Source organism: Homalodisca vitripennis, chromosome 4 (genome assembly GCF_021130785.1).
Source record: "Homalodisca vitripennis isolate AUS2020 chromosome 4, UT_GWSS_2.1, whole genome shotgun sequence".
NCBI classification, from domain to species: domain Eukaryota; kingdom Metazoa; phylum Arthropoda; class Insecta; order Hemiptera; family Cicadellidae; genus Homalodisca; species Homalodisca vitripennis.
Window position 1 is genome coordinate 150,772,308 of NC_060210.1, and position 71,689 is coordinate 150,843,996.

A 71,689-nucleotide genomic window follows, 5' to 3' on the forward strand; every position below is an offset into this window, starting at 1 on the left:
GATTAAATCATGTATAATTGTCATCAATTTACGCTGAAAACTGCAAAAAATTTAATAGTAACTATGTATGGTTCTGAACCGGTTCTTCTCGGTGTATGACAATCATGACTGAAATTTTAAAGTTGAGCTTACGAATCTGTGCAAACCATGGCTACAAATCAAATCAAATCAAATAAGTTTTTTATTGCCGGAACATTATACAACGCATGGCAAATGTCATATTTTTACTTTTTACTGGCTAAAATTTTTGTCAAACACACCACAAGAAATCTCATTCAAACATACAATTTTGCAAACGTACCTACATCCATTCATTCACCAATTATTCCCACTTCCAGCGACGAATTTTGTCAGTCTTTTTAATTGGTGGTCTCCCAATCATAAGCAAAAAACTTGTCAACATTATAAAATGTTTTTGACACTAAAAAGCGTTTTCAAACGAGTTTTTAACACTTTGAGTGTTGAAGTGTTTTTAATTGAATCTGGTAACTTATTGACGAATTGAACACCTGCCTGTGAATGCAAGCGTTCATAAACCACCGTTCTGTGTCTACCAGTTCGGTAGTTATCTCTGCCTCTAGTCTCATACATATGTATGTCTCGGCCATTCGTCATGGCACATTTAGACATACAAAACAGAGTTGTTTCCAAGATGTAGAGACTGGGCAGCGTCAACAGTTGCAAATTTTTGAAGGCTTCCTTGCACGTCTCTCTAAATTTCAACTTAGCGATAATGCGGATCGCTTGTTTTTGCAGCTTGAACACTCTCCGGAATTGATTGTTTGCACAAGCTCCCCACAACACACCAGCCCGTAAGTGAGGTGGGGGTAAATCAAGCCATAATACGCCATCATCAGAACTTGAGTCGGGCAGTATTTTGCTAGAGACCTCAAAACATAAATGCCTGAGGCCAATTTGGAGCAAACGTGGTCGATGTGATCGTTCCAAGTCAACCCTCGATCTAGGTATATTCCCAGGAATTTCGAACAATATACTTCTTCCAGCATAGTGTCAGCCAACATAACAGCTGGCTCATCATGACTATCTACTGGTCGTAAAGTAAAATTTATAAAATTGGATTTTGCAGAATTTGTTTTAAGATTGAGGCTGTTAAAATTTTGGACACAGTTGTTAATTTCAACAAAACTATGCTGTTCCAAAGTCAATTTTGATTTGCTAGTGAAACTCAAATTGTTTGTAGCTACAAGATAATGGCTACAAACGATTCAATAATATGACCTCAGAATCCCCACGGCTAATGAAAGAACGTTACAACAATACCAACAAGAGAAATAATAAGCTAACGGTGATGCTATGACTTCATCAGTTTGTTACTGGAAAATAACAACACATCATCAAGGCCTAAACATTAGCATCGTCATGTTATGGTAATAAATGTAGATACAGGTTAGATATATATTATTTATTTTTACAATTTGGGGAAATAGCAGTCAATTCCCAACCTCTTCTACCAACCGGTCATGTAAATTCACTTACGATGCCGCAGCTCAGTTCACCTTATAGCCTCGATCCAAAAAAATATACGTATGTAGCTTTCGGTATTCTATCGTCTTCTTTTGGTAAAAATATTTTTATTACCAGATTTGAGTATCCCTTGTCCCGATGACGAAAAAATGTGCATACATATGTAGAGTTGAAAAGCTAAATGTGGTCCAAGAGAAAATGCTTTCTACTTCCGGTATAAGAGATAAATCTTTTTCAATTTCATACAAGATTTCAGAATAAATGTGTATAAGGTTTTTTGGACTGTATTTTGGAAATAATGGATCTTTGAGGCATGATACCGCTAATTTATCTGATGTTTTGAAGATAGAGTAAAGATTCTGTATCAAAGAGTTAAGTAAGACCACCAGTCAGTACTGTACGATTAAATTCATTTCCAAAAACATTAACAAAATGTAATCTACCTTACGTCTAACGCATTTAAAGTGCCAAAATTAGATTTTTCCTTTTTTGTTACGGTAAAGAAAATATAAACTGGTACTTTTATACGACTCTCGGTTACTCTATTTACGATTTCACATTTGACCAAACACACCAAGAAATTAATGATATGTTTTATGTTGTTCCACTGACTAAGAAAATAAACACATATGTGGGTTCTGGAATCCAAATTAGATCTAAAGGATCTATTTACGGTCCATGATGTTTCTAGTGATATAAGTGATTTTAATTTTTTATCCCAATTAAGAAAATATGTGCTTACGTAAGCTTATAAAGACTACTTTGGCCAAAAACATCTACTTCCATCGTTTGTGTTTTGCCGCTTGTATAAGGAGTAGTGGATGCTATATCTTCCCTTTTTCCCTTAATTACAGAAAAATTGCCATACACATTGTCAATGGAGCTAACCGGTTTCGATTACCTTAATATAATTTTTGACTGGACCAGTCAAATGCGACCATTTTTGGCTACAAGCGATTGAGGAGTGGTAAATTTATGAGTCGTCAGTAACATTAACTAGTTTGCATTAAACAGCTTACTAGCATATTTACGTATAATAAAGCTGCGTATATGCCTGGCCTGCTGATTTAGTCGTATCAATTGAAGTATACAAGATGCACAGGGTATTCATCAGAAGCATTAAAATACAAAAATGTACCTTGTAAATTATACTTCTGTGAGAAATTATTTGTATCATATGATCAGGAATGCTTAAAATACTGATTAAAATAAAAGTTTTTTTTAAATTTACAGTATTGTATTCAAATGAATTTAAAGTATCAAAAGAATATTTATAAAAATGAAATTGGGAGTGCCGATTGGTCGAGCGGTCTAAGACGTCGAAATTTGTAATCTGAGTTAAAGATAGCGCAGGTTCAAATTCTGTCTGAGACCGTTGCACTTTTTATCAATACTGTAGACTTTGTACTGTATCGACTTACACTGCTTGATAAGACCCTCTTACATGTCAGTGGTACATGGGGAAAGGGCAGAATGAATATAAAAGTGTAAAGAAAGGGGATGAGACGTGATAATAAATTAAAGTTATATTTTATATAAAAAAAACTTAGCAGCAGTCATTAAGACGGATAATCAATTATTAATACCTGTGTGTGAATTATCATGCATCCAAAGTAAAAAAATGTTTCTTCGAAACGATATTACACATGAAAATTAATCTAATCCATTTTATTCTATAAAATGTCGTGTTTCAGGTTTACATTAAAAATTGTGGTATTAAATTTCGTTACTTTCGTTTCAAGATAAAGGCAAAAACAGTGAAATTTAAACGCAATTTAATTTTAAGATTCTCTTTTAGATTAAAAAACCACTAATCAAAATAGGAATAACCATATTGCTATTGAATTCCACAAAACTATACGAGTTTACATTGTATGTGGGAGGAGAGGAACCAAAATTCAAAATAATATTATATATGCCGTTCGCTTAAATCTCTAACAGCAAAAGCAATTATAAACCGTCTGATTTACATAAATTTTAGCATTTATAGGTACAGTATATATATATTATAGGCTAAGATAATTGTACTATTATTGCTTACGTAATCAACACTATAAATTAACTGTATGGTTCTAACTCATATCAGAGTGACAATGTCTATTTCCCAAGTAGTCACCACACACTATGTGTCACTTAGGTTAGTTATATGACCATATGACAGTTACTGTAAGCCGCAAACCAATTACTAATCAAATCAAACAGATAGCCTATTACTCCATGGCAATACGTTTAATCATTGGATCAAAATTCAAAATGAATATTTTTGATTATTGAATATTTATGAATATATATATATATATTGATTAGAACTCAGGGAAGATGAAAAATGTACCGCCACAGTAGTTTTTAATTGGATTTCCCTAAAACAACATAAAGGTATTTGTATCGTGGTTAGGATTTATTTGTGTTCCACATTATGTCATAATTGAGATTGTACTCGTAATCGATTATTTATAAAATAAACTTCGTTGTACTTTAAATCCCTTATTGTAATCAGTCTGTATTGACTGTGCTTTGATATTTTGGGATTACACTGCTGCTATTTTGGTCATATCATGTTAGTCTCTCAGAGAACTTAGCCCGTGATCTTTCATTTAGTGTATATTGACTATATTCATTGTAGGAAGTCTAATAAACTTTGGATTGAAGGTACCAAAATAGCACAGAGCAATTATAATCATCAAGAAATCCGATTGAGTAATTTTTTTAGCAGAGTACCAGATCTAGTTAAAATCTATTGAGTATATTCCTAGAATAGAACTCTATAGAAAATACTGACAAAAATGTTTTGTATTACTTTTACTGTAATACGTATTACACTCCTTTAGAAGATTCGCAATTATTGTAGCGTAAACGATGTTATGAAAAAAAGACGAGTACCAAAATGCATTTTTTTCTCAACTTACGCAATATTATGGTATATTTCTGGTATACCATTTAAGATCTAGTGTTTATCCCCGATGTATTGAACCATTTTGTCCCTGAAGCCCGTGTACTCGTATCTCTCTGACTTTACAGTGGGATCATCCTACCCTATTATAGTCGTTGTTTCTAAGGTCGATTCGCTATTAGAATCAACTAGACATTGCGCGACTTAACCTCTTAGAGACTCTTGTATCCTAGAATCATCTGGCCTCTAGAACCACTTTACGTCTAGAAATCGACTACTTGTGGCTAGATTTACCAATTTATTTTACTTAGATTTAACCAATACTTTATCTCTGAATTCTCTACCTATGGTAAAATTAGTATCCAGAAAGTGACTCTATATTATAAGAAGCGTATACCCTTAGTCCCTTCTTCACTTACCTTCTTTAGCACTTTATCAAATTTAATAAGAGGTTTCGGAAATTCTCGGACTCTATGGGATACCTTTGTTATGGCGTTCACTTGCCTCACTAGAAAGTCTTCACTTTACTTTTCTAAATATTTAAAATATCTATAAATACTTAAGGAGAAAAATTTTAAATAAATTATTTAATATTTAAAAAATATATAAATAGTAAAAGGAACACATAGAATATAACAGAGGATACGAGGACGAACTTCTTTTTGATGTTTGAATTCCAAACTTAATATATTTATTCCGGGACAAAGATACATATATTCTATTTATAATTAATTTATAACAAAACAGTTTCGTAAAATAGTAGTGTATAACGGATTTAAATAATTTATGGGAGATGGGAGAGAATACAGCCGGCATGTCAGCGGCAGAAGCGATGGCAGTACATCAAGCCGATCCAGACTAACAGCGGCCATTGAAAGCATTACGTGCGGTATCGCGGCATTACCGAGGCTTTGGTCAGTTTATTGCGGCGGTACCGTTACAAGTTGGACCCTCGATATTGGTCAATTATTGGACCAACATTCCATTGTATTGGTACAGTAGTGTGTTTATTATATTTGGCAAATCACACAGTTTGTTTCAACTGTTCCAGTATATAAGTGAGTTTACAATATTCAAAAGAGTTTAACCATTTCAACCAATAAATCAATAAACTTTAAAATTTTAATATCTTTAAAAATATACAAAAACGTCATTGGTCAATCATAAGTCCAATCAAAACAAAATTGTAAAATCATGGACTATTTACCAATTCCTCTTCTTATTTATAATTTTTTATAGTCGACAATGACCGTAAGTATGGATGGAAGGGTGGACCCATAGTTCTAGTCTCCTACGGAAGATGATTGGTGGAGTGTGTGGAGCCCTCTTCGTGTTAAAGGCTGTTGCTAGTTACGCCATGGGGGAGTTCTGTCCTATGCCCGTTTTGACTAGAGAGTTGGAACAGGGTTGACCTTCCGTGGTTCTTCCAAGGTGACAGATATAGTCCTCTCTCGATAGGAGGCGGCCTTGCCCCCACCATGCCTTACCATGCAGAATATACTGTCACTACGAATACAGGCGCAAAACTATATGACTACATTAAGTGGGTGGTTTGTCAGCTTCTTGTATAAGGTAAACAAACAAAGGCTGTAGTTGAGTTTAGTATATGATTTACAAAGCTGCCTAATACTCGTTAACATACACATTTATTGAACAAAAATTATCTTTCAGTATTCAAATCTATTACTTTGGTACCTTTACATTCATAATTATTTAAAATAAACCATCTCTTACGCATACTTATACACATAATATAGCTACACGAAACGCAATTATTTTAATGCACCGTGATGGATAAACATGATACCAATACATACTACTGATAGTGCATTAGGTATTAGATTTCATTAAATGGTTAATGGCATGTGAAACGCGTTTACGTTTCAGTAATGATTCATTTTATAATTTTAATGTCAGTTTTGTTGACGTCAAGACTCCATGAAGCGTCACAGTGACTGCCTCATTATCCACGCTGCGCTGGTTGTACACAGGCGTAAAGAACGTTAATCAGTTCGCTACTGTTGGAAAAAGCCTCAATCAGGATATACTCTATGTAGGATGTGAAAGATAAGGTATGCTTGGTCACTAACACACTGAATTTATAATGGTAGATGGTAGAGTGATTGTTCCTGAGGTGTAAAGATATTTTTTGGTATAAACGAGTTAAGTAAGTGCCCAAGTTTCAAATAGAATATGAAGTAAGTCCGAGTTACTTAAATAACCTAGAACATCTTATGATTTAGGAGTATTAGAAGAATTAAAGTACGATTATTAACGTACAAGATGCGTTATGGTTACGCCATATTGCATGTCGCATAGTAGTCTTCGATATAGATAATATTAGTGACACCGCATGCACCTTTCAATCATTAATATGTTTCTTATATACGTACCATATGTATCTATGGTCATAGTTGCATTATTACAATACAAAAGTATAACAATGAAAGCACACAGTAAAATCAACTTTTAATAAATACCATTCATGGAGAGATGATTACAAAATAGTGATCTCCCTTTGACCAGTACCCAGATACCACCAATCAAGGGAGACCCTAAGGTCAGATATCAGCGTTTATAATAACTGCAAATTAGGTGACCATTTCACTGATAAACGAACCGCGCTGTAGACACTAACTCATAAACATGACTAATCACTTATCAAGATTTGCTTTGTTACACTGGCTTTAAAAGGTTCAATTAATCAAGAGTTGTTTCTGTAGTGTCATGCAGATTATTATGGGTATAAATTGTTTGAAGAGCGTATTGTATTGCTTATCGTCGGTATACGTTTAGTATTATCTTATTTTTCCAGTTATGTTGAACTTTAGTAGTTTTTAGTTTTAATGATAGTGTGCATTTATGAATGTTTGGAAATTTAACTTCCTGGAAACAATTCTAACTCATTATGTTACCTACTGTTATAATATACACGTATTAGTTTACTCTCAATAATATGATTTTACTTACATTTGCCCCAGAAGGGTTCACTTTTGGTTACTTCAAGATTACCTGCACTGGGTACAGAAACATCGAAGAGTTCCTTACATCTCAAACATCGCTATGGTTATCAAATAGCGGCACATTAATAACCGTAAATGTTGAGATATTGGGATGAAAGGGTAGATTGATAGGGCTGAAAAAGAAAGATGACTGATGGTGGATTTATTTAGTACAAGACGTTAGGCAGTTGCTAGTCTAGACATAAGAGTTGCTACTCTTGGCTGAAGTGACTGGAGACGATGAAACATTGCTTGCCCCCCATTCTTCTAAGTTGACATGATTGAGATATAATGCCCGCAAGCTTTCCTCATGGAACTTAGCGAAGGCAACCCTATCCCCAACCTCAACCATCCTGAATATTCTGTCACTCCGGAAGCAAGCACAAAGTCCTTTGTGCAATGAGGGAGACAAAGACGCAAATTATAAATTGTGAAATCACAGAAAATATTAACACTCTCAGCCCCATGTGAAGATTCACAGTAAAGATATCTAGTTTGTTTTTATAAAATAGACGTCCGGGGCTGAAAAGTAAATAAATACGCATAAAGTTCAAAATCCACTGGAACAAATTTAATCATTACTGTAAAGGTGCGCACTACAGAATGGATAAAGATTCAATATTACGAACCCTCCTGAATGCAGTCCCGTATTTTAAACTTAAAACTTCACCTCATCCTGAGCACGAACATTTCAATATTGGTACTAAAATGTCTATGCTTGGCAACATAATGATTTAATTAGGGTTTTTTACCTTGAGACAACTGTATATATTTGAGATTACTACTGCAATAAATATAAAGTTAAAACCTTATAAATAGTAAAGTGATGATGAACCTTAAGGTAATATTATAAAACACTATTTTTCCCGGTTTCATTTCATGTTATTGGACCGTGGTTGATAGAATTATATTGCTTCATTACTTAACATTAAATATTCAAATACGAATCGTTAAGAGGATTACAAATTTTGTATTTAATGTCATTAACGTAACGAAATAACTGCATTAGAGGATCTACAAACATTTTGCTGTCGTCAATACCGTAGTAATAATCAGGATAGAGGAGATCAGTAATAGAAGCTAAATAATTGACGACATCAGATTTACTGTAAGTTTAATCTATACAATCAACAGTTTAATTGGCAAATATTAAATTACATTAGCATAATGAATCAATCATCCTATGTGATTTACCATTATGACACTTTCAATTTAAGCCGTAATATTATTAATTCATATTGCTTGGTCAAAGTATATAATCGGATTGCAATACTTTCACTTTTAACATTTGAATGACCGTCAACCATGGTATAAGGTAGTGTGCAAATTAATACAGATTTAAGAGGCAGGCATAACGCTTATTTGCACAAAAATTAAAATAGTAATATCGGTGAGTGACATATAGAAGGTAGAATTACGCCACACAAGGTGTAACAGATTTTGCTAAGGTTGCATGCAAAAAGACAACCATACAAGCAAGTAGATTAAAAAATGACACATTAAGGAACTCATCCTTGTAGATATAAAGGTTTATAGCAAAAGTTAAAGCATAAATGAAATATTTCTCGGCATATCCTGTCACATGATGCATTCAGTTTTTTTTCAATTAACTGGGTTTCATATTAGTGTTTAAATAATGAAAGTCATCACAACATGTCACTATGAAATAATGCTATATGCGGTAGGAGAGTTAAGCTGCATGTGTAAATATGTCATCTACATGTTTGAATCTCATACGGGTGTATTGAGATTGTTTACACATTTATTTACTGTGCTATTTCCTCGTTGTCATTATGGTTACCCATAAGAATAATGCAAACATATTCACTAACGCTCAGCCAAATTCCATTGAGTGACGTGCACCATAACTCAACTCAGTATTCCTCATATAGAAGTGAAGTTTCATGCACAATCAAAAGTTTCCGGGTCAGTTCGCCTTTGAGATAGCGTGCGGACAGACATACAGAAATGAAATGTTTCCAGCCCCGTGATATGAATGAAATGTTTCCACTGATAGGCTTTGCTTAACCTTCTCCAATTACGTTTATGGAAGAAGTTTGACCCCTGTCCCAATACAGAGACTGTATGAAGAAAGGCAGAATTCGTACAAGGCATTATCAAGACATTGGTACATTAACTATCGCACATAGGCAAGGACTTCATATATTTGCACATAAAATTCGTAATTGCATTATCATCTGTAAAAGAACATTAACATTTTCAGATACAGTTTCACAGCAATAAAATATATCAGAAATCTATCATAGCGTTAAAATAACATATGTTGACAACTTAAAACTATACTAAAACATTAGATGTTGAAACAATTCTTCCCGTGAATCCTGTCATGCTAAGAAATAATTATTTAGGACAATATATTATCCCCTCCCGACTAGTTCATCTGATACCTGTTATTAACAACAGAGTACACGGGTGTCAACAAGTTCCTTAACCGAACAGTAAGCCTTTTTAGTTAGGTTTTTTTGAAATTTAATTTTAAATGCATATACTGTTAACTATTTATAATAAATATGTAATTTATAATTTTATACTCGCATACCCGAGGATTATTTTAAATAATTTTAAGCAATTTTGGTCCAGGACGGAAAATCTTCTGGAGCCGTTTTTTTTTAATTGTGTTTGTTTACTATTTTGAAAAAAGTAGAAACTCCACCATATTACAAACTCAGAATATGCCAACAAGAAAATGTGACAAAGAATCAAACTGTTCAAGCATTCGCATTCTAATGCCTTTAGATCTCGGACTCTACGAGCTTCGGTCGTTATTGCGGCGATGAAATTTATGAAGTCCTTTACATAATTATATTTTTGTTTTTTAAATCCAAGTTTTCAATGATGACTGTTCGTTAACATATACTGAAGCAATGCAAATGGTTTTTGCGTTAAAACTAAGCTCCTTGATGTGTCCTAGCGTATATGTAAGCTGCTTAGATTAAGCTAGCGAAACAGTAAGAGAGTGCCAGAAGCTGTCATCGTTAACGTGAGATTGTTGTGTATAATTTGATGTGTATAACAATCAAACGTAATAGCTGGACCATCCGTAGAGGAGTAATGCAATTAGGGGAGGTGTAACGGACCAGAATTAATGCCCCAGACCGGCGCTACGCTGCGCTCACAAGCGTGCTCAGCCCTAGTCAGACAAACTGTGCGGTTTACTGATTTAATACCCCTTGATGTGGTAAAGAATTTAAAGCGTTCATCCTATATACACATCCAAGTGTGAATAAAGTAACGTAAATTCTCATAATGTTTCAACCATTGAAATAAATTAATAAATCACGCTCAATTGGTTGCTTATAGCTTGTTTTCAAGCAATTTGGATTTATTATTTTCTCAAAATTATAGAACGTAGACCTCTTAATTGTGTATTTTAATGTGAAAACACCGCATTATACAACACATAATAAATTATAAAATATAGTGCCGTTGTGGTTAGTACGTTTTGTACTTAAAGTTTAGAAATTTTTTTATTTATATTCTTCAGCAAATATAAAGTTCAGATAAAGAGTAAAGTTAGTTTTGAAATCATTATCATTTCTGAAAATCAGAGTGCGTAAAAAGTTATAATTTGGAACATTAGCACCCATTTTGTGACCCATTTACAGTCATATAATTAAACACTGAACCAGAAGGAACTTACAAAAGGATTGGCCGGGTTTAGTGAAACTGTGATGGATTACTCAAACTATTTTTCGAATTTCAAGAATTAGCATAGCCCTTTTAGGAAAAATATAAACTTACGGATATTTTTATCTTAAATTTATTAGTATATGTAGACACTTTAACCTAATATATATGCAGTTTTTAGACAAAATTAATTAAAATATATAAAACTAAACATGTATTCATGTTTAAGACTAACTTACAAAAAACTGCTGTTATGATGATAATTTAAAACCTAGTATGTTAGTACGAGACGGCCTGCCATCTGGAAGACTTACAAAATTACTAAAGTGATACAGCTGCTGTTGCAGCTGTGCAAAGGTGTGATTTTAAAACCACTTGTGTGCTTACATACAAATGGTTTTAAAATTGGTTGGAACTTATGGTACTCGTAGTTATTGTATTCACCATTATTGCTCTCATGCGTGTTGTTCCATCACGTAGCTCTTATTATGTAGTGCCAAAACGTTTTCAACCAATCTTCAAAACATTATACATACTACCAAAAAACACATACCGAACATATTTGGTACGTTTTTGGTTGTTTGAAATTTTGGTTGTGTTGATTGTTAGTGTGTTAATTTTATGTCACATACAAAAACATATGTAAGAATATATCTGTAAGATGTTTTCAAGTTAGCACAATAACTAATATCTTTTTTCAATTTTTTCTATCTTCTACTACGATGCATTACAACAAAAGTTTTACTTTCGAACATTGCAGAACCACCAAATTTAAACGTTAAGGACTATAAAAGTGTAGGGGTAAAAAGTATTTAGATATTCATGAGACTAAACAAACACTACTAAATGTTGGTCCCTGTTTAATGCGGAGATAAAAATATGCTACAAATGCACTTCTCACACATTTAACTGAATTAAGATAGCTAAAGAAGTGCATATGGTTTCGACCACATTGTTATCTGATGCCTACATACCTGTTCAAACAGTTATTTTAAACTCCTAATATATGTATGTTTGCAATAATTGATACGTAACCACGTAACATTGTTGTGATAATGAAGCACACTCCGCGTGAGTACGTTGTAAGTACAAGCGACAGGATGGCGAGAGGTACGGCTACATGTAGCTATGACCAGTCCGCACGTGTGTCGATACTGACCTACCGCACTTGACCGACAACCTGGCCGCTGTTCCCGGTTATTTCGATCTCGCCTGGCCGAGGACGGGTGAAAGCACACGTGGTCACGGCGGAAGCCGCGAGTCCCTGACTGGGTGCACGTGCGCTCGCATACAGGTTCTGAGTCATTCATGTCATTTTTAAAATGTAATTAAAACTTACAGACTAAACTTAAATTAATGGTTTAATCGTCTGAAAAGTAATCAGAATTGGGCCGTTTGAACTTAAAAAATGAAGTGTTTAAACAACTTTGAATTATGTCTTTTGGGTGCGGTAATAATAATACATAATTAAAGTATAAAGTTCTCGTCTGTCATTTGAATTCGTGATATAAACTTAAATTATACAATCGACTAAAATGTTATAAGAATTAGGATGTTTGAACTTAACACTTATTTCACTTACACTTAATCACACATATTATTCCCTTAAATTATTTTATTTAGTGCAAAATTTTGGGTCCCATGAGCTCAAATAACCCTGTGAATATTTCTGGATAAAATATTTACTATTAAACCTTACAGTTCATTTTCAATGTGAAAAGATTTATATTTATTTTGTTTAGTTTATTATTGATGATGAATCATATGAAGGAATGACAGGTGATCGGACATTTACCGTAGCCAATGTTTCAATAAACAGAACACTATGTTTCGAGAACTGGAATTTATCATCTTCTTCAAGTACCACAAAACCTTAAGGTTTTAGGTCAATACTGAAAAATAAATAGATGAATCAATGTATTGCAAGTGGTACGTCAATGTTTGGCAAGAGAACAAGTTGTAAGTCAAGAAGCTTAATTGTTTCCAATCCTCTAAACGTAATGTTATATTTTTTGAGATGTAACGAAGGCAAATATACGAGGACCTATTATACTTTCCAAATAAAGAGATTACAAAAATGTAAAATGCATTTTGTAAAAGACACCTTTTGTATAAAGGTGTCCTGTCAGTTTTATGTAGCTACCATTGATTTATGCAACAATATTCTCTCTACGTAATTAATTTATTGTATTTAATTTTGTTATTTAACCTCATGCTTTAAGGGTATTTACGCCTGAAGATGGACACAGATGCTAATTCTCGATACGTAAGGGTTATCTTACGGGCAAAAACGTTATGCGTTTTTTACTTTCAGTAAAGTTTTGCTCAACATAATCTACTGTTATACATTATTACAATTCATAAAATGCTCCTAAAATTAGAGAACCACACACTACGTGTGAATCTCCACGCGGTTGGTGTATCGTAAGAGTCGGCTACCTGGTGCAATCGTGACAGTCTGTTGCAATTCTGCCTGGAACACTCATCACTCCAGTGATCAAAACTGGTGTTATTATTTCGTCACTATTATTAGCTATATAAAAGGGATTGGATTCACATTTTTTACTATCACGTTTACATTCTTTCATATGTATACTCACTTACGCCAAAGGGCTTGTTTAGTGAAAGCGGTAGTGACAACTGACTTCAGACAACATCTAAAAGGAGCTGTTACTGTGTAGACTGAGTGGCCTGGAACTATATCTCACCCGTTGGTAGTATCGAATCGTTTTCATAGGGCACGTCTGAAGTTACTTTTTATTTACGTGTCTCACCCTAGTCCTTCCTATTAATAAGACCTTCAATAAGACTTTTACATTATGTACAAACATGCACCTCAATCAGTTACAAAAATATAAATTAATGTATCACAATGATCACAAATCCAAATATTAGGCAAGTGCATTAAAGTTAGTCACTGATTAATTGTCAATTGTCATCAGAGTGTCAATCATTCAGCAATCTTACAAGTGCATGATAACCAATTAGCTGATATTAAGTTGGTTAATGATCTGAAAGTAATTGGCCGATAGCAAAAATAATCTGATTTTGAAAGTTTGGAAACCCGAAGGGCAGCGATAAAGAGTACCACCAGAGTGTAAGATTTCGGTTGATATCCTGTCTGTATATAAAATAATAAGTACTGTATATACAAATAACAAGTGTCGTACAAAAGCAAGAATTTCTTTAATAATACAGATTTGCCGCAAAGAACAGTGCACTATCACTGAGATCTATATGACAGTATGCTGACATAATGTCTGGTTCTACTAATGTTTTGGTCTGATATAGAATATGTGGTTTGAAATGGTTAGTAGGCATACCATTTGGCTGTAATTCATACGATGGAAAATTACCAAGCATCGTCACATTGGAGCATTAATATTTTTTCTTGTCATATCTTCATCTGATAAACGTCATACATGTAACAGTAACATTTGCGAATTATAGATCCTGACCTCTTGTTAACACCGACGTTATTGTCGACCATGTACCACATTCAGATTTGAACTCAGATTAGATATGCGACTGTATTAAAATAGCTAGCTAAAAATAGAGAGATTATAGAGTAACGCGGTGCGACGCGACGGCAATAAGAATGCCGCTGGAGATACGCGCGCCTGGGACAGATAGTCTGGAGATTGCATCAGCGTAGTGTGTAGCGAGCGCGGGAGAGGTGCGAGGCAGTGTGCGACGGTCACTGCTGGAACGAGGATGGCGGATAGGAAGATACAGGTGGTCTCTTCTAATGGACACACAGTGAGGTCTAACCGGCGGCAGGAGCCAGGTACACAATATACGTCCACACTGTTTACACTAACTACTGCAGAAATATTTATGTTAGTACTAGTGTTTGTTCATTTCTGTTCAAGTGAAGTAGAAACAAGCTTTTGTGTTGTCCAAAATAACAATGTACAATTTCAGTAAACACTGTCTTCCTTAACAATCTCTTTTTGTGAGAATTAATAAAAAAATTGATATTAACCGTATTAATTAATTGCAATACTTAAATTAATTTAAGTATAGTAATTATTGAAAAAAATTAATCATGAGAAAATATTTAGTAAAATTTTAGGTTTTTTTTTCTTATAATATTTATACTTATGACTTAAAAACATTATTTAATGCTTTGAAATTAATTAAATATGAACTTACTGTTTATACTAAGAGTTACTTTGAAAACAAAACCAAAATATTGTAGGGTTATACATTCTATTATATTTAATGATAATGAAATGGTATAGCGTCGTGTTAATGTGTAAAATATAAAAAGATATAGTAACTTCCTCTGCTGTAACCGGGTGACCTACTCCACCTACTCCGTGGTTTATCTTGGTTAAATAGTTGTTATCTCAAAATTTATGAACATTCATATCTTGTAATGTTATAAGAAGACATTTGTTTTCTTTATTTCATCATACCTTAGTCCAATGTCAAGGTATGATACATAATTATCTGTCAGTTGTTTTAACGAAAAGTTATTTTTTTATTTATGGCAAATCTCTTTATTTTCAAATTAAGGCATGATGTCGGGTATTTCCTATCGTTATATGTAAAAAATAGAACTCAATATTTCAAGGACTGGAATAAAATTAATTCTTTATGTAAAATTTGTTGAGTTGTGAAGTATGACTTTAGCGAGTTCATTACCACATATATAAAAGTGTTTTTTATATATTTTTATGTAATCCCGATCTTATGCTTTCTACTTGCCTTACCCTTACGTGAACTTATATCATAATTTTGTGATAGCTGAATAAGAGGGTAGATTCCACCAAATTCTGGATAACTGCAGTTGCGGTTGATATATATATATATATATATATATATATATATATATATATAAATTATTAATAATTACTGTCAGTCACAGTAGATTTCAGCTGTGTGTGTGTGTAAAAGTGCGGTTTGAAATTGATTTAAAATTCCCAGCTGAGCTATACAAGTAATTGCTCAGCTATTCAAGAAGATTGTATTTCGTTCAGGCCAATCAAATTGAGTAGAGAATTTGCTTTTAATTACGTTGATATAACTGTTAAGTTTTCTGTATTAAGTCGAAATTTCCTGGTTATAGGGTATAATTAATTACTAAGCATAAAATATAACTCTGCTCTGTGCGTACGGAAACACTGCTTGAAATCATCAGTAATATAAATAGAAACTGGCATTAAACCAAATCATACAAAAAGTTAACGCTTGTAGAGTTTTCAGAATTTTTATGTCCATATTTAGTATTAAAAAAGACGTAATTGTTACAACACCCATGAATTACAGGTTTGGATCTTTAGTTCACCATAATTAAAGAGTGAAGAGTGAAAAGTTATTCAAGTGGTCCTTACGGCGGGCGAGCAGGAATAGTCTGACTATATACCGTAAAGACTGTTAGACTTCCTTAATGAAGTTTCGAGTTATTTCCACAAATTCATAAAGGGCAAAAGTACCAGATGAACCAAACTTCCCAATCTACCTCAACCCCTTTTAATTTTTGAACAGAAATATATTAACCAATATCCATTAGGGGGTCGTTATTATACGAAAATGATAGGTTTTTTGGATATGTAAGAACTTTAATCCTTAACTCTAAATAAGTATAAAGCCTTATTTAATGTATTAATTGTCATTATGTTATTTAATTATATCCACAGATAGTTTGTTAACAAATGTATTAATTTTTAACATATTTTTAAACTGAAATTTTGACAGCACTTTTTTGAGGCTGTGTTCTTCTTTTACACCAGCATTTAAAATAAGTTGGGGGTCTTTCTTAAACCTATGAACTACCATTTAGGGTTGAGATTGAAGTTTTTATGTCTTATGTATAAATATTGGTAGGTACATTTATGTTAAACAGTTATTATGAGGAAGTAAACTTATATGATACCTGATATAATTCTAGTCATGATATTTGTAAGCACACATACTATCAATAAGTTGATTAATATGCAAACCTGGCCAATATGTGAGCATAGAATAACATTTGAGAAATATACTGTTTACCTCTAATGTAAATTATCTTTTCTGAGTACGTTTAAAAAAGTAAGCGCTTATTACATTTTTTTAAATTTAGTATAGCTGCACTATATCTTCTGCTCGGAAATTGGAACAATTTATCGTATGTTTATCTTTTGTTTGTTATTGCTCAACGACTATCAAGTGATAACAAATCCGCCATGTGAGTCGTAAGACACTTTGACCTTGTTGTCTCACAGACCCGAGACTATTATGTATGTCAAACAACAATCACTGTTTCCTCGGAGCAATCACTTAATAAATAATCACTTTCATTAGTCCACTTGAACCTCTACAAGCACGTCACTCGACAGTAGTTCAGTCACTTCAGAAGGCTTACTGAATAGATGATAAGGTGGGAAAATCGTCAAGAACAGGGATTACTCGAGTTTAATAAGACAGCCGGTAGAGGTCAGGAGTGTCACAGCCCAGTTGGCCGCCGTCCCAGTCTAAATCCTACCTTGGTATATTTGGAAAGAGATATCAACAGCCTATGACAACAAAACAATGTCTATCGTTTAGCAACAGTTAAATACTATATTAACCTAATAATGTATACCCACAAGATATACAGATATAATATTTCCACAAGAATTTCAACCTGAACACAGATCTTATATCGTCATAAAAATATTACCTCATAAAATACTTTTATAACTCAGGAAACTATACTTTTACAGTGGATAGCTTAGAATAACAAAAGGTTCTTTGTAATTCTAAAATAAGAAGAAATTTAAAATACCGATTGAGTACAGTTTTTCCTCAACAATTCTGCCTATAAAATGGGCATAAATGTTACTCATATTATATATCTAAAATAACTGGTGATTTAATAGACATAAAATTAATTTAATCTCTTAGTAAAAATATTACGAAAGTGTTTTAAAGTATCGCGATTTCCGTGGAAACCTTCAAACCACTGACTTGTAGGAACCTTTTGCCTCGGACTTCAATAAATAACAGTTTTTATTTCATGTCACCAAAAACATACCAGATTCGTGAGAGAATGGTATACTACATCAATTGAGACTTAAGACTTAAAAAATGAAATTTACTAGTATTCGGTTTAAAAGTACTTCCATAGAAACGATTATAAAAAAATGATTTAAGCTATACAAACCCATATGGCTTATGTTAAGCATAAAATTTTTTGTAACTAATATAACATGTAACAATGTACAGAAAGTAAAGTCCATTTAATTATTGTTGCAAATCCATTTATATTCTCAATAAGATCTAGGAGATACTAATCTGAATGGGTTTTTGTCTCCACTTGCAGGATTCCAACTTGAATTTCATCATTTGGTCACCGTTATCTTATATAAACCATCACGTTCAAATCATTATTAATTTTGTCTATTTAAGGTCTTGTTATTCTTTGAGACACCTCTCCATAGTAGAATGTCTGATGGATGACACCTACGATGAAGACACGGTAAACACTGCAAGCAATATTTCTGAGCCAGTGTAGAATTTAATATACTTAGAGGTCCTTGACTTGGAAAATATTCAATTAATGAATGCTTGAAAGAGCTTTAACAGTGGTAAATATTCATTGAAAACATAACATTTTTCGTAATAACATTTTAGTAAATATGTATTTATTAAAGTAAATTCTTAGTTTTATATCAAATACATTTAGGATGATCCTCAGTTTCCATATATGATAACTCTGTTTGTTATTATTTAAAAATAACAAATAGATTACCATGTACATGTTGATACTGATTGGGGTTATGGAGTGCGATCGCCCTCTCACGGGACCATGTCTGAAAATGGAGGCGTAATGATGAAATGTAAAATTTTAATATATAGAGGATTATACCAAAAAAAGCATTTTCGGGCCGAAGTTGTATGGGTCAATGAACCCAGAGTTTGCAGCAAGTAGATATTTGGTCCATGGATCAAAACTAGTCATTAATAAATACTGTTTCTGTCAACGTTCGGTCTTTATCTTCAGACCATGGATGGTCTTTAAGACAAATTTCATATTCCAAATACTACTATTTTGGTGCAACATACAAATATAATATTCCAATAAGGAATACATTATTAATGGAATTCCTGTGGTGACGTTGTAGAATAGGATTTGCTCTCGTATCCTGTTTTACTGTTAGGAAATGTTGAGGAAATCCGTGGATTAACACTAGTCTGTATGCAATTTTTTGAAATCGTATAAATTGTTAATATTTAAATAAGTGTTTAAGTTATTAACTATCGTGCAGTAGTTTATTAATTAAATATTTCTCTTTCCTTCCTCGTGACCAAAATCATATATAACAGCTCCGTGAGAGGCGGTAAATCCACTGTCAGCAATATTTTGTCTTATATCCTCAGGCCGGCCTTTGTGATTGTTCTGCCCTCTAATGGATGATGAACGAGCTTATTACTGCCTCTTGACTACCTCCATCGATTGTAACAGGCCCTTCTGTTCCGGTAATGGCGCATTTGTCATTGTTCCTGCCCGTCGTAGATTGGTACTTGAAATATATAGATTTTTCATGCCTTGTCCGACAAATTCACGTGTTACCGAGACTTATCTAAGGCAAGTCAATAATAAAAGTAAAGAGCTTACACGTAGACGTATTTTATATGAGAAAAGAAAAAATAAAGAGGAAAGGCGGGTGATATCAATCAGAGTGAAGAGGCAATGTGCAGTAACAAGGCCTTAGTACACACGGTACTCGTGGCTCTGAGAGCTCTTGTGTTCAGGGCTTGAGTGTTCATATTCGCGTCACTCGTCTCTCAGCTTTGTGTAACAAGCTCAATATCAGTGTCGTACATATAATTAAGATCTTTGAAAACACTAATATACGCAATTTTGTGGGATTTATCTCAAGTAAAAGCGAAAAACCGTAATATGTCCGTACACTAATAAAGCTGATAATGTGATAAAACGATTCGGAAGAATCTGTATATAACCATATAACATGGCTTCATTTTTGTTATACGAGTAACTGTAATAATTAGCTAATCTTTAGCAAAACCTATCACTAGAGGATCTGTAAAAAGGTATTTACTTCTGTATTAATCTGCTCCCACGATCTCGAATTGACTCGGATTCATGTCTATATAGGCAACATTGGATTCATGTCTATATAGGCAACATTGGATTCATGTCTATATAGGCAACATTGGATTCATGTCAATCAATCAATCAATCAATCAATCATTTTTTATTGCAATAGACATGTATAACATGTATAGCAAACGTCACTATAATAACTAAAATTTTGTCCACTCTCCCCACATCAAGATCACACTCATACATACAAATCCGCATTCACTCATCGCACTTCCATTCGCCAATTTCCCCACCTCCTCAGCCAAAGTCAATCTCCCTGTTGGGTGGTCTCCCAGTTAAATGCCAAAAACTCGGCCACATTGTAAAATGCTTGTGACACTAAAAAGCTTTTCAACCGAGTTTTGACCGCCTGGGGCGATGGTGCATTTTTGATCACATTGGGCAGCTTGTTGATGAAATGCACACCTGCTTGTGAGGGCAGGTGTTCATAAACCCCCGTTCTGTGTTGTCCAGTTCGGTAGTTTTCCCTGCCTCTAGTCTCATACGAATGAATGTCTCGGCCAGTTGTTAAGGCACACTTAGACATACAAAACAGCGTCGTTTCGCAAATGTAGAGACTAGGCAGAGTCAATAGCTGCAAATTTTTGAAGGTTTCTCGGCAGGACTCTCGAAAATTCAAATGAGCGATTATCCGAACCGCTTGTTTTTGCAGTTTGAACACTCTCATCAACTGGTTGTTTGCACTGGCCCCCCACAATACTACTCCGTAGGTAAGGTGGGGGTATATCAAACCATAATATGCCGTCATCAAGACCTGAGTAGGGCAATATTTGGCTAAAGACCTCAAGACATAAATGCCTGAGGACAATTTTTTGCAAATATGGTCGATATGAACATTCCATGTCAACCCCCGATCGAGGTGTATTCCAAGGAATTTGATACTGTAAACTTCTTCCAGAATGGAATCTGCCAACATGATGGCAGGGTCACACTCTGAGTCTACAGATCGAAGAGAAAAGTTCATGGCGTTGGATTTTTGTGTGTTTGTTATGAGATTGAGGCTGTTGAAGTACTGAACACAGTTGTTGATATCAACAAAAGATCGTTCTTCCAACAAAGATTTTGTCTTTTCACTGAAACAGAGAGTCGTGTCATCAGCATACTGCACAATTTTTCCATGTAGTAGTGATGACCCAATGTCATTGACATAAATGAGAAACAAGATTGGGCTGATGTCTATATAGGCAACATTGGATTCATGTCTATATAGGCAACATTGGATTCATGTCTATATAGGCAACATTGGATTCGATGATGGTGTATGTCAGTTAATGGGAGTTAACCGAGCGTTATGTTTTGCTAATTATTTACATTGGTCTTAAGGGTAAACATAATGGCTACGAGTAAATCGCTGAACCATTTAATTGCTAACCAAGTACAATCATATGCCATTTTGAAATTTCATAGTAACACATGTGGCCTCATGAGATTAGCTATAAAATTGTCATTTAGTATGCAACCTCAGTGAAGCCTGTTACGCATAGAGGGGTGTGGAATATTCTTACATAATTCTTACATTGTACTTAGAAAGATCATAATTTAGCCAAACTTAGCACTCATAGTTTGTATTAGACGTAGGCTTAGGGAGACAGTCAGAATCACACACCAGGGTTAAAAATTTGAAACTTTTGTTACTGCTCTGCTTTGTATATTAGAGATATGTCTCTTTTTCAAGTCGAAATGCGACAAAATAAGAGTTAGTGACATACGCTCTTATGCAACATGGAGCAGGGAGATTTACCGAACTGTGATACACAGAACGGTAGCTCATGAACACTGACGAGAGTTCAATTCGTCAACAATTTGGCAAATTCAATAAAAAATTCTCCAATGCTCAAAACAATCAAAACTCGTTTAAAAAGAATTCGAAAGCACAGACGAGTTCTTGGAATATCTTGGAGTCCACAGAATTGGCAAACCGTCCAGGTGCTGAAGTTGGACAATTTGAATGAATGAGATTATCAAATAATGAGTGAATGTACATTTAAAAGGGAGCTAGATGGAAGAATGTATGAAAATTATATATACCACTACCATAAAACGTTTTTAATGGTTTTCGGCAATAAAACATTATTATTACTAATAATATTATTTCAGTATCGTCATAAGTACTAGTTTAATAATTCTTAACCGAAGATGGCTTTCCACAGCGGTAAGGATATATTGCACGATTTTAATTATTACCAGTTTATCTTTTTTAGAGAAAAAAATCATATACTAAAAAATAAAATAATATGTAAATAATGTACAGTAATGTACAGAATAGATGTTAGTAGACCGATATTTGTGTCGATGTTGATCGCACATACGCTTGGCATATAACTGAAACAAGTTAAATTTAATCATTATAGAATCTACAGTGCTTGATGAAACCAGCTTGATGTCATTTGTACAGGGGAGGAGCATGCTTTTGGAAATTTAGCTGATATTAAGCACATGATTCATTTGCCATTTGGATGCTACATTTTAATTTCTTGATCAAATTAAAAGTCTAACTGCATGTAAAACTTCAAAAGAGGGATTTTGAAGAAACCATTTCATAATACAAATTAGTACTAGAGTGATATTTGAATATGCTATACCTTTTTAATTTATATTAAAATAACTTATATTATAATAGTGTATTAAGACTTTAAAAAGCCTTTTAATTAAAATAATGTTAAATTATTTTTAATTTATGTTAATACATTGTATTACAGTACGTTCACGTAGAAACTAACACAGACTGGAATAGTGAATGTGCACAACTCTATTTGAGTGTTTTAACTGCCTCTAAAGAATTATTTTATTAATTAAAGTTTTTATTTTAAGCAATGTTATGAAACACTCTGTTGAATAACATGTACATCCTATTCACAGCCTTTTGAAGTGGCATAATAAACACTCTTGAACATAAGTGAAGGTCACCGGAGTATGGAGTATCCAATATCCATTTCACATACCTTGGAATTTAAGTTTAAAGATAAAGTTTTTGGGACTTGAAGTCATTGAGTAGAACAGTTTTCAAGAATACTTATGGATACTGCTATTTTATGCAAAAATAATTACTATCGGCCGCTGTAATATCCATCAGGTCTAAGTTATACCCGGTACCATCGTAGTGTTTACCTTGATGCTATGATCAAGAAAATATATTCATACACAGGTCTAAAAAGACTTCTTTGGTCAAGTGTCTCTTTCCCACCATTCCGTGCCAAAGAAGCATTTGCATTAATGCCCTTATAAAGAAAATGTATACATATACTCAGGGCCGTATTCAGCTTTGGCCCCCTGGAAAAGGTTTTATGCCCGACCCTGTCATATCCAGCCACCCGCCTCTTTAGTAGCGTCCGTTGCTGTGTTCTAGAGTACCTAATTTAAAAATATAAATGTTTAAAATATTTAATTAATAGCAATAACTGATTAACATAACATAAAGTTTTTTATAACTAAGTGACAAAGTGTTGTGGGGTGGCATGTGTTCATTAGCTTGGCATTAACTCATGAACATAAAACCCTATGGACATTTTTAACTATGTACACTTTGTGTTTACGTAGACTGGCAATAGTTTCATTAGAAAATCTTTAAAAAGACGTTTTAATACAGTAATATGTATTTTATTTATAACTAATTCCTTCTTAAATTTGAATTTCCATTCACTTTCAAAAAATACATTTGCGACTAAGAAATTACACATATTTCAAACCATTTGAAACCGACTGGATTCTGTACGTTTGACTTCTTAGAAAAATTCAACTCAGACAAACTAATTATCTCATGTGTAAGATAAGATATACAGTGTAAGTAAGAGATATTAATAACACTTTTAGTTCTCAATGCAACTTAATGACCATTTAGTCATAACATATATTACATTCTGTTCTAATAAGTTACTTTGAAAATAAGAGCATGTGCCAGAAGAATATACCATATCGAATTAGTTTTATCATTTGATAATTGACAGTTTTCTAAGAATACATAACATATTAAAACAGGAATATAGATTGAAAAAACCTTAATAAATACAAAAATGTAACTATCTTTTAAAGAATGTTACGGTACATCAATACTCGTATGTGTGCACAAATAAAACGCTGAAAGGTTACTGTTTACAACTTTATCGTTTTTTGTTGACGCTATCTGTTAAAACTATATAATATTTACAATACTTTGTTGAAATAAAACTGATAAAACTTCAGCGTTTGTTAGTCCATTAGGGGAAAGTTTTGAAAGTGAACATTGTTAAACAAGAGTCACAAACATTTAAGTTGAAATAAAGCTCGGCAAGCAAAGTCTAACTTTTAACAAATGCTTGTTTGTCAAGTGAGTATTGGCGGTGATATTCGCGTTTGGTCTTGTTCCAACTTGTCGACATCTCCCATTATATGCTCTCCGCTTGTTGAACTTGTACGGCTGTGGTTGGCTTCGTCTACTTCTCAACCTTATCCTTGGAGTGGATTACGTCACTCACACGCGCTTAATACATCACTGTACGCTAGTGCTCTTCATCCTTCCATGCACCTCACAGTCAAGTTGTGTACTATAAGTTGGATTAAAAATCTTGGTTATGGAGTGAAATATCTTTCCCACATCGGCCAAAGTTTGGCAATGAGGTATACGATATAAATTAGACATTGCGCCCTAAAACTTTTCACGAAAACCAACGAGATTTCAATAATATCGCATTAACTAACGTGATTTTGTGTATTTTGCAAAAGAAGTATCAAAAATTCGTCTAATGTTTTCCCTAGCCACACTTTAAGAGCATTATCAGTACATATCTTCAATTATAAAATTAGTAGGACGATTCTAGGATGCAATTTCAAATTAGTTCTAATATGAACGTCAAATAACTTATAAATTCTATAATTTTTATAACCTATAATTTATAAATTCTGTATTGTTAATTTATAAAGTCGAGATCAATATTTGGCTTAGGGCCGAGGACAAGTAGGTGTGCCTAAATTAAGTACTCAAAAATGTTTATGAATTATGAAATATATTCATTTCCTGAGATAACATTAACATTACAATGAAGAAAATTATAATACATTTTAAAACACTTAAGAACTACGGTTTGAGGATTTGATAGGTAAAACTGTTTTTTTTGTTATATTTTTTATAATTTGTAGTTTTCATCTCAAATCGATTTGTGCTAGCGTGAATTGAAAGGGTAGAATTCAATTCTAGAGTTCTATTCATTTAGCACATCCTTTAATAATTATTTAATAATCATCGTCAATAAACTTATTGAACTTGACAATATAGGAAACACCAGTCAGCTAATCGCTGATTTGAATCATACAATAAGAAGCAAGACAACACGTCATATAATCAACCATTTCGTCTAAAGTACATCGCACAAAGTTTCGCCCGAATGAGAATCATTGTGAAGTAAGATATGGTGGCAACTCGTAATGTCTTAAGGGTGCTAAATGACCCTTCATCAGCACAATAGCTCCCCACATTTACGCGGAGAGGGGTGTGAGTTGGTGTGGGAGGGGGGGGAGAGGTATGATAGCATCTGTAACATTAGGGCGCACATACCGGGGCGGGGAACACTTGTAATATAAGATGACTAATGACTACAGCTCACCTGTTACTGTAACTGTAGCTGGGCCCAGCTGTCGCTATTAATCAGATCGCGATCAATTTTCTGGTGATTAAACTGGCGTAGTTTGAGTAGACGAAATTCAGTAATTCTAATCACTTGTTCGTCTATTGCCTTTTACAAGAAACGATTAAAGTCTGCAACATCTCAGTTAGAGGTGGTGCCATTGTGTAAAATCCTATGATATAATTTCATATTTCATAAATAAGGTACGGAATATCAACCTGAAATACCGATGCATATATGAGCAAAATTATTTTAGATAAAAAATATCAGTTTTGAACGCTAATAAAATTGTAATAGTTTATAAACAGTTCTTTAACTCCCGGCAAGAATGAAACATAAGTGATGTTCATACGAGCATGTTAAAGCAAACTTTTAATTGAAAAAACTTCAATTACAACTAAACTAAAAACCCCTTATTTCTAATTATTATGCTACATTAAACTTAGATGTATTAAGTATAATAAAAAATAAGTTTCTAATAATAACAATACAAGTTGTATAAGTCGTTTCCAGCTGAATAAACCAACAAAATTTCAAACCAAAACTCTTCTTTTGTTACTTTATAATTACTGGATCTATGACTTGTAGCTTGTATGCACGTTTGCTAATACATGATACAATAGTTATTTCCTACTTGTTTGAAATTATAACCATAACTCTGGAGACCGCACGTATTTATTTCAAGAATGTTTTCCCATTTAGGGTTGCCTTGGAGGTTTCCTTTTCAAGAAAAAAATTGTAAGTGTTCCTCATACAGATTAATTTAACTCCCTTATTTTCCTTAATTCAAAGTCAGACTGGAATCAGACTTCTTGTGTGTAAAATAATGTGTTCTGATCAATGTATAAAGTAGGTGACAATAGCAAAATGAAGATCATTATTATGGAGATAATAAATCTCACAATTACAAGAAATATTGCACACCGAAACTAAACGGAAATTCTTATTGAGTATGCTAGGCAAACAGTATAATACATATTATTATATATGTATGATTACCCATGTTTAGATATAAAATTATGATTTTATATAGTAATAATAATATATTTGGATTACAAATACAAGACTTTACTAAAATACAAGTATAAATTCTGCACGAAGTGATCATGTGAAATTTTGTAGATTAGTCGAAAGTGCCAACGATTACACAATTACCCGTAACACCTATTTGGAAAATACTATTTGCAAGCTGATAAAGGCAGTAGAAATTAATTAGTTCACAAAACACAATTTACGTGCTTGGACAAATTAACAGACATATACTAGTAGTTTTATAAGGCATTCTTACGTTAGACATTGACGGCAACTCGTTTAGATTTGTCTTTGAGACAGTTTTTACCTAAACCAATGCAAAAAGGCTGATGAAAATCAATTATAAGGGAAAAGACCATAATGACTATATAAATCATTTAAATGTTATAAAAACCCATTTCCATCCTCATTTTCAACTATGAACAAACTCCATTAACGCCATTCAGAATGAAAGGTCTATTGACAAGGCCTTGAACCTTGAATTAAATGAATTGGTCTAATACCGATTTAATATATTATAGTAGTTATTATGGTTCTAGTTCAAACCTTAAGATGTACATTTAAGAGTAACTGATAAACTGTCTTATCATCACTTTATTTTCCAAGTCCATATTTAATTCAGTATTTAATTAAAATAATGCCTTTTCAAATTTTTAAATGTATTTATCTCTATGTATTTGTTTTTACATATTTATTCATAATCAGTTAATTCCGGGTTTTTGTTTGTATCCTAATAAAGGGTGAACTATTTATGAACTCTGTGAAAACTAACACATTCACTTTCTATGATCACTCTTTCTACTTATTTATATCGTTTTTATTATTGTCAACAACCGGTTTGAAAATGAAGGAACTTTTTTAACCCTTCCTGTCACAGCGTATATCTATACTTATTTACCGATTATATATGAATGCAATTCAGTTTCATTGTGGTTTATAACCAGAGGGGTTGCATTATTTATGAACTATTTGAAAACCAGCACATGCCTCTCCTTTGTTTACTCATGCTCTCTATGTTAAATATATATATATATATATATATATATATATGTTGGTATATAATTTTACAATGTGTTGATTTTCAATTAGTTCATAAATAATGCAATTTAATTCATATCCTGAAAATGTAAAAAAGAAATTCTGTCAAAAATATTATACTATATTAATTGATAAAACAAAACAATATCCTAAAGTTTGAGTAGAAGGTTTTGTTATATCTTGTGTATGTAAATCCATATTGATTGTAAAATTACTTTTTAACTTGTGTAGGATAGGAATTAAGTTCATAGACCACGTAAGATTATTTTTATGCTTACCGTCACCAATAAAATGATCGTTTGCAGATGTCTGGTCTAAGTTGAGGGGAGATGAAGACTTCAAGAACATGAACTCCCAGAAGATGTGGGAGTTAGTGAGTATTGCCGTAGCCGAACTGCTGGGCACGGCTATCCTCGTCGGGCTGGGCTGCAGTGGCCTGATGACGGGAATCCCGGGCACAGAATCTTCCATAAATCATCTCAACATCGTCCTCACCTTCGCTTGTGCGGTGTCTCTGTGCGTCACGGTATGTTAATACACCAGGTCATCTTTTTGTTCTGACATACAGCATAACCATACGACCAATATCTCTGTATCAACAATATGGGGTATTGTTACGTAATATATCTATTTGTATTTACCATGCAATGTAGCAAAAATTGTATTGGATGATTTTCATATTATATCTACGTGTAGTAATTCGTAGACAATCATTGCTAGTTAACAGATTGAGTGCCTATGTAGGGGTTGATTGGCACTAGTTACATGTTTCTAATCGTCTGTCTGATTGAGACTATACTATAGAGCTGACAAAAGGAGTTCTCTTTGTTTTAACCAAAGAGATAAAAATGACCTGGGTTGCTGCAGAAGTTAACATTTTTGAAATACTGAAGGAGACTTACAGTTGAATGCGATAAAATTTTGCAATAGTGTTAAAGAGATTTTTGGAGTATCTTCCATATGCCCAGTGTTGATGGCAGGTTTGTACGTGAAACCACTGTGATGTGTTTAGGAATTTGGAGAGTAGCTGGTTCCCAATTCAATTTCGATCAATTACGTGATGAATCTGAAATGGAGTACATATCTGAGGATAGACGTATGACAAATGTACATACGAGTACTCCCATATTGTTGGTGCTGTCTTGACTACAATGAAGTACGTATTGTGTGGTATTGTTACTCCTGTATTCACGTTGGGTTTATTGATAAAGCAGTGTTTCACTCAGGAAACATTCTGTTAGGAAACCGGTTCCAAACTAGGCACCTGAATCACAACAATTTTGTATTAATATATATGTTATAAAACTCATATTAATGTTATTGAAACGTGTTATATGCAATGTTTGTACACTCATGAGAGTATGAAACCTTGTCTGTTTATACTAGCACGGGTTCATACAAAGTTATTGTTGCGCAAATAAATAGATATAGACTACAATTATTGCTGGTCCTGTGATTCTGCAACATGGTATTGTTTATTTTTATATGTACTTTGGTTTAAAAAATAAGATTATTGATGGATCTTTCACCTCTTTTTGGGGAAGGTTCTAATCTATTTATATTCTACTCCTTTTATCCCATGAAATCCTAACGTTGGGGCTCGTAGTGTTTAGTGAGTTTCTTTGGTGATTACGAAGTTCCTGAAGGTTTTAATTTGAGCATTTGATGTGTTCTTCAGAGTTTCGTTTAGAGAAGTGCTTGAGTTACTTCGTTCTGTACTAACTATTTGTGATTAGTTACAATATTGTTAGGCATAATTTTTCTTGGGCACTATATAGCAGGAAAAATTCTTTGAATAAGATAAGTACGAAGACAAACTACGCGGCAATAAAATTACAAAAAATTTAATTATTCTGCATGAAAACAATATTTATTTTACTTGAACTGGGGCGAAAGAACGGACCAAGATCAAGCAGCCGTATTCTGATAGGATTAAGAGTGGCTTTGGTTCCTTCATGGCCTGTTTGTAGAAGAAATAAATTAACGTTTCTTAAAAAATTAAATTGAAGTTTATTAAAATTATTTGAAGTAATTGAAATGTTTGGAAATATTTCTGACTAATATATGGGAAATATGAAAGGAATTTGTTATTGAAAATGATTTACTTAATCTTGTAACAGGTATTCCGACATTACTTGCGTCCCTGGTATTATAAGAATGTGGTATCTCCGGGAATATTAAGTTGTAGTTTTCGTAAATATGAACATAACATAAACATCATCTGTATAGGTAATGTTTATGTTTATATATGATTTATGTACAGCTATCGCAAGGAAAGAAGTAAAGCTGCATGATTTTTTTTCGATCTAAATAGAGGTAAAATCTTGTTTTGCTTCATAATAATATTCTCTAACACACCACCAGTATAGGGATAAGGGTGCCACCTTAATACAGAAAGATAACTTAATCGGAATCAATATGGTATTTCCTTTCCACACCGGGAAGATATTCTTGGGCGGTAGATTCCATTTACTTTTATACGGTTTAATCTATCGGTCATAAAACCTCAAGTTTCATAAAATACTAGGTCACTGGTAGTTTTTATTTTACAATTGTTCTAATAAAACATAAACTCACCAAATGCTAAATTACTATAAATCTAATTTAGCAGTATCAGGGCATACAGACGTGTGTCATTCTTGGTTTGAAAACATACAATACGGGCATGATCACATATAAACCCGTTGTTATAATTTTTAATTAAATGTTTTAAATAACTTTCAACATGTTAAACATTGAGTCTATAAATTGAGTCCATATCTTGATTTTCCTTAGCCAAAAGTATAACAAATGTAACATCTATATTCAAGGCATAAGTATGTCAGACCATATGTTGCGCTGATTGTATTCAAAGTAATTATAGCTCATTTCAATCTCGAGATGTCCTGTGGCTAAACAGAGGGGCAATCAGACAATAAAGAAACTTTTACTGCTCCCAGGCATACAGAAGGGAATTTTATAATCCTATACTCAGTCAAATCCTTATATTACTTTCTGTGTAGATCTAGAAATGTATTTTCATGCAAAATTTATAAAAATTCTATAGGTCAGATTGTTCTGGTTGTATCGTGTACAAAGAAGAGAAATGTTGCTAGCTACACTCCCTCCCCCGCCCCCCACGTAATGGGCTTTGCTAACGCGCCTAATCATGTATTATAGCAGAAAATTATTATTAAGTAACTTAAAGCAAGTCACATCAACCACTCAATAGTAGAACATCGGTAAGATTATTACAATTGGATGAGTTTAAGATAAATTCCCTACTCCCAAAAGTCCAGATTGTTTGTTTGTGATTAATTTACCATGTTAATTAACCCAAATGATGGTGGCAGAGAATAGTACAAAAATGTTGTTTTCAGTTAGACAGACAAACGGCCCATTTCTTAGGCTGAATCACTGCTACACAGTTAGCACGGGGCAGAAGTGAAATTTATTACGATATTTTTAAGAAAGTATAATTCAACCTATAAGTCCAAAAATGGGCTAAGCATTATAGAACAAAGACCAACGACCGCTGTTGCAGAAAGGTAACATGTACACAGTTAAGTTACGGATTTTTGATGAAAGTTGATCGAGCTAGTAATTTTTATAGGACAATAATTAAACATATCTGACTGATTATTAGCTCTAAGGGCAATATGAAGGCGTTACATTCTGACCATTCATCCTAATAGCCCTTTATTTACGAAGCTTGGAGGAAGTATATTTGGATTACAGCATATAACACCTATTTGCTATTACCAAGAATAAGCATATTTTGTTAATTTTTTTCGGATTTTATCCTAAAATAAACTGTGTTTACGTAACAAAACCCAGTTAAACTCTAGTACATTAATTAGTTCAGGAATTTGTCCCCACTAGAGAGATATAACTCAGCAAATAATGTAACAACCCTTCACTGTTACATACTTTTGGTTCCAAAGTGCTTATCTTTGTTTGGAAATACGTAAGTAATAAAATACAGTTGTTTGTAATTAAGTGCTATAACACTTTTATTATTCACAGCAAAATAAATTTGTAATGAAATTCATACTACTACAACTATTTCAATGCTTAACTTCATATTAAATTTTAGACAAATGTAAATTACTACCAAATGTATTGTATGACAATATTATTTTAGAGTATTATTCAGCATATCACTAAATTTCAGTAAGTGATTTTTTAAATCATTTTTGACCTTTCTCTCACATTATCCATGGTGCTTCTCTGTGACACAAAGTCAAAGCGTAATGAATTCGTAATTGCTCTCTAAGTTACATACAAATTAAGAGTACGGTACACAACGTGTCGCTTAATAGGCTGAGGTTGTATGCAAAATTTGAATACCTATGTAAGTATAAGATTGTACTCATTTTAGTTATTCATTTCTTAAATTCATTTCTTCTGCGATTACCGCGTTATTGTCGTGGTCACCTATAAGACCATGCATAGATATTCAGCAACGTTCAATCAAATGTCATGGAGTAATATGCACCTTCACCAAATTTGATGGTGTCTTTACAGATTAAGGTTTCATACAAAATTTCAAATCTAAATGTTAGTTTGTTCTCGGGATATCATGCAGACAGACTGAAATGACATTCTTCCAGCCCCTCGAGTGGCCTGCTTCGCTAGGGTTGAGGCTAGAACGACTCATATATCACGAATAACTGTGATTGTCTCAAAAGTGACATGTGAAAAATGTAGTTGAACTGCAAGTTTCAACGGGCTCTGACGTAATAAATGGTAAGAAAATTGGCAGGAATTAAGTCTATTATATTTCCTTGAGTTCTGAATCCTTTGCAAATTTTTTGGCAGTGTCAATTAATGAAGGAAATACGAGACTTCAGTATAAATGTGTTAACATATGAAAATAGGATGGATCACTTGATAGTGTTTTAACAATATAATCATGAACAATCCAAGTAGAAAAATTCCAATGATGTAGTGATATTGACTTAAGAACATCACTATCACTTACAACACATTATAAAAAATGGGATCTATGTTAACTTAAATCTCCGTGGTTAGGCAAATTGAAAGTAAAAGTATATTTATGTGGTACAAAAATATCATAATCACTGTGACTCTTTGGAAAAAAGGTGATGGAAGAGACCCATATATTTCCACCCACCCATATATTTCCATCACTGGAAACTGTTTAAACTGAGCTGTACTTTTTTCTCAAATTCTTCAATGAAGATATTTCATAAAATGGAAAAGAGGAAACCCCACTTTCATACCACTATCTAAACACTAGGCCAATATTCCCGGGACAATTATACACCTGCCGTTCGTACCAAGTCTGCTACTAATTTTACTGCACACCTAAAAAGAAATTGAATTTACATGAACTTTGATTTTAATTTGTTTATGTCAACACTTCTATTTTCAATCAAAGTAATTAAGAAAGATTAACCACAAAGAGTTTATAATAGTACTGAGGTAAAGAATACACCTTTTTCGCTAGGTGACTTTAAAGTCTTAAATTTAGAATGTAATATAATCTAGCAAGCAATTAGTAAACATTGCTATCAGTCTGAGAATTTGTATCCAAGGCCGTGATGTCACATTGATGCTATCATGATGCTTCTTATCACTTTACTCACAAGAGGTAATACCTAGGCTATACTTTTATCTTAAGTACTTAGATAACATTTATTGTAATAAATATCTCCAACGCAGATTATCAGACCCGCTCTAATTAGTTTTTAAAATCATCGGTTCTTTTTATATTACCCTTTGTTTATATAATAAAAAAAGAAAAGAATATTGTCCCATATCTGCTAATTATTATTTTTTAAATATGTACTAATTATTTTTATATACGTAAAGGCAACAGTGATGCAACATTTTCATCTTGTAATTTTAAACAGTGCCAGACTACAAGAATTTACTTAGAGGGAACAAAGTACCGGTTATTTATAAAGTTCAAGTTATAAGATGTTATAAAATAATGAGCAGAGTTCAACTTCTTTGATTCTGTAGTAAAGCAAAGCCAAAGAGCTCTGTTATTTTGTACGTTAACAAGCATTATTTTACAATATATTAAAAATACAAAATACTTGCTTTGGGTATTTTATATGTCCAATAAACTTAGATGCGGTCATTTTATGATTACACATCCGTTGTATAAAACAATCATTTGCGTTTTGTATTAATTCAATAACAAGACTTTATAATATTTATGTTTTTTTAAATAAAAAAATCTGTCAAAAGTTATTGATAGTTTTCCTCTTCAGTTCGATTAAAAAAATAACACTTTAAACGGAATATCTTGGAACATTTTTAACCTTTTACTATAATAAACAATATGGAAAACCGGAGATATATTCAGTTATCACGATTTCAGCATTAACTGAACATTAATTTTACAAGTATAGTAGTGGATTTTTTTAATGTATGACATTTCACTTACTTCCTTGTATTAATACTTATAATAATAATAATTAATAAGTTATTGATGCAATCCAAAGACTTACTTTTATTTAGCAAATAAGAAATCATATCGAATTACTTTTTTATGCCAAATAATACTATGGAAAACAACGTGAATATGGAAAAAATTATGCTACGCAGGGTTACAACCTTTAAAACCCTTTATATGACAATCTGGATTATCAGGATATATTAAAGAATGAGATAGTATTGTATTGCAATAGATTTAGAGAAGGTAATTATAAAATGTATTAAAAGAGATAATTAAAAACCGTTAAAATTTAAATAATATTATATTTTTTCAAATCAAAAAAGTATACCTTCAAATACAAAAAAATAACCCTTTGCCTCACGGTTTTTTTATATGAAGACTATTCAATCATGCGAGCTGATATTTTGAATCTGTTTTCTCTTTGAAAATGTCACTGAATTTACAAAGCACTACTTATTTGGCAACCTTGGGTTTTTTAGAAGGCATAACTACTTACTATGGTGGTCACTTATCAGAATAATAGTGCCTTTCACTTATTGCATATCCAAGGATATAAAAATATCAGCTTCTATAATCTCTTGTATCTAGATTTATCCGATCTACGGCAGGTTCTGATCTATACATTAAGGAACTAGCCACATATATTTACGTCCGATTTTACCAAAACTACGGAGTCTTGAAATTTTTAATTCTGATATATAGCAATTTCTGCCCACTATAATCCCTTATCTTCTGGGAGCACCCAGCCTCTGGATTAGTCCAGGAACCTCGAACAATTTGCAAAAGGTTTAAGCAAACAACCTGGATTTTCATGAAATTGATCAATTGGAGAAATGTCAACTAAGAAAGAAATGGGCTATCAGATTCACTAATCTCGGTAGAGGTCAAATTGGGAATAATATTTTTCATAGCTTGAACTATTAAAACTAACTAACAAACAGGCAAACTAATTTTGAATCATCATCAAATAATCATCTACATATCTATTAAAAGGCCACTTATCTAACTAGATCAACGTCAGAAAAGTGTCTAACGTCGGATTTAAATGTATCAAACTTAACATAACTATCTCATATGGAAGGAAATTAACATACTTATAGAATTTTTACGTTAATAAAGTTAGGAAAAGTGGCAATTACGTCATCAAGTACTGTATATTTATTCCGTCTCCAAAGTACATTGATTTAATTAATAGACTTGTGATTTTCAAAATCCACACAGGCCTCATGTAAGAACCGAAACCTGACAATGTTCCCTACGTATTTTTGAGATAGCAATGGTTATTAAAAATGTTCTATTATTATAGAACATTTCACAGAACATTATAGAACATTCACTCACATTTAAACATTCAAAATTTCAGAAGTATTACGAGTATTATCAAACAATTTATCCTAGATAGGGGCTATCATTATACGAAAATTATAGTTACTGAAATAAAAACACTCATTTCTGTCCCACAAACCATCTACATTAGATAGTTTTCACACAAATTTGAGCAATCCCATCAAACATACTCGTAACTAAATATTTCTCGGTATTTTAAGTCCAAATACATGAAATTTTTATTGTCGATATTAAAATATGGGAGTCATAGCAACCTTTGTCTAAAAACATTTCAGCGCTAGTTTGAAGGTCGACACTTGATGAGCATCCAAGTTCTTTCATGGATAAATTGTTGTAATTTTTGTAGTTCCACATCAAGATTCACGTATATGTGGACAATTAGTTAGATATAGTATGAATAGAAGCCTTGTCAGTTTTATGTAACAAATTAATTTGTTTATTTTACTGGCCTTGATACTAGTTTTTATGGTGGTTATTACACTGCATGGCAAAAAGCCAGAGTGATTCACTCTACTGGGTTTTTTATAGAGTATAACCTGAACTTGATGGATGTATAAACTGTTCACTTTGAAAATGTTCTTAATACTGATACATTAATATTAAACTGTTTTATTGGAGGGCTGTAGATGGTATAACTGACCATATTTAAATTTGTAAACCCATTAAAACCTGTTTATTTTGAAATCACCTCAGTAATTATATAACAGGGAAGTCTGTCGAATGGAAATTGCCTGAAACTTCTAAGGCGTAAACAGTCTAACATAATAGGCTAACTCAAACAAACAAATATGTGACAAACAGATTTCATAATTATATCTACTCTAGTCGCACTTCTTAAATATTTAACACTTAGTTTAATTTAGATTTTTCATTTAACGCAACAAAAACTTTAAAGCAGTATAATTCAATAATTTGTAAAAAGTATCATTTCACCTAGTAAAAGAGTAAAGAAGGCCGAGTGTTTTAGTGAGACAGTCCTGTTATAACCATAGTTGGTTGTATCTTAGTGGCACTAGTCCTAAGTGACGTAGGTAAGTAACATGATATCCAAGATAGCCTTTAATGATTTAAGAATTACCTGGAGCCCGAGCCACTACAATTCGAAATTGGAGTTATAGTGATAAACAATCTCTTCCAAACTTTTTCCTTTCATCATCCGAAGGCTAAATATGGCTTAGAGAATTTGCAATACGGAATGTGAACTATTCATGTCGTCCAGAACACTAAAGTTGCCTTTAGAACCTAGTCAAATAAAGGAGGTTGAAATACGTCTTAACTTAAATCATCTTTTAAATTTGGTCTGCAAGTATGATTCTCATTCAATATCAATCAAACATGATTTAAAAATTAAATCAACAAATAAACAATACAGAGTGAGTGCACTGCCTGTGGCCATTCTGTGTGTATCACTATTCAATCAATTTTTTGCGATAAAACTGTTTTTTAAAACATACTAATTCATTTTTAAATGTGATATTTTGTTTCAGGTTTTTGGACATATCTCCGGATGTCATATCAACCCCGCGGTATCTCTGTCTGCGGTCATATTTGGCCATATTTCATTACCAAAGTTTTTCCTGTACGTGGTATCACAGTGTGTGGGAGCTTGTTTTGGCATCTTCGCTGTTAAGGTATGGTTTTGTAGTCTGAAGTTAGTGCAGTGATTGGCTGTTAAGGATGTGAACTATATAAATCGATATTTGTTGCTTAAAATGTTCAAAAGCTGTATTTTGTGTTGCTATAAAAATAAGCTCTTTCATATGTAACATTTTCATACTTACAATTCATTAGAATTCATTACCTATTAATATTTTTATGGGAGATATTAGGAATTTCCACAATTTTTCTAACTATTGCCAAGTCTTATAGATATTATTCAGAAAGTGCAAGTTATTTAGTAAGACTATTAATATAGCATAAATATTCATGATACAAAGAGAATGTAGTAGCAAGTTCCATTGAAAGAGGCGAAGAAAAGTAAAGGAATAGAAGAGTATTACGAAATGATAGAAAGTAATATGACTCGCAAAATAGAATTCAAAATTCAGTTTTATAAAGATAAATACCATGCGTTTGTAGAACTAATTATAGTGTGCAATTTATCGTATGACATTATTAAATCGAAGACTCACACACTAATATTGTTTAAGGAATAATATCAGATGAATAGACATACTACAAATTTAGAAAACGAACATTATGGCAATATAGCAATACTTAAAATTAATGGGTACTTTGTACAAATTACAAATTATCGTAATGACTTTGAAATACGACAGGTAGGAAATATTTTTTTTAATTAGTTTTACGAACGGTAATTCTTTTAATTAATGTTATTTACAACTCAACTAGCAATTATAAATAACCGCGGTTACGGAAGCAATTTCGTAGTTTTTACACGTGTATAAGCATTTCTGGTTCGAGTGAATTATATTTCCGACACCAATGTTGAGAGTGCCTTTTGCCACCATGATAAAGAAAATAGGCCAAACAGTGTATTTATGTAGTTACATTTGTCTTGTTACCCGATCAAGGAAATATAAACATACACAGGTCTGAGAAGCCTACTTCTGTCAAAGGACAACTAAGACGGGTTTTTAACTTTGCCTTTTATATCTAATACTCAATATTTGCTGAAAATGTACAGTAAAAATATGTTTTTTCTAAAACTTTAAATTTTTTCTAGACTCCATTTGTGCTCTATTTCTGAACGGTTGCAGAAAAGGTTGAAATAAGAATATGAAGCTTTGAAGACTATAAATGTAATCAAATAAACATTTTGGTTAAATTCATTAAACATGCGGTTGTGCTGTCATAAAACAGTGTTTATACAAACTAGTTGATCTAATATGCTCTTTAAATAACAATTTGTTTACTTCAATGAAAACTTTACAGATTAAGATGGTAGTTTTTGCAACTTTATAGACCAGTGGGGTGTAGCCCTGTGGGATTTTAGATGTTCGAAATGAGAATATTGCTATATCTATACCAGGGACTCTATGAATGACCATGTAAAATTTCAGTACAATCTGTTGAATAGTTTACGCCTGAAAGAAAACAACAATTGCATTTATAACATAATTATACGTCATTATTTATAATGAGTATACTTTGTGATAAAAAAAATACATGAAGTCAGAACAGTTCGATGAGGGCCATTGTTATACAAGAACCATTTATCCTAGCAATTTTATAGAGTTTACATTTGAAGGACATATTTGAAACTGCATGAGAACTTAACACAGAATGACGATATTTTCTGGAAGTTTTGTCTTCAACTACCGTATTTTTTTTTGGACACGATAAAGTAAAAATTGATCTATTGAACAAGCCAAAATATTTTATTTGCAGTAGTTTGTTTGTATATAGTAGCATTGAAATAAATGAAATTATATATTGTGTATGTTGATGACCTAAATAATAAACACGTCCCAAATGAAATACAGAGAATGAAATTGACACGAATAGCTTCATCTGTTATTTATGGTGTTGTAGTTGATTTCCCCTGACTACTGCACGGCAGACAACTTCTGCGTGACGCTTCCCAATCCCCACGTTGGTCCCGGAAAGGCCATGTTGACTGAAGCCTTCATCACCGGTATCCTGGTGTGGGTGGTAGATGCTATCTGGGACCGTCGCTGCCAGGACAAGCACGACTCTCTTCCCGTCAAGTTCGGGTTTCGCCGTCATCGCTCTCGCACTTCCCGGGGTACGCAGTCTAGGACATAAGGAGATTATATGCATTTATTGCTTCTCATTTTACTGCACATTTGGTATATTCATTAGCCCAGCAGAATATGTCATAAGAAATTATAGTTACATAGGTTTTTAACTGCATGCTTTTTTCAAGATGCATTAAATACAGTACACATTTTTATTGAAAACATATTTTCCTAGGGAAAGTACTCAGGAGCAAGCTTGAACCCTGCGAGGAGTTTTGGCCCCGCCTTGCTTGCAGGGAACTTCACGGACCATTGGGTAAGTGATTTCCGAAATTCTAAAATTCCTAATTTTGATAATTTTGGAATTAATATTAATATATTCAACGTTTTAGAACTTACTGTAAGAAAATTACTTCCGGCCAGGCTGTGGGATACATTAAATTACATTCCTATCAATAAAAATGTTATGTATTATTTTTACATGTAAGGAAAATCAATAGGATACTATTGATGATACTTGGACTTACTGAGAAGTATTCAACTATCTCAGTCTGTTTGCACTAAATAAAAGAATCGTGTAATTCATCCATTGTTAGTGTAGCTACAATGATGATTTAATCTCTGACTTTAAGAAAGAATCTTATATAATGAAAGGAAATATACGAATCAACTGTGGTTCATTGAATTATCGTAAGAACACCGTATATTACCTTATAACTTTACAGCTTTATTTATTTAATACAAATTTTGTTTGGATAAAAAGCTCACTTAAGTTCTGTTTCGTTATGAATCGCGTATTTAAAGAAATCATTAAACTAAAATAAAATTTGAAAAAATCTTAAAAGATAAATTGGGTTAAAGGATCCACATATTCTGAGATCCCTTATCAAAATGAAGTAAACCACATTGTATGATGACAAACACAAAGTTAAAAATGTGTATATTACTCGGTGGATAGCTTGATAGAAAATGACATTAAAACACGAACAGACTGAGAAAAATCAATATGTGGAATAAAAAGTTAAAACGTAACAAAACAGTGCATACATCCAAGATTCCGTCATTGGCAACAGCGGAATATGGTTTATAAAATATTTCATCAGAGAAAGTGGTATTGGTAGTGAAAGATTCTCGAAGTGTATACGAGGTTGTACTGCCCACAGGTCTACTGGATAGGACCTATGGGAGGAGCCATCCTAGCCTCTGCCATCTATAAGACATTCTTGTCAGAGGTGACGCCTCCCCAATCCGCTCCTCTTCGTAACAAAATTGACGATCCAGAAGAGGAGCATCCCCTCTAGCCAGCTGTCGTCGTCAGCTCTCCGCTGAGTCCAAATGTATAGAAATATAATTTTCAAAGTACATTTATGAAACTAAAAGTCTTAAATAATTTTAGAAAACACTGTTTCATTCCTTTTCATTCATGGTTTTTAATACCATATAGAAGAGAAGTGAACAATCATGTTTACCCATAAAAATAAATTATACCTAGGTCGAGTTCACAAATCAGTATATATTAAAAAAAATATCTAGCTAGGAAACATTTTAATGTTTTAATATAAACATTGTACAAATTACTTGTAAAATGACAATTTTTGTTGTTTTTTTTACGTTAGATGATCATGTTTACATATAGTCACGTTTCTCACTGATCTTCTGTATATAAATTGTTAGCAAATAAGGCTAGAATTAAGTCGTATATTTAATAATTGTTATCATGTGTTATTCAACAAACGAGATACAATTTAATTTGTTATTGTTTGTTTATATGCAACAAATTATAAATAAACTGTATATTATTTTAGCATGTTTTAAATGCTATGATCTTTTGTTTTATTAAGGAATTTTTGTAATAACGTCTATTATACAATGGTAGATATTCTACAGCTCACACCAATACTGATAATATTACTTGTTACTGCCTTAGTATTATATAAAATGTGCATTGTAATCTGTGTTGTTTACTTTAATAGTTTAGTAAACAAAGTAATAGTTTGCGAACTGAGTTTATTCATCCTGTTTAAGTAATGTAGCCGCACTATAAACGAGTACCCATCATCATCATAGACCAGAGGCCCACTACGCACTGAGCATCCATTCACATTATCTTCTACTTACTTTTTTATTTCCATTATTTTTCATTTTCCATCCATTTACAATTATTTTAGAATTAAAAAGTACATGATTTCGTCTTCTTAATTTCTTTATGGTATAATATTTATGTTTTTTAAATGTTTTATGTGTTTGTTTTTAAATTTGGATGAATCTCATAATTATGTAAGTATGGATTATTCAATATTTTACTCCATGTTATTATTCCTTTAGTGAACCACCCTTTATTTAAAGTATTCAGTTCACTACGCAATTCATTTTAATTCCACTTGCTACACATGTAGTGGTGTAAGTAACAACGGAATTAAATTGTACATAAGTTTGGCTCTATCGATTGATTTGCCTGGTTCTTAATAGTTAAAAAAAGAAAAATAGCTTTAAAAAGTAAACTTAATATTAATGCAATCAATACTTTTAAAAATTTCCATACATTTTAGACATATACGAAAAGGACATATTGTTTGAAATAAGGCAATATAGTAAACGACAATTATTAAACACCAATCTTCATGTTATATTGAGCGTACAAGGAAATTAGTATTTGCAATTTTGCAATTAGTGTAAAAATTACTTGCACCTAGCTGCACCTTATAGCAAAATCATTTTGCTAAATAGATAAAATACTTCCAGTTTTAAAAGCAATACAGTACTCATTTTCTTGGAAAAGTTTTGAAAGTAATGTAACAAACGGTACACTACGCATGTACGGCTTTATGAGCATAATATACACAATTTAACGTAAGATATGTTTTAATTTTAATTATGATTTACTTTAAAGTATTTATCTAAATTTAAAATGTATTAATTTCGGTTCAAGTACTAATCATGCAGACGATATTCACATTTAACTATATTCTTGGTATAGTTATGATATAAGAAGTATGCAATTCTTTTAGCAGTTACAATTGTTTTACATCAGCTTTACACCCACTTTCCACTCCAAACTTCCAGAGTTAGTATTTTATTCCAAGTTCATGGAAGTTATTGTTCATACTGTGTCTTTATACATTTAATTACTTTGATGAATGTCATGTAAAGCAAGATTGGACTCAAGGCAAATTAATTTACAACCAATGTTGATACAATATTCAAAGTTGCTGATAAATTATCATTATTTTTATGTTCTAATAAGACCTACCACTCCATAGTTGTAAATTAGTGAAAATGAGCCAGTATGTTCCCATTGAACTGTTTATTTAAATAATACCAGATAATGAATAATCTTTTGTCTGAAAGTGGCCAAAACTAACTATTCCCGTAGGTAGATTACATAGTTTGAAATTGTGTTTTCATAGCTGGAGACAAAGCAGTTTTTAAATACGAACATTAATTTTAAGATGACCTCATATAGACCAAGTAATTGGCTGAATATGGCTACTTTCAGTCTCTTCAACTGGTTTTCTCATTGTGGTTCAACTATTTCAATTTTGTTGACGGTCAGTTTAAATATCACAAGCTAAAAAATCAGAAAAGATTTATCCATAAATATTTTTAACCTTTTAAATACCATCCCATTTCAACTCTCACCAAAATAGTGACTGACGATAAATTACTTCTGTCTGAAGTCGAGAAATTCCACTCTCGACTTTAAGAAAAATTAAGTTGTGTACTTCAATGCAGTGATTGGTTGTCAATTGGCTATCGGTTCCTATTTATGATAATCCGATCTTATAACATGATATATATATATATATATATATATATATATATATATATATATATATATATATATATTTCATATCATGAACAAGCGCGCTTCTAATTTAATAATTAATTCGGAATTTTTCATTAACATGGACATTACGCAACAAAGTAATATGTTATCTTGACACCAAGATATTGATTTCGAGAAAGCCTTCACCGCTTCACACGCCAGTGTAGGCGATGACATCATGCATTATCAGAATGATGAAACAGTTTTATTGCTGCCTATCTCGTTATAAAAGGCGTTCTTCTGCAATACGTTTTGTGTTCATTAATTGTTCTACATAATATAAATATTCTATTTATCATTAAAACCACTACGAGTAGAAACTTACCGTTTACTAATACTGAATGTATGCCAGTTTCACTTTTACATTTGAATCATCATATGTTACAAAAATAGAACAGTTATATATGGAGATTGAAACATATCCAAATATAACTATAATAAACCTAATTAGTAATAAACCTTATACCTATAAAAGTTTTTTGAAACTCAAATGTCACCTAGACACTATTTATGACACTTATAACGATGACAGATGTAAGAAACACTGATATAATTTCAAATCATCATCTTCGACAATCAACTTTAAACAAAGTAATGGTACTATAATTATTCAATCCAACTAATTTAATTTAAATATAAAAATAACTGATTGCTATAAATTTGTTTTACTATTACTATCAAGATGGAAATACCACTTCACGCTTCCATTTAATAGTATGACTGATTGCTATAAATTTGTTTTACTATTACTATCAAGATGGAAATACCACTTCACGCTTCCATTTAATAGTATGACTGATTGCTATAAATTTGTTTTACTATTACTATCAAGATGGAAATACCACTTCACGCTTCCATTTAATAGTACGACTGATTGCTATAAATTTGTTTTACTATTACTATCAAGATGGAAATACCACTTCACGCTTCCATTTAATAGTATGATTTCGTTTAATTTATGTAAGTTCTAGGTAAATGCTGAAGCCAAGCAATAAGTTCTCGGAAATTGCATGGTCGTCTCATTATTACCTGGATTATCCACTATAGTGAATGTAGTCTGTGTGGTCAGGGATAAGAAGAATTCTCTTACCAGTTCCAGGTAGTGGCGCACACAAGAAGCTTACTGACTATCCAATAAGATTTCAGTTGTCCAAACCTTACATGAAAGCTGAGGAAGGGCTGCATAACTTTACGATGTTTTGAAAATACAATAGTTTGTTTATACCTACCACTGATATTTGGAAATATCAAGAAGTATGTTACTTGAACTCAGGGAACGTGTTTGCTCAATTCCGGGCATATCTCTTTGCCACTATTCTAGTCATGAATTTTATCCATTACTGAACCCGCAATAAACTGTTAGTATTATCTGGTGCCATGTTACCTCTTATCCCGTTATCTTCCTCAGAATGACGAATTTCCACTGAGGAATCACTAATTAACAGTTATAGCTGATTATATCATTCTGAATATATTACGTTCTTGTTAACTATACCTCTATTATTTGATATGGTAAAAAAGATATATGAGCATAAATTATAGTTCAAATTGGAAAACAGGACTACGGATTTTTGTTACCATTTTTTAACATGGCGGCCTTCTAAATAGCATATAAAACCCATACTTTCTTTATTTATGAATCAAAAATGTCATTTAAAGGCGTTTTTATACCTAACACTTTGTTTATTTCACAGTCTGGTAATGTATTGTGAAACTGGTAGCCCAGCAAAGTTTTGAGAATGGAATAACAGCAATAGGTTTCAAAACAATATCTTCCGTAATAATTTCAAACTGATGGCAATCGGATATGGGTTTAATATGCCCTAACATATTCATGTTTTAGGCCTGAACGAATTTGTAAACCACATTCATTCAGTTACATGCTACAGTATCGTTGCTGTTTTTATTAAACAGTGACAAACTTTGCTTGTTTAATGCATTAATGCTGAGTATTTGATTTAGTGACATAAATTAGAGATTTTTGTATTCCATCAACACTTTAATTTAGGTTAAGACCTAAAAAGATGTAAACATAAAATGTTTATTTGTCTAAATTTGCATACAGAATGCACTGATCTGCTCAAAGGTACGTACTACAATGAGATTTCAGGGTAATGGATTCCTAGTCTTCAAAACTTTTTTTATATTATTAATATTTATTTATTATGTTGTTAATATTCCAATAATTAAAAACTGGGTTACAGCAGAAACATTTTCTACAAATTATTTTACAAAAATATGATATTATCTTACATTTAGAGATAAATGTGACATGATAAAAGAAGGTAAAAGTGCTATAGGAACATTGTGTGTCACAATATTCCTTTAGTTTCTTTCTGGACACCTATCTTAATTTCCGCTTTATCAATAATTTATTTCGGTGACAATTTTTTTATTCCGGTATTGTGATTATTTAATAGTAATTTAACAAGTGTACGACCTTGTAAAACTTCTCTCAACTATCATGAAATAAATGGTGACTCAAAATGGACGATTGTAGTTAGAAAGTTATACATGGTCACGAACGCTGCTGCGATTTGTAAGGCTTAGGAAAGTTAGAAGGAGTTTATAATCCGTGTCAGCACTGCTGTGGAACATGTCCAAGCGTAAAATATTGCCTTCGAAATCCGACCGGCAAACACGTGTTCGTTTGCAGTTGGGATACGATATTTACATTCATACAGGTTTCTGTATTGCATTTTTTAAATGTATAGATTAAATTATATAGTATTTAGTAACGTTTAAAAATAAGTGGGGAACCCTCGTGCTTCTTTTAACTTATAAGCGAATACTTAAAACACCAATTTAAATCTTATAATTCTATCCAATTTGACTAGAAAAAATAGCCAAATTGAGGAATTACAAAATTATACTTTTAATGCTCCCTATTTAATATTTCCTCGTCGTTAATTAATTCTTTCCTAGTCGTTTTTAGATACCAATGGTAGCTCAAGACAAATGAATCCTTTTATGTGCAGTAAATATATATTATTAAGTTAAATTTCTTGTTCCAAACTATTATCAGAGTCAAGTAATAAAAAATGTAATTAAAATTGCGTCACTTTGTAATTAATACCTTTGAACAAAGAAATATTTTTTTATACATCTCAGAAATGGAACTTCCAAACATAATTTACCTTGGGTCACTAATTAAATAGTTCACAGATAGTTCCAGGTACATTAAGTACAACCATGGAGAGGTGAAACAAAACTAAAACTACTCAGCAAGGGCCGCGGTTTATGTGTTTGCCCTCGATAGCCGATAACAAAAACTCATTAAAGCCCTACTCAGACTGCGGCAGAGCAGGTTACCACTTTAATTAACAAACTATTTATCGGTGCTAGAGCCACCACTTCCCAAGTAATCGTACATTTCCTTATTCATCGTTTAATTAATTTTTTGTTAGTTTCTATGAAATGCTTATTATTTTGTTGTCTCTCCCATTATCATTTATGCTTACAGATCTTGAAGGCTGATGGAATAAGACATTTTTTAAAGCACCATATCTGTAGTATATGTACCACATATATAAGTGTGAGAAACTTCTAAATTCCTTCCTCTTTAATTTTAAATGGGATATTATAAGACTAACTAACCCGACCACGCTTAGCTGTGGCTGCGTCATTATAAGATCCATCTATGTATAACTTATGCATTATTATGTATTGTATTAAGTTCAAGTACAATAAACATCAAGTAAGTAATATCAATATTCTCTATTGCTTACATATGTATGAATTAAATTTTGATCTATCAGTTTTGGTAAAGTAGAATATTTGCTCAAAACAATTATGTTACTCTAAATTATAAATATTAATTAAAATTCAGTTAATAGCAATTGTACAATATTTTTAGTTAATACGTTCTTGCTAATATAAATAAATTTGATGGTTTATCAACACTTGAGTATTCAACATGGATTATCTACATCTAAGCTGCAAACGGACATTTTCTGTCCTTGCAATTTGTTTATAGTCATCGTAAGTGCTAACCGAACTTGAATTGAAGCATTTTAGATGATATTGTGGTATCTGACGGGATCTACGTGGCAAGAGGAAGAATTTCTCCTTAACGTTTTTCAGTAAAAATGGTTTCTTATATGTATATTTTCTTACTCTATGTCGAAAAATGGTTGCAGAAAAGATTTGATATAAGATTGATTTTACTGTTAAATATACTCTATGCTTTCAAAACTATAAATTAAAAATTGGAGTTAAATGAACTAAACATGTGCTAATACTGTCATGAAACTATAATTTTACAGAACAGTTGATTACACTTAACAGGCTCTAGAAGTAAATACAACCCTTTATCTATAAAACACCTTACATTCAGAATAAAAAATTGAAGTTTATTAATTAAGATAAAAACCATCATATTTTTGAAGTTGGGCAAAACCATACATATCTACAAAATTGTATTGAAATCGCTTCAGTATTTCTAGAGATTAGCTTAAACTAACATCGCTACCGGATAATTGTATGTGTGATTGCAATCAAATATATTAATCCACAATTACACAATTCGAAATCAAGTCTCATATACTTTTGTTTTAGACAGTTAACAACGGCAATTTACCCGCAGTGATATTGGATTGTGATTTCATTGAAAATACTAATTCGACTAGATTTCTAGACATGCCTCGATCAAGGTTTAACCTGAAATGAATACGTAATGTGTCTGTTTAAGGGTTACCTCAGATATTTACGTATTACGAAACTTTGCCAGGTATTGTTCTCAAAAGTCTTAAAAATGGGCTATTTTTGTCGAATGAATCTCCTTTTGGGGTACTGGATAAGACTCTGGGGTAGCTATCTTAAATAAATATTCAATAGATTTTTAAGGCTTCAAAAGAAGGTACCAGAGAGTCCTGCAAGGTTGCTTTCAGGGAGCCTGCATTGCCGACTTTGCCTTGCCCCTATATCTATGACGTAGTCATATACTGTCCATTTAAAAAGAATTTAGTACAGGTCAGAGACATACTTCAATATGCGACTAGGGTTAGTAATAGCTGTCGTACAGAACATCAGTATATGAATAACTTCCTTGAAAAATAGGAATGAAGCATAATAGGCATAAATAGCCTAAAAGGGAGCATTATTATAATTAATTATTATAATTTGTTGCTAAAAGCCAACTTTGAATAATTATGGTAAGTTATAAATTATATTAATCTGTATGAGTAAAGTTGTGATTTTTTGTGCATTGTTAGTATACTATTTTATGCCATGATTAGTCTTTCCAAAATGACAGTACAGTTTATAATTTTGTCTAAAATACATACCTTTTATTGTTTGAGTAGAAATTTTATTAATAAATACAATATTTATTGTTTGTTTTCAACTTGTAAAACTTTATTAATTTTATATAGCGTGTAGGCGTACGCCACATCACGTGTCCCGTAACAGGCTTCGTTAAGGTTGCATGGAAAATATATAGTTCATTTCATTCTCAAGATGTCATGCCGTCAGAAAGAAGGACGCAAAAAATCGTTGATAACAACAGTGGAACATATAACATATTAAGCTAAGTTTATTGGTATCGGTATAGGAATATACCGATACCAAAGCATATTCCTGTGAAAAGACAAAGTTTTCTGGATTTGTTATGAACTAGGTTCTTATCCTATACGATTGTGCTTAGAAATAAAAATAGGTACAAACAAAGTTTAGAAATTACCTAATTGCTACAAATATATACTTTGTGGAATATACGAGTAATATATATATATATATATATATATATATATATATATATATATATATATATATATATTTCGTATGAATTAGTTATTTTCCTCAAAATGTATTCATTTTGAACCATTTTTTCCGTTTTAATGAACAGAAGCTCGAAAGGTGGACAGTAAGAAGCATTTTAAAAAGGAGCAAAAATTCAAACCAGATTTAGAAGTATTTAGAAGTATTTTTTCCATGTAAATACAATTTAAAAAATACTTACAATATTCTATTCTAGATTAGTCATGACAATTTATTACGCCTGTTGTAAATAAAACAAGTAACACAAATAAACCACTTGTAACGATATTTCAGCTCAGTGAAACACCGTATAGAACAGTAAACACCTGATGGTTAATACGAATGAGTCTGACTGAGGTGTGCGGAGTGAGAGTGAGAAGTTCCTGACAGCAAAATAATGAGATATTCTTGAGATTGGCACCGAGATGTGAACCACCTGACACTTTGGATTGGAAACTGTATTACCACGGGCAATCGAGGCAATCCTGTCTTCAATATGTTACTAACTGAGGTGTGTGGAGTGATAGTGAAGAGTTCCTGACAGCAAAGTAATGAGATGTTATTGAGATTGGCACCAAGATGTGAACCACCTGACACTTTGGAATGGCAGCTGTATTACCACGGGCAATCAAGGCAATCCTGTCTGCAATATGTTACTAACTTAGGTGTGTGGAGTGATAGTGAAGAGTTCCTGACAGCAAAGTGGTGAGATGTTATTGAGATTGGCACAGAGATGTGAACCACCTTGACACTTTGGATTGGCAACTGTATTACCACGGGCAATCGAGGCAATCCTGTCTTCAATATGTTACTAACTGAGGTGTGTGGCGTGATAGTGAAGAGTTCCTGACAGCAAAGTAATGAGATGTTATTGAGATTGGCACCGAGATGTAAAACAACCTGACACTTTGGATTGGGAACTGTATTACCACGGGCAATCGAGGCAATCCTGTCTTCAATATGTTACTAACTTAGGTGTGTGGAGTGATAGTGAAGAGTTCCTGACAGCAAAGTGGTGAGATGTTATTGAGATTGGCACAGAGATGTGAACCACCTTGACACTTTGGATTGGCAACTGTATTACCACGGGCAATCGAGGCAATCCTGTCTTCAATATGTTACTAACTGAGGTGTGTGGCGTGATAGTGAAGAGTTCCTGACAGCAAAGTAATGAGATGTTATTGAGATTGGCACCGAGATGTGAACAACCTGACACTTTGGATTGGGAACTGTATTACCACGGGCAATCGAGGCAATCCTGTCTTCAATATGTTACTAACTGAGGTGTGTGGAGTGATAGTGAAGAGTTCCTGACAGCGAAGTAATGAGATGTTATTGAGATTGGCACAGAGATGTGAACCACCTGACAGTTTAGATTGGCAACTGTATTACCACGGGCAATCGAGGCAATCCTGTCTTCAATATGTTACTAACTGAGGTGTCTGGAGTGATAGTGAAGAGTTCCTGACAGCGAAGTAATGAGATGTTATTGAGATTGGCACAGAGATGTGAACCACCTGACAGTTTAGATTGGCAACTGTATTACCACGGGCAATCGAGGCAATCCTGTCTTCAATATGTTACTAACTGAGGTGTCTGGAGTGATAGTGAAGAGTTCCTGACAGTAAAATAATGAGATATTCTTGAAATTGGCACAGATATGTGAACCACCTGACATATTGGATTGGCACTGTATTACCACAAGCAATCGAGGCTATCCTGTCTTCACTATGTTACTATCTGAGGTGTGTGGAGTGACAGTGAAGAGTTCCTGACAGTAAAATAATGAGATATTCTTGAAATTGGCACAGAGATGTGAACCACCTGACATATTGGATTGGCACTGTATTACCATAAGCAATCGAGGCAATCCTGTCTTCACTATGTTACTATCTGAGGTGTGTGGAGTGACAGTGAAGAGTTCCTGTCAGCAAAGTAACGATATATTTTTGAAATTGTCACAGAGATGTGAACCACCTGACATATTGGATTGGCAACTGTATTACCACAAGCAATCGAGGCAATCCTGTCTTCACTATGTTACTATCTGAGGTGTGTGGAGTGATAGTGAAGAGTTCCTGACAGCAAAGTAATGAGATGTTCTTGAAATTGGCACAGAGATGTGAACCACCTGACATATTGGATTGGTAACTGTATTACCACAAGCAATCGAGGCTATCATGTCTTCACTATGTTACTATCTGAGTTGTGTGGAGTGACAGTGAAGAGTTCCTGACAGTAAAGTAATGAGATGTTCTTGAAATTGGCACAGAGAAATGAACCACCTGACACATTGGATTGGCAACTGTATTACCACAAGCAAATGAGGCAATATTGTCTTCAGTATAGTAAAGTACATAAAATACTTTATACATATGTCATACCAACTGGATATACATTGTACATTCTTATTAAGTTCATTAAAAATGGCCTTCATGTTTACTATGTTATATTATGTTATGCGTATGTGGAAATAATTAAAATTAGATAATGAATGGGTGGTTATACAGCGGCAAAATTCATTTAGTTACTGAGCTAAGTGAGGACGATTTCGACCGGTGAGTAGAATTTTATGAGTAGAATTTTCGGAAATAATTATGCAGAACATTGATAATAGTTCAATTAGATCAAACAAAATTGTTTTCTAAGAAGAAGTAACTTTTATGTTAAGCGGTAACGTCAACAGACATAATGCTTGGGCTGATTTTAACCCTCATTGGATGAGAGAGTAACATGCCCAGTACCCTGAAAAATTATACGCTTGGCTTGGCATTGTAAGGGATCAGTTTTGGGCCATTGTTATTGATGGAAATCTTAATGCCGAGGTGTCCAGGAAATGTTAAAAAATTAGGTTTATCCAGATATCTAAGTAGAAACCAACAACTGTAGTGATGTTTGGTTCCAGCAGGATGGAGCACCTCCACACTATGGCCTGCATGTTCCTAGTGCATTAATTACCTTTGGGGCGGAATAGTAGTGGAAATTCAATAAATCCCGCTTGAATTCATGCAGTTCCGTTTTAAGTTTCTACAACAGGCTTGGATATTAAAAAACTGTCACAGAACAGCAGTGTACAGTAATCATCTGATAAAATAACACAGGTTAGTAAGTTTTAGCCGTTTTACTGTAAATGCAATTACTACTGTAGTACTTCCGTGACTTAACATTTAAAAAATTGTAAACAGCCCCCCTAAAAGTCCATTTTGGGAACATGTTTAATTTATGTTTAGTGATTTTTAGATTTAAAAATTTTTAGCCGCACAACGAAACTCCCAAAATTACCAAAAGGCGAAATAGGCAGTTGACTAAAATGGTAACTTATATTTCCTAGAATGGTGTCCCGATTTCTATCCCTCCATCCTTATCCATAAAGTAACTAAACAGAGTGTATCCATACTATTTACTCACCCTATATATTAGTAAGTATATTTTTACAAAACAAATAAAGACCAGATATAGTAGGTTTTGTTTGTCATGATACTGTTGGTTATAATCAAATCATTGTTGATGGATTTGAACTCGTAAATTAAATTAATTCTGGTAAATCAAGTATTTTACAAGAAACCTTATAGGATAGGATAAGGAAAGGTATCAATCGTTGAATGTTTTCCAATAAAAGCAAATACGCTTTTACACGTAGCTACTGCAGTACTTTCCAGTGCAGTCCATTGGAGAGTTAATCTAATGTTAGTCTAAAGCTTCCAACACTGTTGTTGTAGTCAGTATCGTTATTTCATTTATTGTTATCCTCTTCACCTTAATATTGTTGTTTGTACTTATAACCGGAGGAGAACATAGGGTGTGTCTTAACATTAAGTAAATAAGCACTGATGTCCCTCCGTGTGGTTGTGTTTGATACTCAATCACGTAAAAACTACTTTATCGATTGTATTGAATGTTTTTATACTTTAACACACAGGCCTTTCTCTATTAGGAAAATCCACCTGGGGTACGCTCCAGGGGCTTGAAAATTCCCTTCTGTCTTAACCATCAGATAGTAAATATGTGTTTAATCACCTGTCAAAGTAAAAAATAATAATTTATACACATTTTAGTCAGTTATACTTTACAAAATGTCAAGTTACGTGCAGAAGCTTTAGTTTGTCTGGTTTTGTTTTTATTGAGTTTTTAATCAACCACAGTAAAATTTCACAATTTATTAAATCATAAGTGAGTTAACTGAAAAGCTAAAAACTTCGACTTTGATCTTACCTTAGACTTAAGATTCGTCCACACTGGCCTAAAATATTCAGATGTTAGCCTACTGTTACCATTGGAGCTGTTCAACAAAATATCATGAAAGAATTGGAAAAAAATTAATAAATTTCATACGTACTCATGAAAACAGTTTCACTCTACGATTCTCATATTCAGCATCCCATATCCCTATAGTATAAGAAGAAATAGAAACAAAATATTAGAGTGGACAATCAGTGTGAAGGGCACACCGGAAATTGGAGGTCCTACTTTCCGGCACATTCCAAGTGGCGCCAATTTCAAATTTATTTGATACAACTAAAAAGTAGCAGTGTTCTTTCTATTAAGTTTGGTTTTTAAATAAATCGATCCTATTGATTGCAATACGTTATAACATACAAGATAACTTCCACGCAACATGAACGGTATTGATAACTTAAAAGAATGATGAAAACTGAATTGGTGAGTAGCATAAACACAGTTTTCAATAAATAAAATGTAAGCAGGAATAAATATGGCACTGTGGGTAAATCGTGCTAATGGTTTCAACAACAACAAGACCTAAAGAAAGTAAATACACGATAACCAAATTAATTTATTTAAAAGTCTGTAATTTAATATTAATACTACAGTATAAACCTCCAGCCAATCAGGAACGGAGTACCATGACCACTTTCGGTGTGGCACTCAACTAGCGCCCATAACAGAAGAAGAAGATATGAATAATGAGATATGAATGGTCTCTATATGTAAGTTATACCGGCCTGCCCTAGAGTCATTTATTTCAATTTGACGAAAGGTACAGGTAGGAATGTAACATGTAAGATTGATACCATAAATATATGAGTATAAAACATTAATCTTAGATATCTATAATTGCTATACGGTAATCAAGAAGTTCTGTTAATAATAAAGACAGATACTAAAATATTTGTTATATTTTTTCTTGGATCTGGAAGTGATTCTTGGAGTAAATTGGATACAAAATACAACCCTTAAGAGTAAAAGCCCAGCCGAGTTAAGCCCAAATTAAAACTCTGATAGGATATTTAAAAATAACTAACATCTACCAACCTACTCTCTCGAAAAAAATCATCTATTCGAATAAAAGTAACGTGAAGATCCATACTATACCACACTACATACAGTGTTAGAGTATAACATTATATACATGGATCTTATTATTTGATAAAAAATACAATAAAGCTTCACTTTATTTAGAAAATAAAGGACTTTAATAAAATCAAATTTAACCAAATTTGAATCCTCCTGGTCTTAATATGCCTTACATGTTAATATGAGACATATTCTATTCTGAAATGGGGTATTTTATTCATAAACTGTCCAAGTCTTGTTCACATCAATGCGGAATTTAATTCCTGCAGTTGGCGGGCCTGCTTGTCTGTGAGAAGAGCGTTTAAGGAGTTAAGCGCGTTGCAATGACTACTTCGCAACAGAAGGTGATGGTTTGTGCGAAAAGCCTGTTAAAACAGTGGAAAGTAATTTTAGACGTTAATATGGTGGTGAACAAATGACAACAAAAACTACTATCCGTAGTTTCGTAAAGTGTTTGAAGATGTTTAAAAATAGAGCAGTATTTAAAAATAAATAGCCAGGTAGGTCCAGAGCCTCGGAACTTATTGTTTTACGTATCATTATAATAAAAAATTCGATCTTAAATATCAGGTCTATAATTTGTATACATAGTTACCATATTTTGTTTAAATAACATCCATGATAAGAGGCAAATAACAGTGCTAGTGGAGAATAAGAATTATAACTACCAAGAAAAGTATTTAGGATGTGAATGTCTTTTAAAGGTAAAGACACGAATGTTTCTTGGGACATGTGTACAATACAGACAGGAGTGATTCTATTGTTAGAAGCAGAGCAGATGCCAGTTTGCATGTGTCAGATAGAACTCATCTCTCTCTGTCTACTCGTGATATTATTTAATTTGTCAGTACATAACACACAGAGAGAGAATAAAACATACAATATTTCTATACTATTATTTATGTAATGGATTTATTTCATCTTTATAGATCACATCATTTATGTTTATTAATGTAATTCAACGGGCACACAGTCCTATTGAACACTAATTAAAGCTATACTTAATATATGTAAGTTATATGTAAATCGTATGACAAATAATATGTTTTATTGTTTCCCTACAGTCTCAATGCATGCAAGAGCAATAGTATATTGGTGAAAAATAATAAATCAAATCAAATCATCTTTTATTGCATTTTCTTTACAAATTCAACATTGCATCGCAATCGTCAAGAAACCCCTTATAATTATAGTTATAAGCAACCCCTTATACATTCACACACACAGTCAAACTTACATCTTCATACATTCTCTCAAATAACAAATAAAATGTTTCTTGTAAAATGCTTTAATTTTTTAACAAAAATATTTGTTTGCTATTTAAAAAAGGCTATATTTATTAATTGTTGAAAGTTCAGATACCAGACTACACAGTATATTACACATAAATGTATGTAGAATCAATATATACTACAATGGCTTTCCTTAAAAGAATCTCAGACTTAGGTTAAATTTGTCCTTGAAAATATTAAAGATATTATAGACTTAAAGATTTCGGCAATTATCAAATTATAAAACTATACAAAATTGTTTTTTTAAAGACTATTAACTCTGCTTAATATTCCATGTGTTCGGCATCAGAGTCGTTACTCCCTACTGTTATCCTCCAATAGACTCTTAATTGCGTTGTTTGATAGAATCGTTTGTAGTTTTACAACAAGCAATAAGTATAAAATAAAATAGTAGAACTTGATTCACAAATAACAACAAAAAGAAAACAAATCTATTTCATGTACACAATACGCAAGATGTAGAAAAACATAACCTCAAACGGCACACAGCCGTACACTGAACCCCAAGATAAAAAAATGTGTACCTCTCAGCTGACAGCTTGCAAAACTTGCGCTGGTGGTGAGGGCTGATAACTATATCTATGAATACCAAAAACTTCATGAGGCAAACCTAAACTAAAATATATGAAAAATTAATTTGTGTGGGGTTCAGTGGGCCCCTCTGGGTCCTTTGAGTATAATGTCTAATATTTTGTGGTTATTTCATTCGCCAGGTGTACATTTTATGAGAAGGTATTTCTTGATTCGATACTGGATATGTTGTAAAACGTCACTGATGACTCTTCCTTTATTATTCGCTCCCATTCCATCTGCTATTCATAGAATGTTTGCTGATTGTTACCGAGCAATTTACATGCAGAAATATCGTAATTAATTTTACAAAGTGATTAATTTTGTAAAGAAATTACTTTAATATTTTTGAACCTTATAAGTGATGTAGCCTGTAGTCAGTACTTCTGGTACTAATTATAGTGAAGAAGTGGTTTGAGACTTTGTATGTGTTATACAAGATATATGCGGATAGTATTTCAAATCAAATCAAATCAAATCAGTTTTTTATTGCCGGAACATTATACAACGCATGGCAAATGTCATATTTTAACTTTTTACTGGCTAAAATTTTTTGTCAAACACACCACAAGAAATCTCATTCAAACATACAATTTTGCAAACGTACCTACATCCATTCATTCACCAATTATTCCCACTTCCAGCGACGAATTTTGTCAGTCTTTTTAATTGGTGGTCTCCCAATCATAAGCAAAAAACTCGTCAACATTATAAAATGTTTTTGACACTAAAAAGCGTTTCAAACGAGTTTTTAACACTTTGAGTGTTTGAAGTGTTTTTAATTGAATTTGGTAACTTATTGACGAATTGAACACCTGCCTGTGAAGGCAAAGCGTTCATAAACCACCGTTCTGTGCCTACCAGTTCGGTAGTTATCTCTGCCTCTAGTCTCATACATATGTATGTCTCGGCCATTCGTCATGGCACATTTAGACATACAAAACAGAGTTGTTTCCAAGATGTAGAGACTGGGCAGCGTCAACAGTTGCAAATTTTTGAAGGCTTCCTTGCACGTCTCTCTAAATTTCAACTGAGCGATAATGCGGATTGCTTGTTTTTTTGCAGCTTGAACACTCTCAGGAATTGATTGTTTGCACAAGCTCCCCACAACACCAGCCCGTAAGTGAGGTGGGGGTAAATCAAGCCATAATACGCCATCATCAGAACTTGAGAGTCGGGCAGTATTTGGCTAGAGACCTCAAAACATAAATGCCTGAGGCCAATTTTGGAGCAAACGTGGTCGATGTGATCGTTCCAAGTCAACCCTCGATCTAGGTATATTCCCAGGAATTTTGAACAATATACTTCTTCCAGCATAGTGTCAGCCAACATAAACAGCTGGCTCATCATGACTATCTACTGGTCGTAAAGCAAAATTTATAAAATTGGATTTTGCAGAATTTGTTTTAAGATTGAGGCTGTTAAAAATTTTGGACACAGTTGTTAATTTCAACAAAACTATGCTGTTCCAAAGTCAATTTTGATTTGCTAGTGAAACAGAGAGTCGTGTCATCAGCATACTGCACTAGTCTTCCGTGCAGAAGTGATGAACCTACAATCATTGACATAGATCAGGAAGAGAATTGGACTGAGAATTGAGCCCTGTGGGACACCATAACTCAGGTGAATTGGTTCAGATTAATTTATTTGAGATCTGGACAATTTGAGTTCTATGGCTTAGAAAATGATCTGAGCCACTGGAGAGGCACGCCTCGGATGCCCATGAGATTCAAGTTTGTCAAGCATTGTAACATGGTCAACACAGTCGAATGCTTTCGATAAGTCAGGAACACACTCAATGTGTGATCCCGACGTTCTAGTCCCTCTACAACCATGTCGACAAGATTTACAACTGCGTCTATTGTCGACTTTGCCCTTCCTGAAGCCAAACTGGTCTTCCGATAGCTGGTTGTGTTTATTCAAAAATTGAAGCATTCGTGTCAAGAAAAGCTTTTCGAATATTTTGCTCATAACTGGCAAAATTGAGACAGGCCGGTAATTTTGTGGGGATTGGGGATCATCTTTCTTGAAAATAGGGGTTACTTTAGCGGTTTTGAGGACGTGAGGGAAAAACTCCTTGTTCAAAAGAGAAATTTACTAATTGGGTTTAATGGTCTCACAATATGCTTTGAACATTTTTTTATGAGCCACGTTGACATTCAATTTAAATCATTTGTTTTTTTTGGCTGGGAGCTGCTGAATTATTTTTTCAAGCTCTTCCTCAACGACAGGTGCCAGTGCCAGGGAGGCTACTGGACACTGCCTACGTCTTGTGATTCCTTGTGGGGGGTGATGGGCAAGGGCCTTGCTCACAAGCCACAGATCCGAAGAATCTGTTAAACCTATTTGCAACCTCCACCGCGTCCTCCACAAGTCTATCACCACTTTTTAATTTTGATTTGTTTGTTACTTGATTTGTTTTTATTGTTGATGATGTCCATGCAGTTTTAGAAATATTTTTGGAAGATATAATTGATTTGGAAAACATCATATGCCTTTGCAGCTTGGATAACTTTTCTATAAATTCGTTTGTAATTTCGAAAAAAAAACCGCTTGAATTCTTCATTTTGGGACGTTTTTTGGATTTCTGAGAAAATCTTTAGTTTTTCTCTAGAAACCAAAATTCCTTTAGTTATCCATTTGTTGTTTACCCTTTTGGGACAAACTTTTATGGTTTTGAGTGGTCAGTAAATGTCAAGATGAAAGTTGAGTGTATCACTAAACCTTTTAAAATGCTCATCTACTGAATGAATTGAATCTTGGTGTTTCCAATTTTCTTTAGAAAGGGAAGTGTTGAGAAGAGCGATGTTTCCTGGCCTTAAGTCTCTTATTGATTTCGTGATTTTTAGCTCCCTCTCGATTTTTACTCCACTAATTATGGCCTCTTGGCCATAGTGGTCCGAGATAGCTGTATTGACCACGGACACTGCGACACTTGATAGATTGGAGATGATGTTGTCAATTGTCGACTGTGTTAAATGTGTCACAACGCGTTGGCGTTTTGACTAACAATTCTAGGTCAAATGACCTTAACAAGTCGACAAATCGTTTGGTGGAAGGATGATTAGTGTCCATTGCATTAATGTTGAAGTCACCCATTAGGACATAATCCTGTTGATGGCTAGTCAAATCCATCAGTAGGGCTTCAAAATGTGTAAAAAAAATTTTCCTCATTGCCATTGGGAGACCTATAGATTCCGATGACGGTTAATTTTGATCTGTTTGAATTGAATTTTATCCCAACTGCTTCAAAATCTTTTTCGCTAGTTTTTATGGGTGAAAATGGAGAAAAAGTATAATTTTTCTAACAAAAATGGCGACTCCTCCTCCTTTGGAAAGTTGTCGGCAATATGAATTAGCCAATGTGAAATTTGGAATTTTGCATAGGTCGATGTTCTTGTCATTAAAACCGTTTCTCGGTTAAATACAAGTACATCTGTTTTCATTTCTGCACACATCAGTTGAAATTTCGTCAAGCTTGTTAGTGGCAGATTGGGCCATTTTGGTGAAGCAGTCGGATTTGAATCTGATTGAGAAATTTTGAACTCGTTTGTATTTGTTGGGTAACGTCAGTCAATTTTGTTCGTCGGCCAGGCGTGGGGCCCCTAAAAAAACAGAATCAAATTTGACCAAAGGCACCGGCGATGAGGTGGCAGGCGGACAGCTGTTGACGGCCTCGGCGAATGTCTTATTGCCAGGACGTGTCATCGCGCCCTCTGTAGATGGCTCCAGCGCGAATCTCGAGGAAGCAGGTCTGGCCGGCCGTCATAAGTAGAGGAACTGGTCTCGATGTAAGTGGACCCAACGATGACCGGCTCCACAGGCTGCACCGTCTTAGAGTCGTGATTGTTCTTACAAAGTTACCATAATCGATTGTCATTGGTCAGTGCAACAGTTGGGAAATTATAAACTCTATGTTAAGTTCTTGTTAACATTTTTAAAATTTGATTTCAATGAAAATGTAAATAATCGGACCTTTCCGTATATTATAATTATAACTCCACTGTCATTGCAGCCTTGTGACTGAAGTTGAGAATAATCATTGGAAACAAAATGGAAAAGAAAAATGTTCAATACTTGAACCAGTACAAATATATGAGTTAATAATCATATATTTGTCTACACCAGCAGATAGGTTTGGAGATGATTCTCATACACAGGAGCGGATGGCCGGAACGACTGATCGAGATGTAGTTTACAGTTTAAGTATGAGAGGAGAGAGGTGATGATTAATAGCTGTGTTAAGTTGGCACATCTGATTATCACCAACTTTTCCAATGACGCAGTGTAGCGGATACGGTGGTTAACTGAGTCAAGCAACGTCAAGCGTGGCTGCTGCTTGGATGAGTGACCGCTGAGCGATCCTGTCCCAGCAAGTAGCCCACCAGAGCCGTCATTGGTGGTGGTTTGGAAGTCATTTCCGGGTTCCTCGTTGCTTTCCAGGTTGTGCCAAAGAGAGCGTCTTAGTACTAATTTTCCCTGGTGAAATATGATATTCTTGATCTTTTTAACGTTTAGCAGATCAACACTTGTTCCTGTATACTAACATTGCTTCTCTGATCCAAGGGAGAAGTCCGCACGACTGAACTACAGGTAGTTCACGGCTAGTTTAACAGCAACTATGAGAGGAGTGATGCAGTGTAATCAGCTGTTACACATCTGGTTCTAATCTACCGTTAGGTAGATCAACATTGGTTCCTGAATACTAATATTCCTTATATGATCTAAGGGAAAGGTCCGCACGTCTAAACTGCAGGTAGTTCACGGCTAGTTTTACAGCAACTATGAGAGGAGTGATGCAGTGTAATCAGCTGTTACACATCTGGTTCTAATCTACCGTTAGGTAGATCAACATTGGTTCCTGAATACTAATATTCCTTATATGATCTAAGGGAAAGGTCCGCACGTCTTAACTGCAGGTAGTTCACGGTCGGTTTAACACCACGTATGGAGGAGTGATGCGGAGTAATTAGCTGAGTCAAGTAAACACATCTGGTTCTAATCTACCGTTTAGTAGATCAACACTTGTTCCTGAATAATAATATTGCTTCTCTTATCCAAGGGAGAAGTCCGCACGACTGAACTACAGGTACTTCACGGCCAGTTTAACAACAACTATGAGAGGAATTATGCGGTGTAATCAGCTGAGTCAAGTAAACACATCTGGTTCTAATCTACCGTTTAGTAGATCAACACTGGTTCCTGAATAACTAATATTGCTTATATGATCTAAGGGAAAGGTCCGCACGTCTAAACTGCAGGTAGTTCACGGTCAGTTTAACACCACGTATGAGAGGAGTGATGCGGTGTAATCAGCTGAGTCAAGTAAACACATCTGGTTCTAATCTACTGTTTAGTAGTACATCAACACTAGTTCCTGAATAACTAATATTGCTTATATGATCTAAGGGAACGGGCCGCACGTCTGAACTGCAGGTAGTTCACGGCCAGTTTAACACCACGTATATGAGGAGTGATGCGGTGACTAATCAGCTGAGTCAAGTAAACACATCTGGTTCTAATCTACTGTTTAGTACATCAACACTGGTTCCTGAATAACAATATTGCTTCTCTGATCTAAGGGAGAGGTCTGCAAGACTGAACTGCAGGTAGTTCACGGCCAGTTTAACACCACGTATGAGAGGAGTGATGCGGTGTAATCAGCTGAGTCAAGTAAACACATCTGGTTCTAATCTACTGTTTAGTAGATCAACACTGGTTCCTGAATACTAATATTGCTTATATGATCTAAGGGAAAGGGCCGCACGTCTGAACTGCAAGTAGTTCACGGCCAGTTTAACACCACGTATGAGAGGAGTGATGCGGTGTAATCAGCTGAGTCAAGTAAACACATCTGGTTCGCATCTAGTAGATCAACACTTGTTAACATTGCCTATTTATTTTATCATGAATTTGATATATTATTAAAGCTAATTGTATTTATATCAATTTATTACCAGTAGATTATTAGTATTTTAGGTTAAAGACAATGTACATTTTGGTAATCTAGCTTTATAAGCAAAAATAGTGCAACCATTTATTATTCTATTTTTTATCTTTATGACATTAATAAAATAATAAGATAGGAAACCAATGTATAAATTATTTATTATTATTAAATTATCTTAGTGTTCATTTTCACATGAAGGTTTTTAAAATGTATTGTTCCGTTTGATAGATCTACCCGCATGAAAATAGTTCGATGTCGGTTATTCGTCTGAATCCCCGTCCTTCACTTTGCAATCTCACTGCTACAACATTTACCTCTATTATATAAAAATAAAAATCCGTTTCAACATTAATGGCAATAAATAAACAGCATCAACAAGTGTACGTATATTTTAATGGCAGTAAATCAATCACTGTAGATGAGGCAAGAAGTTTATTATGTTAGCATTGTTTCTTTACTATGTTTTCCTACTTATTTAATTAATGATTATTTTTAAATTTTACTTTGCAATATTAGTTTATATTTCACATTGTTCAGAACGTACCGGTACTTCCATACTCTGTTTACCATTTAAAAGTGCATTGATTTAAAACAATGTTGTATTATTTTCTATACTGTACAGTGTTTTGGGAGTTTTAAAATATTGCTGAAGAAATATTTGAATATGCTAAGTCGTTATTTATTTCGACCCGCAAAATATTGTTTCTGACCTGGTTAGAGAGGCAGTAGAAATATTAAAATACTACATTACTAATTTAAATACTTTTAAATATTATAGTAACTCAAAATTACCAAACAAACAAACTAAGATAGCTTATTATTTTAAAAATTAGTCCTTTAGAAAAAATTTTAAAATGTATAACACTTCTTACAAACTCTGCAAGTTTCCTTAAGTATTAAGGAAAGTATTGCAAATCAGTATAAATTTTTTAAATATTTCGTCCAAAGAATAGAATAGGATACAAAAAAACATTGGAAACAGTATAATTCAAACTGTAAGAACATTTTAAATAATTCCAATTCATTTTAACTTTGCACAAACCACGTCGTCATTAGCTTTTATATTTTATCTGATAAAAAGAACACATTTATTTTAACTTTACATTTAAACTAGACATTTGAAAATATGATTTTGCACCAGAAATAAAGAAAATTTACATATAAATCAAGTTTTATTACAATTTTGTCATCTCCCACTTAAGCCGTCTTGACACTATGGCATGACGCGATTGTGTAAATTAAACCTTTTTATTAACAAATTCGAGAAAACACTTAAAGGTTATATTGCTATAAAATAATGGAATTAGAAAGTAGATTAAAAAATATTTCAACAAATAAAACAAGCAATGAAAAAAATTAAGTTTAAACTTCCATCGCTTGGTTGGAACTAGGCGCTAACTTTAAGATACCCATGAGGTTTTTCCCACCAGAGAATCGTAACTTCGTTTATAGCACCGACACAAAGGTTTATATATCTCTAGCTTGATGTTAACTCTGACGGTCACAATGCAATCTGCTCGTAATAAATTATATCTATAACGCGTTAGAATAACAGCATATATAAAAATAGAAATCCATCAAGTACTTTTGTTTACATAAAAAATATTGATTATATTATTTCATATAAACCACAAAACGAGACTATTTTGATTGATTGTTTATTTACATATGCTGTCTACATCTATTTTAATGTATAAATAGGGTTACTTTAAAACTTGAAAACAGCAGGAGATAACACAATAAAATTTTGCATACCGTTACTGGCAATAGCTATTTTTTCTTGTACGTGGTGATCGGATGTCACCTTTTGGGGACGGCCTGTCGTATGTAAGAAGAAAATCTCTAAAGACAGCCTATGTTGCGTTGTACATAATTTTAAAGGTCCAGTTGAACTAAAAACAATGCCAAAAACCGGAATTCAAACGGTCAATGCAATCGCAATAAATTGCTGTTTAAATTTAAAAAAATGTTAATGCCTTGTGCATTAGAAATAACTAATACTGTACCTGTTACAAGTTGAAGGCAATACTATGAGTGAACTAATTTCAAAGTAGAGGTTCAAAATATTCCCCTCCGACCGCATGGCAATGTGCTAACCGGTTATAAATCTGACTACTGCATTTGGAACGTGTTCTTGTGGAATAGCTTGAGCTTCCTGTGCTATCATATTTCTGAGTTAGAGCAAATCTGAGGGTAAGTTTGATAAACATTGTCTTTGAGGTTGCCCCATAAAAAGTAGTCAAGCGGAGTTAGGTCAGAGGAAGGAGGAATCGTTCGACATCTTCCAATTTACCGGTGTGGGAATATTGTATATAAGTATTGCCTCACTTGAACATCATAGTGTGGCGGTGCTCCGTCTTGTTGGGATAAACATGTTTAGGAGTTAGCGCCATGACTATCTTCTAAAACAGGAAATATCTCATTTTGCAACATATCCTGTTACTTGTTGAAATTTAAATTTCCATCAATGAAAAATTGTCCTATAATTGAATTACGTATTATACCTGCCCACACGTTACGTTTTTTGGGGATGTTGTGCGTGACACTCTAACGTCATGTGTGGGTTAACATTATCCCAATATTATTGGTTATGCCTGTTGACATGGCCATTCAATATGAAAGTCGACTCATCTGAGAATACAAAGCGTCCAAAAATTATTTGGCTTTGGTCAATACTATCCATAATAATTTCATAGAATTCCATCCGGTGATCAAAGTCCTCTATGCTCAGAGTAACACAGCATGCTTTGAAACCAAACTTAAAACTTTGCGAACTAACTGATTCATTTGGACTTTTGGTAATATACAGAAGAATATATAATGAGCCTGTCACAATAGCTGGTCGTCCAGGTCTGACATGATCCTTACCAGTACCAGCTTCTGAAAACGGGAAACTGCGTATTGTGGAGTGGATTTATGAATATGATTGCTACCAGGAAAAATATTGAATAAATCTGTAACTTCTATACAGGGAATTACATTATTACTCTATCCGCGCATCATTGAAAGAGTAGAGTAATTCTTTCACGCTTACTACGCGACGTAGCTGAACATAGAGAATTTTGAAAATATATTTTAATACTTATAGTAACAAGATTCAACAGCAACATCTACTGCAGCTTGAATGCAAGTCATAAAGAGTGTTAACATGAGATAATAGACTATTGTGGGGAAATCCAGTGAATGGGGAAACCCTAACAGCACTACAACTTTCACTTAGCAGTTTACTTCTTTTAGCAGCAGTAATTTCTTCTGATCACGCTTAGCACTTTGCTAGACAGCCAGAGGGAAGCATTTTGAACACCTACTGTGAAATTAGTTCACTCAAATATTACCATCAACTTGTAACAGGTACAATATTACAAATTATTTACGTACAATGTATTAAACATTTTTAAAACTTAAAACAACAATTTATCCTGACTGGATCAACCTTTTGAAGTCCGGCTTATGGCAATATTTTTATTCAACTAGACCTTTAAATTATGTACAACTCAACATAGGCTGTCATTAAAGATTTTCTTCTTACCTACGACGCGGGTTGTCCCCAAAAATCAACAACCTATCATCATGTATACAAAAAAGTAGCTTACTATTACCAGTAATGCTGTGTCACATTTGGTTATGATATCGTGTCATAATAATACCTCAGTTTTAATAATTATTTAGTTTTCTTATATTTATAAGCTCCTGGGCCCACTGGTTGTGTCAGGCGAATGTTAAGTAAGCAAATAATTCTATATACATTGTGTACAGATAAGATGGTGATTACTTAGGTGTTCTGCTAAGAGGTAACTATAGATATAATTGTACAATTACATATAATTGAATATTGTGATGGGAACGGAGTCAGTCATAGAAAAGTACTGGTTGTTGTAAAAAATAATTAGGCATATACTTTTTCCGACTGTTGTTTTGAGTACTCTATTTTTTTATAATATTTTTCGAACTGGTGTCAATATTTGAAAATTTAATAACGATGCGGGAAGCGGGAGGGGTTTGGGCTGTCTGTCGTTCGTTTTGATTTTGTCTGAGTCTCATTGATAAGTCATAAGTGCTTGATTTTTTTTTCGGTTTGTTGTATATAAAGTAGAATGGATAAAATGATCAACTTTTTTGGATAAATATACAAGGATTGACTGCCAGACTATAGAGAATAACTACGAAACAAGTAGTTTTGGGTCAGAAAATGGGCTTAAGATATTCTACTTGAATATAAGAAGTTTTTATAAAAACTTCGAACAACTTTAGCGATTTATTTAGAGGGTATGAATATGAGATGGGACCTCATTATACTGGGGGAGACTTGGCTCGGTGAGGACGATGTCGGGGTGCAACTCGAGGGCTACAACTTATATAAAACGTATAGGGGAAAACAAGGAATGATGGTGTGTTAGTGTTTGCGAGTGAGCGTGTGTGTGTGTCGGTGCGAGAGGAGGAGCTGGCGACGTGTATGGACTCAGCCTGGATTTCATGTATAACAAACAAACAATGTAACGTACTCGCTTTTTGTAACAGGACTCATGACAGTGACCTAGACATCTTTACTAACGCTTTAAACCAATACTACTCAAATACTGATAAAAGCAAAACATACATCCTTATTGGTGACCATCAATGCAAACCTAATTAAAACAGATAACAAACTGAACGTTACTTGGACGTGATGTATGAGACTGGTTTTATGTGTGGTATTACGGAACCGACTAGAGTCGTAGGGGACAGTAAGACTTGTATAGACCATATATTTGTGAAGCACAATAACTATGATCAGATTAAAACTGCTGTAATAGCGAATAATATTACAGATCATTACAGTATTGTGTTAAACATTGAAATAAATTACCCTCGGTCTAATCCAAGCTATCCAATTGCCACTAACTACATCTTAGACAAATACAAATTGCAACATAACATAAACGGGTGTGGATGGACTCAATGTTTTTGACACAGCGGATCTCAATACTAGCTCTAATCTGTTTTTAGCCACTATAAAAGACTGTACGGACAACGCGTGTAAAAATATTACTAATACCAAACCGAGACTACGTAAATTGAAACCTTGGATTACAGAAAGCCTAGTACGGTCTATCAGGAAAAAGAGATAAATTGAGTAAGCTTTTGAGAAAACAACCATTTAATACTGATTTGAAACTTTATTTCATGACATACAGGAACAGACTGGACAGACTTATAAGGATTACAAAAAAGAACTACTTTAGGACAAAAATTAACAATAATTGCAATAACTCTAAAATTTTTCGGCAAGCCGTCAACGAAATGAGTGGAAGGACTAATAAAAATGACGGATTTCCTCTAGAAACAGTATACAGGTAACAGACTTTACGCAACGATGAATGATGTAAGTAAACAGGTGGCCGACGAGTTCAATGACTATTTCTCACAAGTTGGATTTAACTTGGCTAGCTTAATCGACTCGAGCGGTCCTCTTGTTGTAGACGATAACGACTATACTGTGGACTCTGTTTTTACTATGAGAACTGTCACGGAACAAGACTTATACAACTGTGTCAGTAGCCTACGCGGAGGCTCAGCTCCTGGGTACGATTGCATTTCCGCTTCCTTTCTTAAAGACAACTTTTCAGCTGTTTTGTGAACCTCTGCTACACATTATTAACAGTAGCATACGTTCCGGGAAGTTTCCCGATGCTTTCAAGGTTGCTAAAGTGATTCCACTGTTTAAGAGCAATGATATTACAGAAAAATCTAACTTCCGTCCAATTAGCTTACTTAGTGTCTTCTCTAAAGTGTTAGAGAAAATCGTAAGAAATCAACTCACGGATTATATTGAAAGACTAAATATTCTGACAGACCGCCAGTTCGGGTTCAGGAGATCTAAAAAAGTGGCCGATGCGCTGTTCTCAGTAACGAAAGATATCAATTTGGCATTAAACAAAGGTAACCGATGTTTATTAATATTTCTAGATCTAGCAAAAGCATTTGATACGGTAGAACCGAAAAAATTACTTCAGAAACTTCATTTGGATTGGCGTACGTGGAACATCATTTAACTGGTTCCAAACATACTTGGCTAACAGAGAGCAGTATTAACAACTATCAATGGTGGTTAATAGTGACCTGAAACCCGTCAACTATGGTGTAATCCAGGGGAGTACTCTTGGACCATTATTATTTTTAATTTACATGAATAATATTTCAAAAATCAATATTTCCGGTAGCTTGTATCTTTTTGCTGATGACACTGCAATTTTATTCCAAGCGGAAACGTGGGACGATATTTTCGTAAAAGCAGCTCAAAGTATGTCAAAAATAAAAAAAAATGGTTTGAATCAAAATTTGTTAACCTTGAACGTTGCTAAACAAAATTTATGCCCTTATCATTACGCGAATCCAGCGACACTTCGATTCATAGTATTAAGCTCCACGTATGCGACGACTTCACTCGTAATACTAATTGCCCTTGTGACATAATTGACCGTGTTAATGAGTATAAAATATCTTGGCGTTATGTTTGACAATCGATTGACGTGGAATGTACACGTAAGTTATATATAAATAAGAGATTAAGGAAAATGATTTTCGCTTTTCAACAATTACATGAAGTGCTGTGACAATTAGAGAAATTAGGATGGTATATTTCGCATATGTGCAGTCAATTATTGAGGGGGGAATTTTAGCATGGGGGGGTGCTTACAGGACAGTTATAGATCGGCTTCTCGTCACACAGAAATCTATTATGAAGGCGGCATTGGGGAGGTGTCGAAGGTACTCTTCGGATGCTTTGTACAATGAAATGCAAGTTTTGGATGTTAGACAGCTTTACATCAAAGCACTTGTTATTTACGTTTTTAAACATCAACCAAACCTATTTGAACTCTTTTGCCTCATGAATATTCCACAAGATACGCTACTACAGGACAGACTAGAATTCCGAGGTTAATTAAAACCTTCTCTACTACTAATACATTATATAGCACACATTATTTTTAATAAATTGCCGGATTCCATAAAAAATACTAATTATATAACAATGTTTTCTCTAAAAAGAAGAATTATTAATTGGCTAAATTTGGTGGGAAGAGATCGTACTGAATTCTTAATTACTTTAAATTATAGACAATAGATGATGTGGGTTTAGGATGGGAGGCGGAAAAAATGAATATAAAGTGTTGGTGTAACAGGCATGTAAGGATGTAAGCGTGAGTATGTTTGAAATATACTGGAAGCATTTGGGTTTGTTTGGAAGTATATAGCTAATAAGATTGTATGTATGTTGGCTTGTAAGTAAATATTAGAAAATAAGTAATATATTGTGAGCGAGTTTTTAGTTTTTGTGTAAATATGTGTGTGCGAATGTGTGTGTGTGTGTGTGTGTGTGTGTGTGTGTGTGTGTGTGTGTGCTGCACGCGAGCGTTTTGCGCGCGCGTGTGTTTGTGAACTTGAGTGTGTGTGTGTCTTCTGGGGGAGGTCATGCGAGACTAATACGTTGATGCCATAAATATAGATAACAAACCCTCGATGATAAGGAATGGTGAATTTTTTGTACGCAGTTTTTCCGATGTCCGTCTGCAAAACTAAGAGTTGCACCAAGGCCTGCCCGTGGTCTTGATCTCCGACAGTTGGTCGTTTGTCTTTCTAATAATTATTATTTCTATTCACTTACTTCATCTAGATACATTCTCACTTTAGTTTTATTTTTCATTCTATGAAACATTATTTTTACTTTATTTTATTAAATTTTTTTTACTTAATAAGATATAACAACATTTTTAAGGTTTGAAATACCAATCAAGTACTTTGTGGTGACTCGTTCTCACGCACAGGCTTTAGTAGCCCATGTGAGAATATTTCTCAAATAATTAAATTAGGAAAATATAAATTTATTTTACACAATATACGTTAAAACCCAAATATTTTATGGTAATTGTATATTTTTAGACAATGAATATATTAATATAATTATATCATTTGTAATTTTTTTTGGAGAATAAACGATTTTTGATTTTTTTTTTGGATCTCTTGTCGTTTAAAAGTTATAATGTCGTCCTAATACATAAATCCTTATTTGTCACCCTGTTAAAAAATGTGCTAAGCGTTTAAACACTATCAATAAACAAAACCTACTTAAAATTAAAACAGATACTGGTATATAACCTGAACAACTTGTAGAATGTACCAAAAAGTAAGTTAAAGAAAACAGGTAATTCTTATGTATGTACTGCGTATTGGATAATTTACGAGTACATCCATCCTTAAAATTCTACAACTAGAGGATTTGTAGATAGTAAATGAACAAATGTATGATCTATAAATTCCTAATAACACATGAGAACTGGTAGTATATAATTATTATTCAATTAACCTTCAGAGAAGACTAAAGTCAGGGTTTGTTACTGTACTTATTTTTTAAAACAATTTAAAACCTTGATGCGTACGTAGTAAAGCTGTATTTTACTTATACGTATTATATAATTTGATTATTAATCTCGGTATTTAATTTTGATTATACATTTTAAAAAATTACGTAATTATTATTTATGGTTGTTTCTGTCTTGATATTTTGAATGCCACAATTGTGAATTATTGTTTGTTCAGCTTTATCGTGACTTAAAATATGATAAAGCAGCTTCAGTTACATATTAAATCGAATAAAAACCCGTTTTAAATGATTTAGCTCTTACATTAAATTGCTTTTGTACAAATGCAGTTCTTAAAGTTCGACCACATATCATAGTATATAAAAAAGTTTTGGAAAGACCACTAAAGTTCGATAAGCAATACTTTAAACTTTCTTGTTAATAAATTGCCACTGAATTATATAAAACTCATATTTTTTTGTATGTATGTATCTGTATACAGTACATTACTGTAAGTATGAAGTTCATAAACCTCTGAACAGGGTATATAATGGTGGGTAAATGTAATAATAATTCCTCTATTAATGATCCCTTCTTAAACTCGTGCAAAACTTTGATAGAAATATCCTACAGACTTGAAACTAGCTACATAGGTACCTTTTGGTTAATTAAAGAACTTTATTGATTTTTAGAGGCTAAAAGGTCAAATACTGAATGTAATACATGCATACATACATACATAAGAGTAATTCTGATAGCAGCGAGGAAATTGCAGAATAAACAAATATTTTTATTTAAACAAACTGAGTAAAATCATATGATATTTAACCATGTTATACGTAACACAGAAGATGGAGTTACTTTTCTGGATTGGTTGTTAAGAACTTCGTTACGTCATGGCGTGTTCTCCGATATAGGCCTACACAAACGTATCGATTTATTATTTCCACGGGTTCTTATAAAATGTTCCAAAACTCTACTTTTTGTATTTAACGTAATCATCAAATATTGCTACATAATTATCTCACTGTAACCCTTTCTTTAACCCTATTAAAGTGTGTTAAGGTTGTATTCTTTACAAAAATGGATGTTTACATAACCATGCGTTATTTTAATAACTTCAATGGTGTTGAATCTGAATAAAGAAACACGAAAATAGGTTATTTTTGACGATGGAAGGATTGTGATGGAAACAGGATTTTTCCGGACATTTGCCATCGTTAAGTGAAACAAGAAAACAGTAACACTACGTTTCGAGATCTGCAATCTGATCTCTTCTTCAGGTAAAGAACTAACCTAATACATAATTACAAACTAGGTTAAAATAAACAAATCTTACTAAAGCGTTGTGGCACGCCTGAGTCAGGAATCACAACCTGCATGTTGTATGTCAACTTCACTAACACTAAAGACATGCACTTAATAAAAAAACTAT

At 33.3% G+C, this 71,689-nt stretch overlaps 1 pseudogene; it reads left to right on the forward strand.

The window, feature by feature from the left end:
* The first annotated feature begins 14,590 nt into the window (after window positions 1-14,590).
* LOC124360340 lies at window positions 14,591-41,208 on the forward strand (annotated as a pseudogene).
* Window positions 41,209-71,689: the final 30,481 nt, after the last annotated feature.